The sequence below is a fragment of the Pinus tabuliformis genome, chromosome Q (genome assembly GCF_031772625.1).
Source record: "Pinus tabuliformis cultivar Carrire ecotype Pingquan chromosome Q, CPIR1, whole genome shotgun sequence".
Lineage (NCBI taxonomy): Eukaryota > Viridiplantae > Streptophyta > Pinopsida > Pinales > Pinaceae > Pinus > Pinus tabuliformis.
This window is the reverse complement of record NC_142296.1, coordinates 1,281,567,166-1,281,639,254: the sequence shown is the minus strand read 5'-3', so window position 1 is coordinate 1,281,639,254 and position 72,089 is coordinate 1,281,567,166.

Below are 72,089 nucleotides of genomic sequence, written 5' to 3'. Positions count from 1 at the left end.
TGTAAGCGATGGCGAGATACCTTCAATTACAACGCGATGTTGTCTCGTATTTCGCTCCGTTGTTAGTGGAGTGGTCCTAATAATATGAGTGAAAAAGGATTTTTCACTCATTAATGAGACTAGTTTTGATTTTTAACCTTGGGTAGTTCACTCACATGCTTATCCCAAGGTCTTAATCTAGCTAATGTTGGTTTGCTCAAAAGAGTAATTGATTGATTTTAATGTAAATTTTAGTGTACTTGATTATTTTTCTTCGTCAGGGGTGTTGACGTATGAATATGGTGAGAATCCCGACTCAATAAACCCTGTAGAACAATGCTCTAAAAAAAAAATCAATTTCTTATGCAAACAAGTCTTATTCTACACATTCATTTTTTCACATATTCATGGATTCGTCCGTGCATCTAAATCCATTCAACACTTGCATAACTGAAGCATTCTTTTCCCAATATTTCCTAACAACTTCTGAAAACCAAAATGAAGCAGCTTACAACTATTTTGACAGAAGGATCAATACAATTTCTCAGTCTTTCTTTGAAAAAAATGTCTTTTAAGAGAGAAAAACTAAAACATTTTCTTAAAAATAAATTTTCAAGACACCAAATTTGTTAACATAATACTGTTGCAGATCTTACTTTAGCCCCTGAGACAAGTTTCCCCCCCTTTTGGTCCACAGAATCTTCTAGGAAACATGGAAATGGGAGACTAACACTCTGTTTCAATGTAAGCAAAGAGCTAGTTTGGCCACTAACACTCCATGTGCACAGTCAAGGAGCTTTATAAAGCTCTGTGTAGACTAGCAACCTGCGTTAGTGAGGGAAATAGCTCAAAAAGAGGGCTTTTAGGATTAGTTTCTAAAGAGAATGCAAACTAGCACGATGTAACAAGATAGATGGTGGATCAGAAAAGGATTTGAAGAAGTAGGAAGCTCTTAGAAGAAAGAGAAGAACTGAGAGGAGTCCAGGTTTACCAGGAACTAGATGTATAGTCCCCAGCGGAGTCACCAATTTAGCTATGGGATAAAATGCATGGGGTGAAAAGTACCCTCACAAGTCTTCCTGGGACCTTCGACAAACCGTAAGATTATCTGTAAAAGCTACTAAGTTACACACATGTTCATCTATCAAACATAAATTGTCAGGGTATGGAAGGAGGATTACCTTTAGCTCCTTCTAGATTTGCTTGGGGATCTCTATGTGGCAAGAAGAACTCCTTCAAGGCCGGCTCCAAGACAATTCCTGCACAAAGGACAAGGTAAAGCAATCACAGCATACACTTCTGAAAACTAATGTAAGAATGCACAATGAACATGTATTAGTGTATAACTTAACTACTCATCTCGACAAGCATCATAATGAACAAATAAATGAACAACATTACCGACACTATTGAGTAGGGAACACAACTGTAGTTCTATATTCAGAATGAAAGGGTGATTACAACTAGTTGTTGTATTATCCTTCCTTACCCCTTCTTCCTCTCTCTCTCTCTCTCTCCCTCTTTTAGCTAGCTTCTTCAAGAATATGATAGCTCACAACAACTCTATGTGCTATCCTTCCAAATGCTCTAATCTCCATCACAATGACCCTCTCAATGCTTATATAGCAATTGAATTAGGGGTGCCAAGTTTCTCCTAGAGTTCATTAGTGCAAAAGCCATGAACCTACCCTATTTACAAGCTTTTTCCCATTTGCCTTCATTCTCAAATTGGAATTTCTCCAAATATCTTGATTTTTGAAGTTTCCTTGATTTTCTTGAGCAAATTTAGGGATATAATATCTATATATTTATGAGTAGATTCGTTGGCTTGACTCAATGGAATTCTCTTAGGTTCACTAATGCTCCCCATAGCCTAACAACATGAGTTATCAGGATGATTAACACTCCTTTATGCTTGGTAACAAGCTTTATAAAGCATATTGATAGTGTATAGAGAGAATTAGTGTGGATTCGAGGCCTGCAATTGTGGTCTTTGCTTCAATCATCTTGTCTTTCACCTCTGAGTTGATGAGGAGGTAAATTTGTCCGATAACAGTTATCTGTAGCATGCCTCCCTCCTATTTGACAAATCGCGCACCATAATGCAGGCGTCGCGCTTGGTCCTACTTGTGCCTCTAGTCTCAATGGCATTGGTCCTCCTCACACGAGGTAATTCGCAAACACCGGACAATGGTCCTTGTCGTGCCCCTAGCCCTTTGACTTTATGCACCATACCTTGTCACACACTTCTGGATGCGGTGTCCTGTCTTGTTACAAACTCTGCATCTCAAGGCACGAGTTTTTCAACTGCACGTGAATCTGTTGGACTCCCAGGTTAGGATCTTGTATCAGAGTCTCATGCAATCTCATTGCAGTCTCCAATGCCTCAGCCTCAGTGGTTAGCCTTTGTTGCGACAGCGCATTCCATAGATGCGGTGTTAACGAGGCTACAAACCATTCTCGGTGTTGCCCATTTATTAAGGTCTTCGCGAATTATGCACTTCAGTATTTGATCCAACTCCCATGGGGTTTCGCCTGGTAGCATTGATATTTCCTTGAACCTAATGATCGACTGTGCCTCTGACTTTGGCATGTTAAATTCTTTGTTTAGCCCAAACTGGATATCCGCTATCCCACATTCGAATTCTCATTGGAATGCTTAATGTACCAAGTCAGCGCGCGATCTTGCAAAGCACTGACCAATGTTGCCTTCCATATATTTTCATCTGTGACACCCTCTTCTGCCCATACATCTTTTATCACGAACCAAAACTAGTTCGGATCTTCATTCCCTACTCCCTTGAATACTGGTAGCTTTATCACATTGACCATACTGCTTCACAGTGGTGGTTGAGGTGGTATTGGCGAAGTCATGGGTGAAGATGGTGAAACTAGTGGTGGTGTGGGTGGGGGTGGTATGTGCGGATTTCTCTATGCTATTAGGTTGATTGTCCTTCTTGGCTAAACCTTCACAAGCTCTACTTCGGCCCCTCATGAAAATGATATCAAGGGGCTAGTTTCTAGTTCTGTGCTAACTTCGTTTCTGTAGATTCTCCCACTCTGCGTAGCCCCAAACATCAATTTATTCGCATAACCCGCTTTTCACACAGTAGAATTTTAATCCAACTGTTCAAATATTTAACGTGCTTACCTCGTGGTCCCTTGAGGAAGCGTCGTTCTGCCTCGCTATAGCTAACTAAAGTATCTACCATGAATTCTGTGATGATTCCTCCTATGATTCGATCCATCTAGTGATCGATATTGTGCGTGATGTTACCTTCCGATGCTTCCAGTCCGCGCACCAATTATGGAGCCCACACAGTAGGTTTGTTGAGTTTACACCTTCCTTGGCTATCTACTAGCTTTGTGATCCACTCGTACAACTCAGTATGGAAGGATGCAAAGAAATTTTCATGGATCTCCGTATACAAGTAGCAATATAAGTACTCTTCCTTCAATAGTAGTGGATTCCTGTTTTCTTGTGCCGTGAACTCGTGAATATTTTTGTCCAACCACTCTACAATTCCTTTCTTGTTCGGATTCTAGTGATACGACATCAGACATCTCTATGCAGATGCCGGTTGTTATAGACATTTTTGTGCCTAACAGCATGGAGCATGAAATGTCAATAATCTGAGGGATCCAAAGTCCCTAAACATGTTGTTCTTACCCTTAGAGGAATAAGGTCTGCAAACCACAGCACTAAAAATCAGTTCTCCACCTGAAAACACTCAAAAACAGGCTATTTCTGGATCATGTCAGCTGCTCCACTGAGCATCTGCGTTGAATGTCAACTGCTCCTCTTTGTACCTGCGCTGAAGGTCAAAACTGATGAAGGCTACCTGCGCTGGGCGAGATTGGCCAAGTGGCACAGTCATTCTGCAAGGTGTCAACTGCCCAGGAAGCTTCCAAACTGACACTTGGGTCAAGGAATTCACCTAGTGATGAGTAAGAGGGTCTTGATCTCCAAGTGGAAGCAAGATTCTCCAAGTGGACTCAAGAACTAAAGATTAACTAAAGTGGGAGAGGACACAAGTCAGCTTCAGGCCAGTCTCAAGATGACTCATCCTTTCTCCAAAACCCTATATATAGATCTCTCTCATGAGGTCTAGGGGGGCTAGAATTTTTTGCAAGTAAGGAAGTGTTGTTGGTTTGTGTATAGAGCTATTGGGTCTTTTGCTTGAAGGAGGTGAAGAGGAGATTACTTTCAGCTGGGAGGTGTTGCTGGATATGGCCCATTGTGGTTGTAACTCTCTCAGAACTTTACTTCTATTATCAATAAAGTATTTGAGGTTCTTCTATATGCATGTGTCTTTATGATGAATAGATGCGTGTATATTTGATTTATGCTAATCCTATGATCGATTATGGATGTATGCTTCTTGTAGTTTCCTTTTCTTGTGCTTTTACAGGATCTGTGTGTAGCTGGGCCGGTGAAAGGACAAGGAGCTAGGAGCAAGCAGCAAGGAGTGAAGACTGGATCGACTATTAGCGCAAGATAACGGTTAGTAGATCATCCTTTTCTTCCCTCTCTCATCTCATAAAGAAGAAACTTTGAATAAATTTGCATTCAGTTGTTGCTGAAGTACTATCACCTTCAGAGTGGGATAGAGGCATTCTGCATTAGATACTTTTCCCCCCAACAAATTGGCGACTCCGCTGGGGACGTATCTTGTTGGTTTGTTGTGTTTCTTGCTATTCATTTCATAAACAAAGAGAGTACCGAATCGAACTGTGTTTGAATCTATCAAATACAAAGTAGAGGGCAGTTACTCTAGCTCAGTTTCTGAGCAAGTTTATGATTTGAAGAGCTGATCCACAAGGACTCTAATAAGCTCTTAGTGATAGCTTTTCATCCTCCTTTACATCCCTTAGTGTGTCCTTGACTGATAGCTTCTGATTTGAGCAAAAACTGTGAATTTTTTAGCAATCTGTGACCCGGAAACCAAGACGGACGAAAGTATCGTTCTTCATTGCAGGCTGTACAAAGGCAGTCTTCATTTCAGCGCAGTTCCCGAAGGGGTTACCTACGCTGAAGGTCAAACAGGCAGTGTTACACCTGCGCTGGACCAGTCTTGGCTTGAGCTACTGGGGTTTCCTGTTGGGTCTTGATTTGTTTTCACTCTTGTTTTTGCTGTTTGTTGCCAGTCAGTGGGCCTATCTGAAACCATTTTCCTTTGTCATTATTCCGCCTCAGTTGTATAAAGAAACTGTATTTGTTCTTTTGTATTTCTTGTGTCATTTACAGTTTCCCATAACGAAAGTGAACCAGTCTTGCATTGACCTCTTAGATCTAGACCTGTGATTAAGTGTCGTTCTGATCTTAAGAGTTAGTTTATTTGTTGTTCATAGCTGATTGAGTTTGTCGCTTTCGTTATATGGTTTGAATTTATATATTTCTAAGTGTCGAAACAAGTGAATCGTAAGGTGTCTTTCGATTTTGGACAAACTTGTTTGCTTTCGCTTGAAATTGAATTCAAAGTTATACAACAGCTTTATTTTTGTATTTCATCAACATTAAGAAAGAGAAAAGAAATACTTGCATTGTGCATGTGCATTATGACAGTTTGCATGTTGATTTAGGAAAGTGCATTAGTGTGTGCTCTATGATCTGTGTGAAAAGGTGTTATCTTCCTTCTCCCTCAGTAGTTAAGGTTTTCAAAGTTGAAAGATTGGAAAGCTTGCTTATCATCTTAGATTGCATTCAGGAGTGTTTCTATATATCTCGTGGTGATCCATAAAGGCAAACTGATAAACAAGATCAACCTTAAAATAAATTGAATTTACATAACAACGCATTGAAACATAACGCAAACATCTAGAGGTCTAAGCTAGAGACGTGTTCCGGCGTCGTTAAACGTGATATCTTAGCGTTGAGTGGTTGGGTGATTCCTCCACGGTGAAGCGATAAGTATCAATACGGACTTGTGCTCCCACGTACCGTCGCGTATATATTGGGAGACCCCTATAGGATCAAAGCCTTTATCCATAGGAAACCGTGTCGGTCGCCCTACTGATCGCAATGCAGTGAACATAGCATTCACGAAGATCGACCACTCGTACCGTAAAACGTATACTCTGGTTTTGCGAAAGGTTTGGCACACCCTCTGCCTAGGACTCCAGAGCAGTTTCTTTTGGCCTTTTTCAAACTCTATAACTGAAAAAGTCCATCCGAGCATTTGTCACTTCGGGCTCGTTAAAACATCGAAGGAGAATAGAGTCATCTTTAGCTTTTTCTCGACTCTTAAAAAGTGAAAAAGCAAGTTGTGTCTAAGCGTCGTTATAAAATTTATTTTAAACGGAACATAATCACCTCCTATTCCCGCATTGATCTTAAAGTTGAGAACATGGAACGCCCCAACCAAGGAACTCCACATGATGGAAGTCCTAGTCCATTCTCCTCTTGGGGAGAAGCTGGTGCGCCCCACATGGCCACATTGTTGCTTCCAGTACTGACAATTGGCCTGCCTGTTTGGCTATTCTCAACTAGTGTAGTTCAGAACACCATGGTTCCTGAGCAGTCGAGTCAACAGTTAGATGAGTCTAGAGCCTCCCACCAGCCTTCTACTTCCTCTAACCCTTCCTCCAATCCTTCATCTTCAAAAGGTGGGGCTGGCAAAAGCCAAGATCCCATGGAGAAGAAGGAAAAGAAGAAGAAAGAAAAGAAGAAGAAGGAGCCTAAGGCGCTGGGGGCAAGCAAACGACATCTAACAAAAACCCACACACAGCACAGACCGGGCCTAAATCGCCATGTGTCATATGTAGAGGAGACCATTTCCATAGAGATTTTCCCTATATTCCCCGGATACTAAGGGACTGGTCCCCTTGATTGCACAATTCGGGAGCTTCAACCTCTAATAGCCAGGTTGAGTGCTTACCATCAACCAGCGAAAGTGAAGGATCAAGACAAAAGGTAGGAGTAAAATCCCTCTGTATACTGTGTGAAGGCAATCACGCCATCCACCATTGTCCCTTCTTAGACGAAGCGAAGAGAGCTTTGGAAGATCGTCTGGTTTCACCGTTGAGACTTCCTCCTGGATACAAAAAACTCGTGCCAAGTCCTTCGTTGGTTGAAAATACAGCTGGCCCGCTCAAGTGGTCAGCTGAAGCGTCAGTCATTGAAAATGAACCTACTGAATCCAGACCAGACGAAAGTCTAAAGGTTGATACGGCAGTTGACCCAGTTCTTCCTTCAGAGGTTTCATCCTCAAATGACACCGTCACTGAAGATTCATCTTCGAATGACACCCTCACTGAAGAGAATAAGGATGACACCATCCAGATTCTTTTCATCAACACAGATTCTGATGAGCATCAGGGCAATGCGCCCATTCCTTTATCGCAGGAAGGAACATCGTCGGGATCGTATCCGGCCATGTATTCGGTCCCACCACCAAGCAACCTGGTTGTGTCCTTTGATTGGAACCAACTGGGAAGACCCCGGTTACCAGCCAGTATACCATTCAGAATCATAGTCCAAATTTATAGAATGGTGATGGCTGGAACTATCATTGATGAAGGGGCATCTGTGAGTATCCTTTCCTCTGTTGCTTGGAAAGCACTGGGTTCCCCGACGCTTTTGCCTGAGATAAGAAATCTCTCGGGCTTTGATAAAGGAACCAGTCGACCATTAGGGTTCCTCCCCAATGCGCCTGTTACATTGAAAGGGAAGACCGTTCAAATGAACATGATGGTCGTTCAAGGACCCTTGGATTATAACCTACTCCTTGGACGTGACTATATATATTGCATGGGAGCTATAGTCTCCTCACTCTTTAGAGTAATGTGTTTTCCACACGAAGGAAGGGTGGTCAAGCTCGTAGACCAACTTTCATTTCCGGGATCACGCATCGCAAATAGTCAAATACCAATCCTCAATGGTCTATTCACCCAAGAAATGTCTCCACCCCCAGTCCTCCTTCCCGATGAATGCGAGTGATTCGGAAAGATAGAACTGGAACCCAGGGGGCATGCATCCTGGTCTGCTTCGGGCAGAGGAAACCTTGGGTATAAGGTAGAATTTCCGCGAAAAAGTATGACTAGTCCGTACCCCGTCCGTGGATGGAAGAGGGGTTGTTCTAGAACAGGACTCTTTTGTCAAAGTTATGTGTTTGATGATTTTTAGTCATTCACCTTTGTCTAAACAGGTAGGCTACCAAGGAAAGAGATTCTATTGCGGCAGCAAATGGTAACCATCTTTGGGTAAAAGGCAAGCCTCACCCATTAAAACTAATGTTTTAGAGGATAAGTAGGGGCAACCTCCAAAGAAAGGGATTCCTTTGCTGCAACAAGTAGTAACCATCTTTGAGTAACCTAATGATAGACATCGCCGAAGAAAGAGTTTCATTTGCAGTAGCAAATAAGATCATTCTTTGGGTAACCTGAAAGAGGTAGGCCTTTCCCGGTAGAACAATTGTTCTACCTGCAAATTGAGGGGTAACCTTGAAATCGTACCTTATACCTGGGGGCATGCAAACCTTTTGGAATATAAGCAAAGAGCGGTCATTGATCGTTTCCTAACTTACATAAAGAAAGGATGGGGGGCAAAGGTCAAAATTTGCCAAATTAGGAGCATAGCTTCGTGAGACAAGAGACATTTCTTATCTTATGACTGGTATTTCGAGCAGTTTTGGCATAAAGTTCATGCTCGTTAAAAAATAAACGCAAGATCCGAGCAGTTTTAGCGTCATAGTTCATGCTCGTTAAAAAATAAACATAAGCTTTTGAGCAGTGTTTTGGCGCATTCAAGCTCTTTAAAAAATGAACCCAGTACCGGTAAATAACCATTATGATCGTAAGTTTTTTTAGCCATAAAAGCCTTGGTCGTGTTTACACCCGCCACCTCCATTCCATTCGGCCGATCATTCACCTCCATATGATTGTTTACCCATTTTGAGGAACAGCTGCGAAGAGTGATTCCACTTAGCCATCCTTGTGACACTGCCGTGATTGGAAAATTCCAACCTGTACCTGGAATCTGCTGCTATCCCTGTTTATCACTCGTTCCTCAAAAGACGAGTCTTCTTTGAGCTCTTTTCATCTGACTCGTAAAATATGAAAAGTTTGCCGAGTTTTGGCCTTCCAGCTCGTTAAAAGGACCGGAAGAGCTATCCCTCCTCTAGATTTTAATCTTTTTGGACCTGAGGGATTATTACACAAAAAGTTCGAGCGCTTGTTTTATTCGGCTCGTTAAAGTTATCGAAAATTCATCCCTTTTGTATTGTTTTATACTTTTTCGGACTTAAGGGATTAGATGACGAAAAAGGAATTTTGGAGTTAACTTTCTGTACCTTTTCAGACTCTCTAAAAATGAAAAGGACCGAGTTGTCTTTGTCGCTAGACTCGTTAAAATGATTAAATAGCGACAAAGTTGTCTTTAGACGAGAACGAGTTTCCCTATCGCTAGGCTCATTAAAACATAGCGATGGGCTTGCCCGAAGGGCAGGTTATAGAACAAGCATATGTTATCCTCCTCAAGCTTGACAAAAATAAAGAGGTACTGGTTAGAAATGACTGGGGAAAAATTGGGAGAACCTCAAAGCTTTGATGGTAGCAAGTCGCTCTTGAACATGACACTTTGTCCTCCGTACCACATCGGGTTGGGTTGTTTCATTCACCGGTCTCATCACCATGGTCCTCGCCAAACCATCCGTATTTGGGGTAATGCTACCGATCCATCACATTAGTGTCGTTATATGTTCAAGAGATGTGTTCAGAAAGAGTCAACCGTGTCCCATCCACTTCCATACATTATCCTTCATCCACCCATGATCGCCACCCTGAATCATATCTCACAGTTTGTTTTCACCTCCACTAAAGTCATTAGCTCCGTTCTGTGTCACTGATGTGGGATTCATTAAGGCCCTCCTTTGACGGATCGCTTCTTGTCGACTTCAGCTCATTATCCAAGAAGTTGATCTAGGAACACCCCCCCAGTACTTTGAAGCTTGCATGCCTCAATGGCAAGTTTCTCACTTCCGGCAACAGGTATACATCAATGACCTTCGACCAGAAGATTTTGCGTGGTGTTCGACGCCAAGTCCTTTATTCACACCACGTGAATTGTACTACAGTACCTTGAGGGTCATTGTCATTATTGGTGACTCCTCTCGCGCTTGTTAATGGTTTACATTATTGACCGGTAATCAAGCAATGTCTTTCCATGTTCGACTTCAACGCAATTCTCACATGGATCGACTTGTACTTAGAGTGAAGATCGAACGAGATTGAAGACCCCGGATCTAGTTTCATCCATCCGGGCTGCGATATATATTCAGGAAATATAAAGACATTTGATATGTACATTATTACAGCAGATGATCATCCTACTCAAAGGATGATAATTTCAGCAGAGAATTATGAGTCTATCATCAGACGGTCGTCTGTTATATGTACCAAAATGAATTTATAAAGCTGAGCATGGGAATGCCCGCCTCAGCTAGATCATGAAAGCAGAATGAAAAATAATGTATTGTATTGTATTTTATTGCAGGGCACCTATCAGTCGATTGAATGAACTTCGGATCCTCCTAATAAAGCATTTCACCCAATAAACGACCTCATAATTTAGGGGGCAACTGTTATAGACATTTTTGTGCCTAACAGCATGGAGCATGAAATGTCAATAATCTGAGGGATCCAAAGTCCCTAAACATGTTGTTCTTACCCTTAGAGGAACAAGGTCTGCAAACCACAGCACTGAAAATCAGTTCTCCACCTGAAAACACTCAAAAACAGGCTATTTCTGGATCATGTCAGCTGCTCCACTGAGCATCTGCGCTGAATGTCAACTGCTCCTCTTTGTACCTGCGCTGAAGGTCAAAACTGATGAAGGCTACCTGCGCTGGGCGAGATTGGCCAAGTGGCACAGTCATTCTGCAAGGTGTCAACTGCCCAGGAAGCTTCCAAACTGACACTTGGGTCAAGGAATTCGCCTAGTGATGAGTAAGAGGGTCTTGATCTCCAAGTGGAAGCAAGATTCTCCAAGTGGACTAAAGAACTAAAGATTAACTAAAGTGGGAGAGGACACAAGTCAGCTTCAGGCCAGTCTCAAGATGACTCATCCTTTCTCCAAAACCCTATATATAGATCTCTCTCATGAGGTCTAGGGGGGCTGGAATTTTGTGCAAGTAAGGAAGTGTTGTTGGTTTGTGTATAGATCTATTGGGTGTTTTGCTTGAAGGAGGTGAAGAGGAGATTTCTTTCAGCTGGGAGGTGTTGCTGGATTGGGCCCATTGTGGTTGTAACTCTCTCAGAACTTTACTTCTATTATCAATAAAGTATTTGAGGTTCTTCTATATGCATGTGTCTTTATGATGAATAGATGCGTGTATATTTGATTTATGTTAATCCTATGATCGATTATGGATGTATGCTTCTTGTAGTTTCCTTTTCTTGTGCTTTTACAGGATCTGTGTGTAGCTGGGCCGGTGAAAGGACAAGGAGCTAGGAGCAAGCAGCAAGGAGTGAAGACTGGATCGACTATTAGCGCAAGATAATGGTTAGTAGATCATCCTTTTCTTCCCTCTCTCATCTCATAAAGAAGAAACTTTGAATAACTTTGCATTCAGTTGTTGCTGAAGTACTATCACCTTCAGAGTAAGATAGAGGCATTCTGCATTAGATACTTTTCCCCCCAACACCGGTCCTAGCAATGGAACCATTTGTTGACTTGTTGGGGCCTAACCCAGGTTTGGAGTTAATTAGCTAAACAAATCCTGGTACTACTGGCCCTTTCAGAAACAATCCGCGGAGCGTGGACTAAGGTCTCACCTGAAGTAGTATGGAACGGTGCTAGAACCAGGTTTTTGCACCATGGAGATGTCGGATGAGTTCAACTGATCTGCTATTTGTCCCTGCGCACAGGTTGCCTCACGCACTTTCCCGTTCCTCGCGACCTGATATACTGCCTTCATGCAACCCTACCCAAGGGCTATGCATCGCGCTTTGCATTATTACCCGAAACCCTGCTTATATTCCAATATTAAGTAGTTATCTTTGCCTACTTAAGTGCTTTAAGTTATACTTAACAACATAGAACCTTCATACAAGTACACGCAGTAAATAAATAGTATATTTGCAAATTATATCAATCATGCATTAACCAAAGAACAGATACATAGAATTATAGAAAAACTTCTCTTTATTGTTTCTTTCCATGGTTACAGACTTGACTTGCCCTACGCGCTCAACTGTAGGGGTCCGTGCACTCAACTGCAGACTACTAGGCCACTATGCACTCAGCTGCAGAGCCTTCTCATACTCTATGACCCATAGACACACTTTACACTTTGGCTCAATCACGTATACATCCTTATTCCTTCATTATTAGTTAGTTGTCTTTTACACTTAGAGCATCACTCTATTTACATAATCCCATGGTCTGCAAACCATGGGTAGGTCTATCCAGCCGAAATTACATTACAAAACTAAGGTGGACAACCTTGTCACTCTAACATACTTTCACACTCCATGCCCGAAGTTCGTGTATCTTTACAACAAGATTCGATCAAAACTTGGGCTTTAAGCGCCAAAACATGCCTTGGGGGGATTCCATGCCCAACAAAACTCTAACTCCTCCAACTCAAATTTACTGAGTAAACTAGGAAACAAGCCATGTCACATATGTTAACATCATCCAAGTTGTTTGTTGATGTGGAAATTCAAATTTTCTCAATTTAATGAAGGGAAAACCAATTTGAGAATTTCTTGTTGCATTTTTCAACACCCCCTCTCAGCAAGAAAGGGATTATCAGCCACCCCAATCCTACACTTGTGTAACTTGAAATTCCCTCTTTACAAGGCCTTTATCAAAAATTCATCATCTTGTTCCTCTTTCATATTGTACTGCAACAACATTATCCGCCTCTGTACATAGTCCCATAAATGGTGATACTATATATCTATATGCTTGGATCGATAGTGAAAAACAGTATTTTTAGAGAGCTTGATGCAACTCTGATTATCAAAATAGATCACAGTTGGATGCATCATCTGACCAAACAATCCAACAAGTATCTTTCTCATCTAGATCACCTCACATGTTGCTTGACTTTCAACTATGTATTCTGCTTCGTGATGTACCAAGAAACAAGCACAGACCCAACACTAAAAATTCCACATGATGTACTCTTTCGGTCTGATGGACGCCCCACCCAATCTGCATCTGTGAAGTAAAATAGCTTCACTCCCTCTGTCCATTTGTACCATAATCCAAACTGGGTAGTGCCTATGAGGTACCATATAACATGGTTAACTTCCCTCTAAAATAGTTTGGTTGGCCTAATCATATCGGTAGGTTTAAACCCCATACAGAAATTACCTGCATACGAATTCTAAAACACAGAAAATAAACAATGCGAGAGCAATAACACATAAAACACATATACACAGAGATTTCCCCTGGATCCCAAAAATGGGACTACCAACTTGATTTTTCATTATTTTCCTTTCAATGTTACAATACATATTTATACATGTTGAAGCATCCAATACCATGGACCGAAAACCATCGCGTCCACCCAACCTAATATACGGTCCAAAAAAAAAATTCTTGGCGCACTGCCTCAGACCCCATACAGGGAGCCTACCCACCACCATAAAACCCCCTGAACAGGGGGACCTGCCACACCCCACTGTGAAATCGATACAATAAAGAGGGGGATTTGCCCCCCCTCTAACCCCCTGGTTCACTATGTGGGCTAGTTATGGAAAGAATATAACACAACCCAACATTCTCCCACTTGTTGTTTTCTTTCCACATGAGAACTTAGTCAGTTATCCAGCCCTGAAACGCCCATTGTTTCTCTACACCAAGAGAAATTCTCAGAGCTCACAAATTTTTTCAATGCATCTACAGTATTCTTCAAAGTGTCCACCTTTACCAGCAACACTTTTTTGTCTTCTATCATATACCTCACAAAATGATACTGAACATCAATGTGCTTTGTCTTTGAATGATAAGCAAGGTTCTTTGCCAATAAAATTGCACTTTGGCTATCATAGTCTATCCTTATAGCTCCCTGTACTAACCCCATACTTGAGCACAATCTTTGCAACCAAACTACTTCCTTGCTTGCATGAGTGGCTACCATGTATTCTGCCTCTGTAGTTTAGAGTGCCACTACAGATTGTTTCTTACTCATCCAACTAACTGCACCTCCAAAAATGTTAAAAACATACCCACTTGTAGATCTTCTTTGAGCCAGATCTCTAGCCCATTCTAAATCAACAAAGCCACAAAGACCCAACACTCTGTCCAATCCCGGTCTTCCTTGGTAGTACAAACCATAATCACTAGTGGCATGCAAATACCTGAAAACCTACTTCACTACTGCCCAGTGCTCCTTCCCTGGTTTTGACATAAACCTGCTCAATACTCCCATTGCATGTGCAATGTCTGGTCTAGTACAAACCATCGCATACATCAGGCTACAGACTGCACTTGCATATGGAACATGGGACATGTCCTTTTCCTCTTCTTGTGTCTTGGGACACTGTTCAACAGATAACTTTACACCTACAGGGATAGGAACCTTCACTGGTTTACTACCCTGCATTAAAACCTATGCAATATTGTCTTGACATACTTCCTCTGGTTTAACTAGAGATTCCTCTTTGTCCGATCTCTTTTAATTTCCATGCCCAAAATCTAGTTTGCAGCACCAAGATATTTCAGGTCGAATTTGGAGGACAATTGGGTCTTCAAATCTTGGATAATTTCTTTGTCATTTCCAACCAGCAACATATCATCCACATACAAAACCAGATAAAGAACATGGTCAGAAATTAATTTAAAATACACTCAGTGATCTGATTTGCTTCTGGTGAAGCCAAGTCCCCGTATAAATGTATCAAATTTCTGATACCACATCCTTGGTGACTGTTTTAACCATACAGAGACTTATTTAACTTGCATACCAGTTCTTTCTTACCCTTTAATGCAAATCCTTTAGGTTGCTTCATGTAGATCTCCTCTTCCAGATCCCCATGAAGAAATGTTGTCCTCGCATCCATCTATTCTACCTCAAAATCGAAAGTAGCAACAATAGATAAAAGTAATCTAATAGAAGTTATCTTGGCAACAGGAGAAAAATATCGCCAAAATCAATTCCTGACGCATGGGAATAACGTTTTTCTACCAACTGAGCTTTGTATTTCTCCACCTTTCCTTCTACATTTGTCTTAATCTTGAACACCCATTTGCTGCCAATGGGTTTCCTTCCAACCGGCAACTCCACCAAATCCCAAGCCTCATTTTTGTGCAAAGATGCCATTTCATCAACCATGGCCTCTTTCCATAGTTTTCCATCCTCTGAATCTACTACTTCCTTCATAGTTTTGGGATCATCATCAGTAATAGATAAAGAAAAATTTGAACAGAAAGCCGATGGATTATACCTTTCTGGTTGCCTTCTTTCTCGAACTGACCTTATTACACTTGGAGTTTGTGGTCTTCATCTTCTGATTCCTCCTCTGCTGTAGAGTCTGATTCTTCCTCCTTTAGCTAAAACTCTATCTTCTCAGGTTCCTTTGGTTGGACTTCATGTTTAGTAGCATCTTTCACCTCTATGAACACCACATCTCGGCTATACACAACCTTCCTTGTTGTTGGGTTCCAAAGCTTATAACCCTTTAAGCCATCCTTATACCTAATAAAGATGCACTTTTCAGATTTACTATCCATATTGGTTTGTTTCTCCTTTGGAACATGTACATATGCATCTCATACAAATACCCTCAGATGTGAAAGAGAGGGTTTCTTACTAGTCCATATCTCTTGTGGAGTTTTATCCTCCAATGATGGTGAAGGTGATCTGTTGACCAGGTAACATGCTATCTCCACCGCCTCTTCCCAGAATTCTTGTCCTAAACTGAGACCACTGAGCATGCTTCTTACCCTTTCCATCAACGTCTTGTTCATTCTTTCTACAACTCCATTTTGTTGGGGTGTATATGGAGTAGTCTTCTATCGTGCTATACCACACTTCTTATAGAATTCTTCAAAGTCCTTACTGCAAAACTCTCCACTGTTATCTGTCCTCGGCACCTTTATCTTCTTCTCTGTCTGGTTTTCCACGAGAGCCTTAAATTCTTTAAACTTTTCAAAGACTTCAGATTTCTTCTTAAGGAAATATATCCATGTATTCCTTGAGAAGTCATCTATAAATGATACATAGTACACAGACTTACCCAGTGATGGAACCTTCACAGGTCCAAACACATCACTGTGCACAAGATCTAATATATGTTTCGCCCTCTTACCACCAAAGGGGAAACTCACCCGATTCTGCTTCCCATATACACAATTTTCACAGAAATAAAAATCCAGAGAGCTATTACTCATACCTTCTACCATACCTTTACCATGAAGTATTCGAAGACCCTTCTCTCCAATATGTCCAAGCCTTTGATGCCACAACATGGTCTTCTCTCCAGAGGCCACTAGATTTTCTGCTCCACTTTCAGGAACCACAGAACTCTTGCACCCATCAACAACAGTGTAGGTTTTACCCCGTATATAAATTACTTGCATACAAATTCTAAAACACATAAAATAAACGATGCGAGAGTGTAACACATAAAACACATATACAAAGAGATTTCCCCTGGATCCCAAAACCAGGACTACCAGCTTGATTTTTCATTATATTCCTTTCAATGTTACAATACATATTTATACATACCAAAGCATTCAATACCATGGACTGAAAACCATCACGTCCAAAACCATGGACCGAAAACCATCGTGTCCAAAAAAAATGTGCGAAAATCATGCACAAAACCATAGGTGGGTCCACCCAACCTAACATAGGGTCCAAAACCAAAATTTTCTGGGGCACTGCCCAGGACCCCATAAAGTGGGGTTACAGGTACACTTCAAACCCCCTGTGACCTCCCCCCCTCTAACCCCCAGTTAACTAAATGGGCTAGTCGTGGAAAGAATATTACATAACCAAACATTCTCCCACTTGTTGTTTTCTTTCCACACGAGGCCAAAAGAGAGTTTAGTCATTTATCCAGCCCTGCAACGCCCATTGTTTCTCTACACCAAGAGAACTTCTTAGAGCTCACATATTTTGTCAATGCATTTGCAATATTCTTCAAAGTGTCCACCTTTACCAGCAACACCTTTTTTTCTTCTATCATATCCCTCACAAAGTGATACTGAACATCAATGTGCTTTGTCTTTGAATGATATGCAAGGTTCTTTGCCAAGAAAATTGCACTTTGGCTATCACAGTGTATCCTTATAGCTTCCTGTACTAACCCCATACTTGAACACAATCTTTGCAACCAAACTGCTTCCTTGCTTGCATGAGTAGCTGTCATGTATTCCGCCTCTGTAGTTGATAATGCCACTACAGATTGTTTCTTACTCATCCAACTAACTGCTTTTCGAAATAGTTTAAACACATACCCACTTGTAGATCTTCTCTGATACAGATCTCCTGCCCAGTCTGCATCAACAAAGCCATGAATATCCAACACTCTATCCAATCCTAGTCTTCCTTGGTAGCACAAACCATAATCACTAGTGCCACGCAAATACCTGAAAACCCGCTTCACTATTGTCCAATGCTCCTTTCTTGGTGTTGACATAAACTTGCTCAATACTCCCACTGCATGTGCAATGTCTGGTCTAGTACAGACCATTGCATACATCAGGCTACTGACTACACTTGCATATGGAACACGGGACATGCCCTCTTCCTCTTCTTGTGTCTTGGGACACTGTTCAGCAGATAACCTCACACCTAAAGGAATAGGAAGCTTCATCGGTTTACTATCTTGCATATTGAACCTCTGCAGTATTGTCTTGACATACTTCCTCTGGCTTAACTAGAGCTTCCTCTTTTCCTGATCTCATTTTATTTCCATGCCTAAAATATAGTTTGTAGCACCAAGATATTTCATGTTGAATTTGGAGGACAATTGGGTCTTCAAATCCTGGATAATCCCTTTGTTATTTCCAATCAGCAACATATCATCTACATACAAGACCATATAAATAACATGGTCACCAATTAATTTAAAATACACACAATGATCTACTTTGCTTCTGGTGAATCCAAGTCCTTGTATAAATGTATCAAATTTCTGATACCACATCCTTGGTGACTGTTTTAACCCACACAGAGACTTCTTTAACTTGCTTACCAGTTCTTTCTTACCCTTCACCGCAAAGCCTTCAGGTTGCTTCATGTATATTTCCTCTCCTAGATCCCTGTGAAGAAATGTTGTCTTCACATCCATTTGTTCTACCTCAAAATCAAAAGCAGCAGCAATAGATAAAAGTAATCTAATAGAAGTTACCTTGGCAACAGGAGAAAAAATATCACCAAAATCAATTCCCAGCACCTAGGATTAACCTTTTGCTACCAACCGAGCTTTGTATTTCTCCACCTTTCCTTCTGCATTTGTCTTCTTCTTGAACACCCATTTGCTTCCAATGGGTTTCCTTCCAGCTGGAAACTCCACCAGATCCCAAGCCTCATGTTTTTGCAAAGATGCCATTCCATCAACCATGGCCTCTTTGCAGAGTTTTTCATCTTCTAAATCTACTGCTTCCTTCATAGTCCTGGGATCATCATCAGTAATAGATAAAGAAAAATTTGAATAGAAAGCAGATGGATTATACCTTTCTGGCTGCCTTCTTTCTCGAACTAATCTTCTCACAGCGGGAGTTTGTGGCTTTTCATCTTCTGATTCCTCCTCTGCTATAGAGTCTGATTCTTCCTCCTTAAGTCAAACTCTATCTTCTCAGGTTCCTTTGGTTGGACTTCATGTTTAATAACATCTTTTATCTCTTTGGACACCACATCTCGGCTGTACACAACCTTCCATGTGACTGGGTTCCAAAGCTTATAACCCTTTAAACCATCCTTATACCCAATAAAGATGCACTTTTTATATTTACTATCCAACTTGGTTCATTTCTCCTTTGGAACATGTACATATGCATGACATCCAAATACCCTCAGATGTGAAAGAGAGGGTTTTTTACCCGTCCATACCTCTCGTGGAGTCTTATCCTCCAATGCTGATGAAGGTGACCTGTTGACTAAGTGACATGCAATATCCACCGCCTCTACCCAAAATTCCTGTCCTAACCCGGCACCACTGAGCATGCTTCTTGCCCTTTCCATCAGCGTCTTATTCATTCTTTCTGCAACTCCATTTTGCTGAGGTGTATATGGAGTTGTCTTCTATCGTGCTATACCACACTTCTAATAGAATTCTTCAAATTCCTTACTGTAAAACTCTCCACCGTTATCTGTGCTCAGCACATTTATCTTCTTCCTTGTCTGGTTTTCCACCAGAGCCTTAAATTCTTTAAACCTGTCAAAGACTTCAGATTTCTTCTTAAGGAAATATATCCATGTATTCCTTGAGAAGTCATCTATAAATGATACATAGTACACAGACTTACCCAGTGATGGAACCTTCACAGGTTTAAACACATCATTGTGCACAAGTTCTAATATATGTTTCGCCCTCTTACCACTAGAGGGGAAACTCACCCAATTTTGCTTCCCATATACACAATTTTCACAGAAATCAAAATCTAGAGAGCTATTACTCATACCTTTACCATGAAGTATTCGAAGACCCTTCTCTCCAATATGTCCATGCCTTTGATGCCACAACATAGTCTTCTTTCCAGAGACCACTAGATTTTCTGCTCCACTTTCAGGAACCACAGAACTATTGCACCCATCAATAACAGTGCTACCTTGCAGCTTGTACAGAGTTCAAATTCGAACTCCCCACATCAATACCAGTGCTCCCCGAACCATCTTACAGGTATCCTTCTCGAACACTTTTTACACCTGCATCATCTAGCATGCTTACAGAAATCAGGTTTCTGGCTAATGTAGGAATATGCAGAACACCCAGAAGTGTTCTAACCCTTCCACCTTGCAACTTCAACTTTACTTTTCCTCAACCAATTATTCTAGCCTTCCTATCATCCCCTAAGAAGACATCACCACCATCTTATTTCTCATACTCGCAAAACCACTCTCTATGGGGAGTGAAGTGAAAGGATGCCCCTAAGTCAATCAAGCATGCCTCATGATCTACATGTGTACTTGAAGAAGCCAAGTACACATCCCTACCTTCATTTGAGGTGGTTTTTGCCTCTGCAGAAGGAGCCTCATCAGATCCCTTTCTTTTGTTAGGAGCTTTAGATTTACAGTCCCTTTTGAGGTGGCCTTCCTTTCTTCATTTCCAGCACACCACCTTTACAGGTTTTCCTGGAGATTTAGACCTCCCTCTAGATTTAGATCTCCCACTTGATGACTTATTTTTGTTTCTGTTCTAGGACCGTCCTCGTACAGACAGGGCATCACCATTGTGGCTCTCCATATTTTTTCGTCTCATCTCTTCCGTCAGTAAGGCTCAGACTATTTCATCAAACTGCAAGGTAGTTGCATTTCTACCTATTGCAATAACCAAGCTATCCCACGAATCTGGTAGAGAACACAACAAACTGATGCACTTATCTTCATCTGAAATTTTAATATCAACAGATGCTAACTGACTTACCACAGTGTTAAATGCATTCAGATGCTCTATCATTGAGTCTCCATCTTTCATCCTCAGGTTATACAACTTTTTTTGCAGGAACAATTTATTCACCAGAGACTTAGATTGGTACAATGTCCCTAACTTGTCCCACAAAGCCTTCGTCGTAGCTTCCCCTGATACATTCAACAATACTCAAATCTGAGACACACAGTCATATTGTGCTCTTTGCCTTCCAATCCAAATTCTTCCATTCTTCATCGGACACTCCCGTTGTTTTGGTACCTGGATCTACCATGATCCACTAATATTTATCCACCAACAAATCCTCCATATTGAGTTTCCACAACTCAAAATTCTGACCATTAAATTTCTCGATCTCTATCTTTCCACTGCTCGCCATCTTCTTTCACCACCAGAATCGATCTCGCAGATCTCCCACTAAACAGGGTCTACCATAGGCTTGAGCGAAACCCCTCATCAACAAAGGCATCCCCTTGAAGCCAAAACAACTCTGATACCAAATGTAGGTTTTAAACCCATACATAAATTACCTGCATACAAATTCTAAAACACATAAAATAAACAATGCGAGAGCATAACACATAAAACACATATACAAAGAGATTTCCCCTGGATCCAAAAACCAAGACTACCAGCTTGATTTTTCATTATATTCCTTTCAATGTTACAATACATATTTATACATGCCAAAGCATTCAATACCATGGACCAAAAACCATCGCATCCAAAACCATGGACCGAAAACCATCGCATCCAAAAAACATGTGCGAAAATCATGCACAAAACCATAGGTGGGCCCGCCCAACCTAACATAGGGTCCAAAACCAAAATTTTCCAGGGCGCTGCCCCAGAACCCATAAAGTGGGGTTACGGGTACACCTCAAACCCCCTATGACCTCCCCCACTCTAACCCCCGGTTAACTACATGGGTTAGTCATGGAAGGAATATAACACAACCCAACAAACAATGCTACCTTGTAGCTTGTACAGAGTTCCAGTCTGAACTCCCTGCATCAATACCAGTGTTCCCTGAACCATCTTGCAGGTATCCTTCTCGAACACTATTTTTACACCTGCATCATCCAACTTGCTTACAGAAATTAGTTTTTTGGCTAATGCAGGAATATGCAGAACACCCGGAAGTGTTCTAACCATTCCACCTTGCAACTTCAACTTTACTTTTTCGTGACCAACGATTCTAGCCTTTCTATCATCCCCTAAGAAGACATCACCACCATTGTATTTATCATAATCATAGAACCACTCTCTATGGGGAGTGAATTGAAAGGATTCACCTAAGTCAATCAACCATGCCTCATGATCTACATGTGTACTTGAAGAAGCCAAGTACACATCCCCACCTTCATCTGAGGTGGTTTTCACCTCTGCAAAAGAAGCATCATCAGATCCCTTTCCTTTGTCAGGAGCTTAAGATTTACAGCCCCTTTTGTAATGCCCTTCCTTTCTGCATTTCTATCACACCACCTTTACAGGTTTTCCTGGAGATTTAGATCTCCCTTTAGATTTAGATCTCCCACTCGATGACTTATTTTTTTTCTATTCTGGAACCGTCCTCATACAGACAAGGCATCACCATTCTAGCTCTCCATATTTTTCCGTCTCATCTCCTCCGTTGGCAAGGATGAGACTATTTGATCAAACTGCAAGGCAGTTGCATTGCTACCTATTACAATAACCAGACTATCCCAAAAATCTGGTAGATAACACAACAAACTTATGCACTTATCTTCATCTGAAATTTTAATATCAACAGATAATAACTAAGTTACTAATGTATAAAATGCATTCAGATGCTCTATCACCAAGTCTCCATCCTTCATCCTGAGGTTATACAACTTTTTCCATAGGAATAATTTATTCACCAGAGACTTAGATTGGTACAAAGTCCCTAACTTGTCCCACAAAGCCTTCATCGTAGCTTCCCCTGATACATTCAGCAATACTGAATCTAAGACACATAATCGTATTGTGCTCTTAGCCTTTTGATCCAACTTCTTCCATTCTTCATCGAACACTCCCGTTGGTTTAGTAATTGGATCTACTACGATCCACTGATCTTTATCCACCAACAAATCCTCCATCTTTAGTTTCCACAACTCAAAACTCTGACCATTAAATTTCTCGATCTCTATCTTCCACTCCTCGCCATCTTATCTTACCACTAGAATCGATCTCGCAGATCTCCCACTGAACAAGGTCTACCACAAACCCGAGCAAAACCCCTCTACAACAAAGGCAGCCCCTTGAAGCCAAAACAACTCTGATACCAAATCTAGGTTTTAACCCCGTACAGAAATTACCTGCATACGAATTCTAAAACACAGAAAATAAACAATGCGAGAGAATAACACATATACACAGAGATTTTCCCCTAGATCACAAAACCAAGACTACCAACTTGATTTTTCATTATTTTCTTTTCAATGTTACAATACATATTTATACATGCCGAAGCATCCAATACCATGGGCCGAAAACCATTACATCCAAAACCACGAACCGAAAACCATGGGTAGGTCCGCCCAACCTAATATAGGGTCCAAAAAAAAATTTCACAAGGAACTACCCTGGACCCCGTAGAGGGGGGCTACCCGCCCCCCTCAAACCACCCAGACAGGGGCAGCTTCCGCCCCCCCATGACCCCCCCGCTACACAATCAACGCAACAAAGGGGGGGCTACGCCCCCCCTCTAACCCCCAGGTTCACTACGTGGGCTAGTCATGGAAAGAATTTAAGATAACCCAACAATATCTTGGCTTAGCTTATTGACTGCATAGCACATATCTGGTCGTGTGTTCACAATATACATTAGTGAACCAACTGATTTTCGATAAACAATATTATCCACTTCCTCACATAAAGTGGCATCCTCTTTCCTCCAGTTGGTCGCTAGAGGTGTCTTGATGGGTTTGTAATTGTCCATGTGGAACCTTTGAAGTATCTCATTGGTACACTTTCCTTGACATACAAATAGTTCCCCATCACCTTGCCATACTTCCAATCCAAGTATGTAGTTCATGAGACCCATGTCCTTCATTTCAAACTCTATTGAAAGGTCCTCCTTGCAAAATTTGATCAGTTGCTCATCACCAGTTAAAATCAACTCATCAATATATAAGACAATAATCAAAATTTTCCTTCTACCAAGATATGATGGAGGCTCGCATCCAATTCACTTTTGTTGAATCATAAACCAGTAAGATAGTTATTGACCTTGGTGTACCAAGCACAGGGTGCTTGCTTGAGACCGTACAATGCTCGCCTGAGTCCGCACACATGAGACTCTTAATCAAAAATACTGAATCCTTTTGGTTTCGCAATAAACACCTCCTCCTCAATAATTCCATTGAGGAATGTCTTTTTCACATCCATCTTAGTGGACCTTCCACCCCATATGTGCAACCAAAGCAAGAATCGATATGACGGATGAGTACCTTGCTACAAGAGCAAAGGTCTCCTCATAGTCAAACCCCTCCACTTGAGAGTACCCCTTGGCCATAAATATGGCCTTTTACATTTCTATGCTTCTGTACGTTACATTCTTTACCTTGAAGATCCATATCGAATACATATTATTTTGTCTGCTAGTCTTGCGACCACTTCTCAAACATTATTCTTTACAATGGATTCATATTCTTCCACCACTGCATTAACCCACACAAGTTTCTCTACTTCTCCCTTGAAAAAGGATGGCTCAGACTTTACAAGCTCAGTCACTAGAGCCATGTATCCAGTGTATCGATCTGGTGACCTTCTTTGCTTGTCTTGATTTGAAGGAGCACCCACATTCTCCCTCACATCCTACACAAGTCTCTCAGCTTCGTTGGTCCTTTTCCTGCCTTCTCTAGATTGTTTTGCTTTAGTGGTTATCTCCACTTTATGCTCCTCAACTTGTGGTTGCTTCACAACTTCTTGAGGTTCTTCCTTTGGAGCTAAAATCTCCTTCTCTGGTGGGATCTGAATCTCCCTCTCAAGAGAGCATCACATGGCTTTATCTTTGTCAAATTTTACATCCCTCTACACAAGTGTCATTATGAGGGATAGAAAGTAAACATTGTTAGGTTCCTATACTACTAGTGTAACCCCTTATTGTTATTAGTACATTGTCCTTATTATATTGTTGTGCCCATGTAGTCCCCATATTGTTATTATTGTGCCCTTACATTATTATTGTTATGTAGGATCTAATTATATTATAACCCCTTAGACTCCTATATATAGAAAGGAGGTCTTTTCATTTGAATCATCCAAGAATTATTCATTTGTGTAATGCAAAGGAGGTTTCCCCCTCGAAGAGGCTGAATTCTAAGGCGTTGATCTATCTTTTCTATATTTTTGTGACTTGGTTTCATAACATTTGGTATCAGAGCTTTGGATTCTAGGGTTTCTCTACTCCAAACAGGTCATGGTGGAATTTGTGCTATAACAACTTTTTTCTACAACATTTCAGATGCTAAAAACAAAATCCATTTGGGCTGAAATTGTTATGAACCTTGGATTCAAATTTCAGAGCTTTTTGCACTTTATTTGCGGAGATATGATCTACGAAAGTTGGTCTTTTCACAGACTCTTGAATTACATTCCAAACATGTGACCTTGGGAAAATTGTCATAACTTTTGTTTTGAGCATCAGATTGAAATTTCGTAAAAACTTACAGAAAGAGGATAGACTTTAGTTTCTTGTGTATATTTTTTAGATCCGAAGGTCAAAACAGTGACATGTGGCACTTCATACAAGTTCGCTCTTCTGGAAAGGTATATAATTAGGTCATCTTGGGAGATTGTGCATAACTCTTTCTTGGAGAATCTAAATTCGATCAGACTGGTGGCATTGGAAAGAGGACGCAGACGGCTACCGCAGGTCGCAATTTCAGAACTTAAAGATCTGAAAGTATAGAGTTACAGTCATTTCAAGGTCAAGCTCCTAAAATCAAGAAAAAGCGATATGAGGAAGTTTGATGGCAAGGATCTGGTAAATTGGATACTACAGATGGAGAAATATTTTGATCTACATGGTGTGCTACTATTAGAAAAGGTATGTATTGCATCTTCATATTTAGAAAAAGATCAATTTTTATGGTATAAAGGGCTTTGTTCTCGTAAACAATTTTTTACGTGGTCAATTTTCATGGAGGAAATTTTAGCACATTATGATAATATAAAGAGCAACACCTTCTTTAGAGCAACACCACAACAATTGGAAGAAAAAAGAGAAAAAGAGCTTTGTTAAAATTGTGATAAAAAATGCACTAAAGGTAATAAGTGTGCTGAGAAGAAATTATTTTACATAGAGTATGAAGAAGATGAAGAAAAGGGTCAAGAAACATCAAAAGAAGAGGATATATGCCAGGACCCAACCCCAGAAAAAGAAGAAATGAATCAGACCATATCTTGTAAAGCATTGGCAAGAATCACCAATCCTCAAACTCTCAAGATAGAAGGACATATCAAGAAAAAAAAGGTTCAAGAAGTGAAAGATCACATTGAGAAAGAAGAAATGAATTCATCCATATCTTCTAATGCATTGGCCAGAATTACCACTCCTCAAATTATCAAGATGGAAGGACATATCAAGAAGAAAAATGTTCAAGAAGTGAAAGATCACATCGAGCATCAAGAAATTAATCCGACCATATCTAGTAAAACATTGGAAGAAAATACCATTCCCCAAACTCTCAAGATAGAAGGACATATCAAGAAGAAGAAGGTTCAAACAGTGAAATATCAGGATGAAAAGTATCAAGAAACATCAAAAGAAAAGGATAATCAGCTGGAACCAACCCCAAAGAAAGAAGAAATGAATTCGACCATATCTTGTAATGCATTTGTTAGAATTACCACTCCTCAAACTGTAAAGATAGAAGGACATATCAACAAGAAAAAGGTAATAGTGTTGATTGATTCAGGTAGTACCCATAATTTTATTAATTGTAAGATAGCCAAGGACTTGAATTGCTTCCTAGATCCAGCACCAGTGTGTCAAGTGATGGTTGTAAGTGGAGGAACCATAAATTGCTCTGGAAAATGCCATAATATTAAGCTATCCATGGGAGAATATGTATTGAATATCCCAATGTTTTATGTTCCAATGGGTGGTGCTGATGTTGTACTAGGAGTCCAATGGCTACAATCCTTGGGTACAATAGCTTTTAATTTTCAAGAACTTTTTATGAAATTTTCTTCAGAAGGAAAGGAAGTTGAATTAAGGGGTATCATATGGAAACCAGGAAATATAATCAACTCTGATGGAATGAGAAAGCTTCTAAAGAAAGAACAACGAGGTGAAATTGCAAAATTATGTTCGCTATCTGTTCGCATATCGAAATCATGTATTTATCTAGATCTCCAAAAAGGTTTGGACAATCATTCCAAGGTATTTGAGACTCCCAGAGGCCTCCCACCTATTCGTGATCATGATCATGCTATTCATTTGAGTCCACGAAGTGTTCCTCCAAGCATCAGGCCTTACATATATCCATATTCCCAAAGGAGTGGGAACTCATTCAAAAGTTTCAGAAGATCCCAATTCAAACAGTATTGCGAGAACTTGACAAGGAAAGAAAAATCATATTGGAACCTGAAGCAGTCACAGAACCGAGAAATTGAAAGCTACGAAATAGATCAATTTCAAAGTATCTCATCAAGTGGAAGAACTTACCCGCTGAAGATTCCACATGGGAGGACAAGAATTTATACAGAAGCATCAAGAACTACTCAAGCATTGAGGAAAAGTTTTTTTGAAGGAGAGGGGCATGTTAGGTCCCTATACTACTAGTGCAACCCCTTATTGTTATTAGTACAATGTCCTTATTATATTGTTGTGCCCATGTAGTCCCCATATTGTTATTATTGTGCCCCATAGAAGCCCACTATTGTTATTATTGTGCCCTTACATTATTATTGTTCTGTAGGCTCTGATTATATTATGACCCCTTAGAATCCTATATATAGAAAGGAGGTCTTGTCATTTGAATCATCCAAGAATTGTTCATTTTTGTAATGCAAAGGAGGTTGCCCCCTCGAAGAGGATGAATTCTAAGGTGTTGATCTTTTTGTGAGCTAGTTTCATAACACACATGGTAGCTATGGGGATTTTATGTGTAACCCACAAATACCCAAAATTTTATTTTTGTCTCTAGCTTCTTCCTTGATTCTTTGGAGACATGGCAGTAGAAAAAAGGCTCCAAAAATACTGAAGTGCAACACATCCTACTTTCTCCCCGAGAAAGCCTCCTCCAGTGTAATCTTTCCCAAAATCTGATGAGGACTCTGGTTCTGCAAATAAACTGTTGTGTTGCATTCTCCAGCCCATAAATGGAGAGGTAGGCCTTGATCATGCAACATCTCCCTCACTGCTCCCACAATGCTATAAATATTCTCTCATCCACCCCATTCTAATTTGGTTGTGGGGTGTTGTCAACTCTTGTCAAATACCTTCTTTTTCACAGAAATTTTTAAATTCATTCAACACGTACTCACCTCCATTATCACTCCTGAGATACTTCACCTTCTTGCATATTTAGTTTTGAACCAATGCCTTGAATTCTATGAACTTGGATAATATCTAACTGTTCTTCCATATGAAAAAGAGGCAACACTTCCATGAGAATTCATCAATAGAAATGACAAAATATTTGTGCCTGACAATGGAGTTTGTCGAGGAAGGTCCACTGGCATCAAAGTGGCTCCTTTCAAGAACTGCATGTACTTTGTTGTCCCGATCATGGAAGGTGGCTTTTTTGTACTTCTCTAATATACATCCTTTTCATACATCCTGCTACTCAAGTGATACTTTGGGGAGGCCTTTGGTTATATGTTGCATGATCTTCAAAATGCCTTGATGAAAATGGCCAAGTCTTCTATACCAAATTTCACCGACATCATGGCTTTGCACCTTCTCTACCTTTGTGCCAAATACAACACAATCCTCCACATCTAGCTTGTACATGTTCTTCACATGAACCCTGATCTACTTCACCTGTATTGTGACTATGTGTCTTAGGAATTCCTTTCCTTTGTTGAATATCACATCATAGTCACGTTCTTCCAAAACTGCAATAGAGATGATATTTTCCTTTAGGCCCGGAATGAACATGACATCCTTGAACCCGAGGGACAAGATCAACTCCCTCCTAAAGGTGACTGTACCAACATCGGTCACATTATACCTTCCGTTATCCCCTATCTCTACTTGCATCTGCAAATCTTTATCCTTTAGGCCACTGAAAAATATCTATTTCCTGTGATGCGGAATGATCCACTTGAGTCCAAGTACCAAACGCTCCCCATCACTGTGTTGTCCATTCATGCAATGAGGTTAAATTCAAGCTCGAACTATGAAGCCAAACCTTCAACTGTTTCTCCTCCTGAGGTCTTCTTGCTTGCCTTATTCTGTGGACACTTCATGGCATAATGCCCAAATTCATGTCAATGGAATCATTTAATTTTTTACAAATCTTTCTTCTTTCCCCATTGACTAGATTCTGGTTTCGATTGGGACTTATTCCCTTTCCCTTCTTTTCCTTTCCATCTAATGAAAATTTTACTTCATCCTCGCGCTTGGATGAAGCCCCATCTTTAGTATGCTGCCTTATTTCCTCCTAATACAAATTAGACCGTTGGCTTATATGGGCCTGGCCCAGGTTCGAAGAAATTATTTAGCCAAACAAATCCTGCAGCTACTGGCCCTTTCGAGAACAGCCCATGGAGCATGGACTAAGGTCTCACCTGAGGTAGTATGGGAGGGTGCTGGAACCAGGTTTCCATACCCTTGGGATGTCTAGATGTGGTCTAGAGGGTTTGCACGCCATTCTGTAGCTTCGCGCTGCTCTATTTCACGCAGATCCAAACTTAGAATAATCCTTACTACTTATTATTGCATTGTTTATGTATTCAATCTACTTATTGTGGTCTTTAAGCAAACATTTATCAGATTTAACCAGTTCATGCACTTAGAATAGACTCAGATTCACATACATTCATAACATAAGCATATGCGCATAGATCAAATAGTTATTTTAACCATACAAAATCCAGATCCACGATAATTTAGATTTAACACAGAATTACAGAAGCAACTTATCTTTATTTCCACTTTATCACCAATACATCCAGATCTGCCTTGCGCACTCAGCTGCAGGGGTCCACGCACATAGCTGCAGACTCTTCCAAGCCTCTGCGCACACAGCTATAGAGCCTCTATCCCTTCCCCAATACCCTCGACTCAGACTTACAGACGCTTTCAGACTTTTCTCCTCAAAAACCCATTACACCTCAGATCTCAGATTACATACCAAAACTAAGCTACCACTACCCATAGAGCCTCACTCTATTTATACATTTCCATGGACCTCGATCCATGGGTGGGCTGACTCATTTACATTTCTTTACATTATTTTTGGGTGGACTACCCCTTTGACTCCACCTATTACAAGTCGCGCTCCGCGCATCTCGCAGAGTGTTTACCTTATCGTTACCCAAAATTTTGGGCTTTGTGCCCCATGACCATTGCGCGGGGCTTCTGCTACCTAATAGTCCCCTAACACAATCATTGTGACTCGTCCTGAGTCATTCAGCTGGTGCAGAAATCTTTGCGCGGAGGTCAGTTACTAGTCTCTGTGCTTTGCTTGTACTGGCAGAAAAATCTTCTGTCATTCGCTATATCCATTCCACATGTGTCACCGACACATCAGTCTCTATCTCGGTTGGCTTCATGGTGGCATATTATGTCTGCATATGTGCTTTCTTGTGCTCTATGGTGGTCGAGACCACAAATGCCTCATCCAGCCATGGTTGGAGATAGGCTTTAATCACCACTTCCTTCTGTCTGGCAGCATCGGCTTGAACTTTCAGGTCTTGGGCCTCCCTTATCTTAGCCAAACGTTGCGTAATAGCCACGATCTGCACAATTCGTTTGATCACATTGTAGGCTTGCTAGAGCTCTCTAGCCTTGGTTTCCAGTCGCTGAAGTGTGGGATCCCTCTAGAGGGAGGTGAGCGTAACAATCAACTCGGTTAACAAGCTGGTACATTCCTTCATTAAATGTTTGAGCATCGCGCGCCCCAAAGTAATGATGTTTCGGCACTGCTCGGTGATCTCTCGGGGTGTCGACGACGGAACCTGTAGTTTTAAGTCAATCTGAAAACTGAGCTCCAGCTGAATCTGCATGGCCTCGTCCTTTGCTTGATGGAACCCAGTTCCGAATTTACGTATTTGTGTCTCAATGGGTAGTACAACCCCAATCTCCGACTCAGGGGCACTCGAACAGGGTTTCGCTACTAACTGCTCCACCTATTGCTTTTGTGCAACCACTTTGTCCCACTAGAGGTGCAGTTGTTCTATATTAATTTTCTGTTCCCGTAGTATTTGTTCGGTGCAGCCTTCTCTGGCGTGGAGCTCCATTGTGGCACTGTCCTCGAGTTGTTGCAAACTTTCTCATGGTAGGGCAACCACATTTAGTCCCAGCCCTGTAAGTTTTCCTAACACAACTCAATCCTCTATATTTGTAGTGATCAATGCTCCTGCTGGAATCATGATGGAATGAGTCATTTGGGCCTTCAGCAATGGTTCAATGGCTGTCATACCAGGAACCGCTTGAGTAGCACTAGTGCCCATTAGCATGATTATTATCCCAAGTTCCTGAAGCTGTGTACTGAGTTCCCCCAACACAATCTACTGCTTTGACATGGCCTCATCGACTACATCCTGAGTGGCATCCCGAACGGTGTTCTCTATGTCATTTAGGTCGCCCTTGGTTAAGGTGGTTACTTCACTATCCGCTTTATATGCCTTCACCTTCTTTCATGGATTCAGCTATTCTAGTTGCGCTGACTGCTTCAAAGGCGCATCCGTGGCAGTTGATGGTGGTCCTTCCGCGGTCATCTTAGTGGGTTCCTTCTGACTGATTTTTTCTGTTGTTGATGTAGCCCTTCCTGGTGGTGTGTTTCCTGCTGACTGCTTCAAAGGCGCATCCGTGGCAGTTGATGGTGGTGCTTCCGCGGTCATCTTAGTGGGTTCCTTCTGACTGATTTTTTCCGTTGTTGATGTAGCCCTTCCTGGTGGTGTCTTTCCTGCTGACACCTGTGCCGCCTCCCGGGCTACCTGAACCTCAGCAACGAGCTATTCATTTCGCTTTTGTTGTGCGGCACGCTTAGCTTCCTTCTTTTGTTTCTAGATAGCAGCCTTGTTGTGGTCTACTGCCTCTGGTTCGCGCCATGCTGATGGCCAAGTATCCACAACCGCGTCAACAAAATCATTAATGGCAACAAAGGTGAGTGAGGTCCATGCGCAGGTCGGGTCCTTGCGTGACCTAATGTAGATACAATGCATGTCTGCTTTAAACTCAACAATATGCTTCATGATTTCATAGATCTCGTTGGACTGGCGAGGTTGCACTTTAATCCATTGGCGGACATTCGCATGCACCAATATCCAAAATATCTTGATGTTCCAGATTGATCCAATGTCCCTTGTCGCCCAAAGGGAAGTGTATCTGTCGGCTTCTAGCCAATCCTGGTCCAAGACAGGAAATTGGCTGTCTTTAGGTAAGTCAGTGGTGACCAACATAATGGACAAGAGCAGCCACGCATAATGGAAGGTCTTGCCCTCCTCCTGGACCTCTCAGCAGTTGGTCAGGAATTCTTCACAAAGGAACTATGACCAATTGAACCATTCTCCAGTGGCGCATTCCTCAGCGAGTGCAATAACTACTGTCGGAACCTCAGTGCCATGGCATTTCCGCATCACTTTCCCTACCAGCAACTGGGTGGTGACGTAGATTGCATTATCTGAAATGCTATCAATGATGTATCCTCGCTGCCCCTTCTCAAGCTTATACTTCTTTTTCAGGTTGTCTATCATCGCGACATCGCCACTTCTATCAACAATTTCCTGGGGGTCTCTTCCTTCACAGGGAAGCTGCGAAACCCGATGAACAAGTTCAGTTGTGATGCGGATGGGTTTTCTAACCCATAATATTTCCTCATGGATCAAACATAGCAACTGCCTTAGGACCAACATTGTGATAGGGGGCCGAAGAAAGTGAGGAATAGATAAGAGATAGAACAACTCGGCTTTTTCCACCTTCCATAGCCACTCCTTTGGCTGTAGTGTTGTCACTATCCCTTCTGCACTCTGCTCCATCAGTGCGTCAGTCACCAAGTGGGGAAATTTTACTGTATCTGCCAGGTCCCAGTCTTCGAATTTCATTGTCGCAATACGGCCAACCACCGAGCTTTCCACTGGGACTACTTTTGGAAGAGATGGGGTAATGAGTATAGTGTCAACTTCATCCAGATTTGTAGGTACCTTCGCCTTCCCCTTGCTTGGAGACACATACTTGGGTTGTCGTACTAGCTAGATGGGATCCTCTTCAGGGTTTACTTCTTTGACATATGTGGGAGAACCTTCTTCTTCCTCGTCGCTTTCAATTGTGACAGTTTTACCCTTTTCCTCCATTGTGAACTTGCTAAAGTGCAGGTGTCATGGTGACCTCCTTACTGGTTCTAGAATCTGAGGGTCCTTCCTGGTCTGCAACGTCCGGGGTGATTTAGGGAGCTCAGTTGCTTGCAGTGTGGCTTTCTACAGACTATCTGCAGTATGGTTTCTCGCCTTAAGGGTTGCTTCCTGGTAATGTTTTGGTAATGCCTAAAACCGCAAACTTTCTTCTAGTTGCTTGTCACTCATCTTGTGCTTGTCTTGGACCCAGGGCATCTTTCTTGTGGAATGATAAATCGTAGTGGTGTGACCCTTACTATGATTATATATAATTTGAAATTTAAAATCGACTATTTGCCCTTGTTGCAGCTCATAAATGCAATTTTGGCAGTTACTCTTCTGCCTTAGTTTCTCTTCGACCACTCCAATGTGCCTTAAATGGGCCATCATATCATGAATAGTACCTGCAATGGTTTCTTTCCATCCTCCCCCCGCGGCAGTGGATCCCCAGGTACGCAGGTGCGTTTTTCGTATGTATGTTGTGGCCATGTCGTGCAGCTTCTCAGCAGCCTATTTTATAGTCTCGCGCCCTCTTCCAACTACATGGGGTGCTAGGACTGTGCCTCCTATGAATAGTCAAGTGGGTGAACCCCTCGTGTGGGTCCTCTGTTTCCCAACTAGCGGGGGCTACAGGCACCCTTTGCGTTCCCTCTATTCTACTAACGGATTTTGGTTTGTGCGTCCTTGTACTCCCAGGTGCAATCACAACCAGGCTAGCAGGGTTGCTACTTGTAGCAGTATAGGAGAGCCAACCATGTTCGTTCCCTTCATTAGTTCCTTCACGTAGTCTGTGTAGGTGACTTCTAATTGCAACTTTGTAATTGCTTCATCTAGTTTCGCACTTTGTGCTTGGAGTCTGGCCCCTATTTCTTCTAACTTACCAAGTTGCATTTTGCCATGCAAAATGGCTACCTAGAGCTACTGAATCCTTTCGCGGATGTTATCACCGATAGGGTGAGTTTTATGTATTCCGGTTTGTCTAGTCGTAGAGAGACTTCCCTGCTTGGCCACGTGAGCCTTCGTTCTGCGCAGATCCGGTTGGATTGATGGTCACCCGATGAGCATCTGTACCCTTCATTGAACGATCACTCTATACCAACATGGCTGTCGTGCACGTCCTCTAATCCATACCTGGAATCGCCTTCTACATCTCCGCTTCTGCACCCCCCTGGGTGCACGCGGCTGTCTTCTGATGCACGAGGTTGTTCCTGTGCTATGCATAAAGTGCCAAGCTTGACGAGCTGCCCCTCATTTGTTGCGTCATTCTCTGTTGGCTACTGTCTTTCCTTTGTGGATACGTGTTGAAATGATTGAATCATCATATTACAATTAAGTGTCGTAACTTCCTGCAATCGGTTATGCCATCACTCAGTCTCCTCATCGGAATCCACTGTGCAGGTGCTATCGCGCTCCCATGAGATTCATCCATCGTCTGTGGAATGCACTCGATCTTGGTCTTGCACTGGTATCTGATAGATGCAATCCAGTTCATCTTCACCTTCCTCATTGCACACGGGTTCGGTGTAGCACTCTCCCTCCATTGGTTCCAACAGAACTACTATTCACAGTGCTTCTTTTCGAATGTCATTTTCCACCTCTTTAAATTAATGATCCCTTTCACGTCCGTGGCCAATCAATTCTGAGCAATGGAGGATAAGGATTACTATCATCAATAATCTCTATGACTTTGAAGTCAGTCTCTGTACTTATGCCTTCAATGTCCACAGTCACTCCTTGCAGTCGGCCCATTGGTAATATCTTTTGTTGGTTTGCCATTCTTAGTTGAATCAGGGACCATTACAGTGCGGGCTTGCCCATGCGCTCCCATGTTTGCTTAGGAAACATGTTCACATCTAAGCCTAAGTCCAGGATGACTTGATCCATCTCGTAGTCGCCGATTTGTGCTATCAGTCTCATTTCTCGTCCGGTGCGCAGAGCATGTCTTCCTATTTTCTGGACTACGTGCGGCTCGCCCGATCCGGCACACCTAGTGATCAGCTCCTATAGTCCTTTAACGACTTTACTATCATGCAACAGCTTCATGCAAGTTTTGAGAAAGGTAGTAATCATGGAGGGGTCCAATCTTGGCTCCATTTGGTCCCTCCTATCTGGAGTAGAGGCTTCCACGAAGCTTGTCTGAGCTCCCTTAGGCATCTTCATCCCTTGTTCCGGCTCAGAGTCAAGTCCCTTTGTAGGTACGTCGTGCCTCCTCCCACCTTCTGCAAGCTCTTTTCATGTATCACCTTCTGTGGTGGCGCTGCTCCTTAACACCATATTTACACTAGGGTCCTCTTCGCGAGGTTCCGATCACATCATTTGGACATTCTGGGTTGGTGTGGGTTATAACAATCCCTTCTCATGCACTTGGGAAATTAACAATGGATATTCTACCATTTCATGATCAAACTGCTCACAATAGGGGCACAAGATCCTGGTCGAGTTAGTGCTGTCACGAGCGTAGTGTCTTGGTCCCCCATAGTTATAATAGATCAGCTGTCCACAGCCCCGCCCGGGCGCCATTCCTATTCCTCGGCCACATCCTTGAAATCCTCCTTGCCCTTCAGTCTGTTTTCAGTAGGTTGGGGTTCTTTCAATCATTGAGTCATAACTTTGACACATTCGCTCATCGTGTCCTACTAATAGACATAAGTTGCAATACAACTGCTGCAGGGTCTAGGTATACTTTTGTAATAGGTGGCAATTATCTATTGCGTGTTTTCCACCCACTTGACAAATAGTGCACCAAAGCATAGGTGCGGCACTTGGTCCTATTTGTATCTCCAATTTTAACGGCATCGGGCCTCCCCCCACCAAATAGTTTGCGAAGACAAGGCAGTGGTCCTTATTGTGCCCTTGGCTCTTGCATTTAATACAACCTACCTCCACACATGCCTCTGGTTGGGGCACCCTTTCTTGCTTCAAGCTTTGCATTTCTAAACTCAGGTTTTGAAGTTGCGCATGGATTTGCTGAACTCCCAACCCTGGATCTGGTATTGGGGTTTCGTGCAACCTCATTGCTATCTCCAGTGCTTCAGCTTGGGTTGAGATCTTTTGTTGTGATAGAGCCATCCTCAGATGTGGTGTCAATGACGCCACAAACCACACATAGTGTTGCGCATCTGTCAAGGTCATGTTAGCTTCACGAATAGTTCTTTTTAACCTCTGGTCCAGATCCCATGGAGTTTCACCAAGCAACATTGCGATCTCCTTGAACCCAATAACCGACTGTGTTTCTGATTTTGTCGGCCAAACTCTTCGTTTAGTGCATCCTGGATTGCTACTATTCCCTCATTCAGATGATCAGTTGAGTATTTTATGTACCATGTCAGTGCGCGGTCCTGTAGTGCACTAACTAGGGTGCCCTTTTTGATGTTCTCATCTATCATGCCTTGGGTGTCCTATACAGACCTTATCACAAACTAGAATCATCCTGGTTCCTCGTTCCCTACACCCTTAAATATTGGTAGCTTGATTGCTCTCGCCATCCTGACCTTTGGTGGTGGTGGGGTTGGAGGTGGGGTTGGGGTCGGTGTGGATGGATTTTATGTAGGTGATGTGGGGGATGGTGTGGACGGAGGTGGTATCAGAGGGAAGCGCTCCTTGATCAGCTGGACTGCACTTCTTCGTGAGAACTTTGTGAGCTCCTCCTCACTCTCCCGTGAAATAGAAATCATAGGATTGTCCCCTACTCCTCCCGTTCCACGGTAACATTTTCCGCTCCGTGTTACCCCAAACATCAATACACGTGCATGATCTATTTTTCACACAATAGCATCTTAACCCAAGTATTCAAGGATTTGATATACTTACCCCGCAGTCCTTGAGGAAATCACCTTTCTACTTCACTATAGTTCACAGTTGTATCTACGCGAACTCAATGATAAATCCTCCTATCACTCGATCTAGCCAATGATCTATGGCACATGCGATTTTATCTTCGGTGGCCTCTAGCCTGCGCACCAATTCTGGAGTCCACAAAATAGGCTGGTCTAACATGCACCTTCCCACACTATCAGCTAACCTTGCGATCCACTCGTACAGCTCTACCAGAAATGTTGCGAAGAAGATTTCGTGAATATCTGTGTATATATAGCAGTCCAACCAATCTTCCTCCAATATTTGCAAATTTCTGTTTTCCTGAACTGCGAACTCGCGGAGTTTCAGATCCCACCACTCTTCAATCTCTTTCTTTGTAGGGTTCTAGTGTTCCAGCATTAGACACCCTTAGGCAGATCCCAATCCTGGCAACGGAACCATTTGTTGGCTTATATGGGCCTGACCCAGGTTCAAAAAAATTATTTAGCCAAACAAATCAAGCAGCTACCAGCCCTTTTGGCAACAGCCCGCGGAGCGCGGACTGAGGTCTCACCCAAGGTAGTAGGGGAGGGTGCTGGAACTAGGTTTCCGCAACCTTGGGATGTCTAGATGTGGTCTAGAGAGTTCGCGCGTCATTCTGCAGCTTTGTGCTACTCTGTTTCGTGCAGATCCGAACTCAGAATAATCCTTACTACTTATTATTGCACTATTTATGTATTCAATCTACTTATTGTGGTATTTAAGCAAACATTTATCAGATTTAACTAGTTCGCACACTTAGAATAGATTCAGATTCACATACATTCATAACATAAGCATATGCGCATAAATCAAACAGTTATTTGAACCATACAAAAATCCAGATCCATGATAATTCAGATTTAGCACAAAATTACAGAAGCAACTTATCTTTATTTCCACTTTATCACCAATACATCCAGATCCGCCCTGTGCACTCAGCTTCAGGGGCCACGTGCACAGCTGCGGACTCTTCTAGGCCTCTGTGCACATAGCTGCAGAGCCTCTATCCCTTCCCCAATACCCTCGACCCGGACTTACAGACGCTTTCAGACTTTTCTCCTCAAAAACCCATTAGACCTCAGATTTGAGTTTACATACCAAAACTAAGTTACCTCTACCCAAAGAACCTCACTCTATTTATACATTTCCATGGACTGCGATCCATGGGTGGGCCAACTCATTTACATTTCTTTACATTATTTTTGGGCGGACTACCCCTTTGACTCCACTTATTACAAATCGTGCTCCGCCCATCTCGCAGAATCTTTACCTAAAATTTCGAGCTTTGTGCCCCATGACCATTGCGCGGGGCTTCTGCTACCCAACATAGACCATAAGTGCTCCCAAATCGATAGTTTCTCCCTCCCATTCACTGAATCTTGATAGCTTTGCTAGCTCTTGGGATGGCTCAGAAGGGCTAGGGTTACCAATTATTCTTGAGGGACATTAACACCAACCCTGCCAAGTTCATCATGACAGTATGTAAACTTGTTTGGATACTATAGAATTGTGTCATTCTTTTGCATCTTGATACTTCAAAGTTTATCCTTGAGTGCCATCTTCCTACGGTCACTACTATTCTCGAAAAAAAAAATCAATGCTTTCCATATCGCAAACAAAGTTTCTTTTCCATGGATATTCAAGACAATATGACCCTGTACTCCCACTAATATTATTCTCCTCACCTTAGTTAAATATTTCTTCCACTAAGCAAGGTTTTTGGCATCAGATGCTTGAGGTTTTGGAACATCTATCTTTATGTATTTGAGTAATCCATTGTCATCCAATATCGCCTCCATGTGATCCTTCCATGAAAAAAAATTAGAGGTGCCTTCTAAGGCATATTGTAGCCTGATTCCATTTAAGGTCATCTTCTTAGCTCTAAACAAATCCTACTACATTGATCTTCAAATTTGAACCTCTTAGAGACAACTTCAAGTTTCCTTCTCTAATGTGAATCCAACTCTGATACCATGTATGAATTATGTTGTATAATTGCAACTTCTCATGAATTTGTAATCAAAATCACAAGACAAAAACCTACATTGCTACTCTGCAAACATTAATTCACAATTTAGAACAAAAATATCAAACATTCAAGAAGAAATAATACACATTTAATAAGTATTTTTATTTGTGTAAAAAACTCAAATAAAAACCCCAATGCATGCTTCCATTAATCAAATAAAGAGATATGTATTACAATTACTTTTCTCAATTGAGCTCACCTTGCAAGTGAACAACCTATCTCTCTACTCGCTAAAGCCTCTGACCCAGGCTTATTCAAATTTTTCCTTGGCATGAGCTCATATTTCCTTGCATTGTTCCTTGAGGAATTAGCCCCTATTATTTAGGAAAATTCTCTAATTGAATTGTGTAATTCCTTAGGTTGATCATTTTACTACATGCAACACATGTACACTCAAGACTAGTCTACACCTGATGTTACACTTCCTTGGAATCTCCACCTCAACTGGGTAACTCAAGTTCTCTGTATGCACTAGATATTTTGGGTTGATTGATCAGTTAACTGGATTATCGTTGAGTTTGACTGAAGTCCCTCTACTTAACTGACCTTCCACTAATTCATCCAAAAGTTGGAACTAGTTTAACTGAAAACAACCTTAGATAACTAACCTTCATTGATACAAATTAGAAATCTCACATGTAGAATTGAATTCTAACTCCTCCAACTCAAATTTACTAATTAAATGGGTGAGACAATCCATGTCACACAAGTTAACATCATCCATGTTGTTTATGGATGTGTAAATTCAAATTTTCTCAATTTAATCAAGGAAAAATCAAATTGAGAATTTCTTGTTGCATTTTTCAACATAATGGGCCAAATGTGGCATCCTATCGAATAATGGTGATGAAAATAGGTAGGTTAACTTCCTACTCACATAACTTTAAACAAACTCTATTTTAGGTCTTTCTTGAATTATTGGAAATATATCTAAGTGTATAATAGTAATGGGGTGTAGTGTAAGTGAATGTTAATGGACAATAAAATATTCTAGTAAATGCTTCAAATGACCTTTGGAAGGTTTAAAACCTAAATTTTCTAAAGTGAGACATGTTAGAAAAATGATCCTATGAGTTAATTCCTCAAATGTTTCCACTACAAAAGAGTTATGATGAATGTAAAATAATATAATGATCCAATATGGATCATACCTCCCCATTTTGGGAGGCTCTCGGTCCCTAAAATTGTTTATTAAATGAGGTGAGGAAATTTTTCCTCTACCTTTTCCCTAGAGTACCATTTAGCCTTGCTTGGAAGTTTTCCTTTCATCCCAATCTACCAAAGGCCATGATACCACTATATTCTAGTTTTCGACCTCTTCTACAAGACCCTATCCTCTACTAATGTTGCATGAACATCCAATTCTGAATCCTAATATACAAGATAGGATGTGTTCCTCTTCCTATTCCGTCATGGAAGGCTCATAGAGTTTCATATTTTCCACATTCACCATTGAGTAAATGTGCATTTATGGGGGTAAAATAAGTCTATAGTAGTTATATTCCACCTTCTCTAGTATCTCGAAGGGACCATATCACAAATCCTTTATTTTCTTACCAAGGCTCTATAACCTCTCCTTGTTCAAATGTAACCATAAATTATCTCCCACTCTAAATGAATTTGCTACTCTGTGATGATCATTCCTAGCCTTTATGGCTTCTAAAACATGTTTGTACTAGTATATGGATCCTTCTAATATTTTCAAAATGTTTTTATAACCTTAAGGAATTTTTTGTAAGATCCTCCCTCCCTTCGCCTTGTTTCCTATATGAAATATCCAAAGGTGAAGGTGGAAAATATCTCAAACAAGTTTCAAATGGGGACTTACCAGTAGAAGTGTGGATTATTCTATAACAAAAGTGTTATTTATATATTGAATTTTCATGCAAAGTCTTTGAATGCTTATGATTGTAACCCCTCAAAAACTATAACAAAGTCTTGCTGACTACTTTTGTTTTCCCACATGTCTATGGATGGAATGTTGTAGACTTTTCAATTTTGTGTTCATATTCCCCTACAATTTCATCTAAAATGCATTGAAAAATATTTTTCCCTTGTTTTAAATGATTCTCCTTGGGATTTAAAAGTGAACCTATGCATGTCCAAAGAACAAGATTGTTGTTTTCCTCCCATAGATGGTCTTTTTATAGGGCACGAAAACACACATCTTATTGAACCTGTCAACTACCATCAACAAGTAGTCATGTCCCTTCTTGGTTGATGGTAATCCTACCACAAACTCCATAAATGTGATTTTTTAGGGAGGAGTGGGTACATTTAATGGTTTTTATAGACGTCATTTCTTGTTATTAGGTTTGCTAGTAGAGTAAAGCATACATCCTCTTATGAACCTAGCTACATCTTTTTGCATCATTGGCTAGTACACATATTTGTAACTTGGCATTATTTTCCCTACATCAAAATTCCCTACAACCTTGGAGGTTTGAGCTTCTTTGATTAGCTACAATCACTTGCCTTTAGAAACATAACTTTTCTAACCTATAGAGTAACCAATTCTAGAGATGGTACCCAACTATGTTGTCACTATCATGCATATGACTCTAGCTCTGCAATTGTTGAAACACCTCTTTAAATTCCTCATCCTTTGTGTATGACTCTAGGTATGTATCATGGGTGAAAGGATCTGTCTGCATCAATGTTTAAAAAGCTATGATCCTTGATGTGGGCATCCTTTAAAGAAATTCAATTAACTTGTTTTTGCTTCCCTTCTTATACTTGATAATTAAGTGAAACTACTATAAAAATGCATTCCACTTGTAATTCATTATTTGTTGTAACTTATTATGGGCATGTATGTACTATAGAAACTAGTGACATATGTGGATTTATACCTCCTGTCCCTTCAAATGGTGTTTCCATTTTCTCATATATTGCACCAACGCATATACCTCCTTGTCATAGGTGAAATAGTTTAGAATGACTCCATGAAACACTTCATAATGGTAGCGTATAGGCCTTCCTATATGCATCAATACCACTCACATAGCATACCTACTTTCATATGTCTCCACTTTAAGAGTTTTTGTAATTTTGGTAATGCAAGAACCAACACTTGACTAATTTTCCTCTTTAACTCCCTAAAGGCCTTATGTTGGATACTTCCCCACTAGCACTTCTTTCCACTCACTGTGATGGCATAGAGTAGTTCTACTACTGTTGAAAATGACACTACAAATTTCCTTAGGTATCATGCTTCCCTAATGAAACTCTTGACTACAGAAACATTGGTACGAACCAGTGAATTTATGATGCCCTCCATTTTTTCCAGGATATATATTTAGCTCTCGACAACCTATCACATATCATAAATACACCAAAGGACTTTTGTGGAAACTCAAACTGCTTTAAATTTACTAAAAGTTGGTGCTTTTTCAATGCCTCTAGCACTTGCATCAAATGTGAGATGTGCTCCTCCTAGGTAGCACTATATACTAGTATATCATCCAAATAAACAATAATAAATTAATATATAAAAGGGCACAATATATTATTCATGAATCTCATGAACATAGATCATGTATTACATAGGGAAATTGATAGAACTAACCACTCATATAAACCTTATCTGGTTTTGAAAGTTGTCTTCCAGGTATCTTGTTTTGTGGATTGACCTAGTGATTCCCTGACTTTAATTCCATTTTGGTGAAGTGTTTTGATTTTTGTATCTAGTCCAACAAATTGTCCATTCTAGATAGGGTTTCCTATTCTTGAGCATAATATTATTTAATGTCTGTAATCAATGCACATCCACCAGGTCCCATCCTTCTTTATCACAATTATGATGGGTGGTCCACATTATGAGCTACTTGGATGAATGACACCTTATTCCAATAGTTGTTGTAATTCCTTCCTCATGTCATTTTCTTCTATAATGGATTGTTTGTATAGCCAAAAGTTTGGAAATAAAGAGTTTGGAAACATCTAGATCACATGCTCCACTTCCCTCTTGGGTATTATCCCTTTATGATATTAAAACACACCAATTTATGTATGTAACATATCTTACAATTGTTTTTTTGTGCCTTAGTGAACCCCCTCAAGGATCAATTAACCATTATTGATTCTTCTATAGACTTATTTTCTCCTAAAAATAAAAAGACATACTTCTTGCTAAAACTGATGAATTTTTGTCCTAGTTGGAAATTATTATAAAGATATTTGTATTTCCCTTATGCACATCAGTGATGAAGAATTTTCCATCCTTGATAAGGTGGTATTGGTTGGCTCGCAAGATGAAGATCCCATCTCACCTGTATGTATAGGGACTTCCAAACACAACTCCACATACACAAAGTGGAACTACATCCATTTCTACTTCATTAATAAAAGCAACATTGATATAAAAAAATATTTTACACTAATTTTCTATCCCGATTTTTACATCCTTATTTAGCTATCCCAATGAATATGGGCTAGGATGATCTAAACCTCCAATACCTAGTTTTTGACTAGATTTGGTGTAATGAAATTTTTATGTGATCCTGAGCCAAATAGAGCATCATTTTTGGTCTTCTTCACATGTAACCTTTTACAAAAGAGTTTAGTCAACTCCTTCTATTCTTATTTTCAAAGGCTAATTATGTTGAATCCCTTCTACATTGACATGTATAGAATATTATCATCCATTTTTTAGATTATTTCCACTTGATTACTTGAATCTATGGCCATGAGATTTTTCTTCTCCCCGTCCTTCTTCTAGTTCTTTGGATTGAGTTCTAGATGTAGTTCCCAACACTTCTCCTCTATATGAGAATCAATCTTATAATCGTTGTAGTGCTTGCTAAGATATTTTCACTGGTGTGATATTGATGTTGTCATTTTTTCTTCCCCCCTTTCCATTTATTCTTCCCTTCTTTAGAAACTTCCTAGTGTTCCTTCTACTTCAACCCACTTGATTTCCCTTTCTTTTGGCCTATGCTTTTTAAGTATTTTTCATATACATAAGCCTCATCCACCATTCTAGGTTTGAATATGTTATAGTTCAATAAGGCACCCCTAGGGTCTAAGAGATTGTAACAATCCTTTCCAAGTCAAATGGAAAAAGTGGAACACTCTAAAAAAGTGATTTTAGTGGCTTCACCACTCTTTTCTTGTTCAGGATGTGAAACAATAGACCTAGTAATTCCTCTTGTTAATGTACTCTATGAAACAATAGGTTAACAACACCATTTCATCACAAAAATGGAGAAACATAGTGAAACTTCTAAATGGATAAGCTTGATTTGATCATGTTTTATCATGTCATGATTGATTTGGTCATGTTTTATCAAGTCATGATTTATTTTGTCATGTTTAATCATAACGTAACATATGGTAAAGAATATGTCTAGGTTTAATGTGGCTAATCAAAAGGAAAATTTCTATAAGAAAACTCTCCATTAGTCATAGAAGAGGAATAATGGTGCATGCAAAAATGTTGGTGGAATGTATCTAAGGTAAACTTGTGAAAACAAATCATGGTAATAGTGAGTACAAAGGTTAGGAGACTGACCAAGGAAGGAGTTGCAAGAGTTCTCATCCATGTACTTTAGTCAATTATTGGTGTAAGTGTAACGAAATATTTTCCCAATATATATTTTGTATACTTCTATTGTGTATTTCATGATGAATTTAATGTTCATTCAATAATATTTTTATTTCAGTGAGATAGGAATACACTTTTCTCTTATGTGTGGAGGATCCAGGAAGGGAGCAAGAGCCAAGGCTTCTAGGAAGTCTTCCTTTAAATATGGCCACACCAACAAAGACCAATTCTCATGATAGAAAATGTACCTCTTTCCATTTTTTCCTTGTGATTACTTGTGAATGAGTAGAGTTTGCTTTTCTTCTTCACATCACTTTTTTTACACACACAGCTTCTGGGCAGACCTTGGGAAAAGTATATTGTTTTAAAATGAACTTATCATTATAAGCCAAATTTCCCAATAACAGAACTAGCAGCTCCACTTGGGAGACTCCAGTGAGAGAAATTTCGTATATTTTGTTACTACATTATTGAGGTTCTTTTCATGTTCTTAAAATGATCATAAACTTGTTCATAAGCTTAGATCCAAAGCCCATCTATTGAAAATATTTGAACTTAACTTTTTCTCCATTGTTTCTTGCCCGTTGTTGTAACCAAGTCATTAAAGACCATCTATTTCACTAATTAATCTATAATGGGGCATTGATAAACCCTTTGCTTCTCAGTTTGTTCATTGATAGAGGGTTGAATGCCTCTTCCTAAAAAAATTTGGGGGATTAACTCAAAAAAATTCTCATTATTTGGCACCACTTTAAGCCCATTTTGGGCATGTTTTTGGATCTCTAGTTTTGATCTTGGTTATTGTTCAATCTTCCATATTTGCATCAAATTTTTTCAATTTGGTTTTTCATTAGGGTTTCAATCCTCTCTCTTAATTTTGATTCCCATCATAGATATTTATATCTAGATCCCTCTCTGGCACCATTATACTGATAATCTAGATTTGTTAGTTTGCTTGTGAGTTTTCTTCCTGAGTTATTTTTCATATCTTAGTTCATAATTTATTGTAAAGTTAGGGTTTATGTTTCTTGAGTAATTTATTTGATTGTTTCTTTTGTTTTAAATTTATACCATGCTTTATTTTTATTTTTTTAATAGATCTGAGTGTTCAATGAGAGAAAGAAAGGACTATGTGCATGGTTGCATCTGAAAAAACAAATATTCTCTCCTCTCCTTAGTTATACTTCATCGAAATAAAAACTTGATTTTTCATTATTTTACATGGTTTGCTTGAAATGATGAGTCTTCACATCAAATAATTTCATCTGTAATTTCCTTTGAATTTAAGCAATAGCCTTAAAAAGTAATACATTAACCAAAATTAACTTCATATTTCTTTTCTTCTCTGGTAGCAAACACAAATAGATAGGTTGTGATCTTAGAATAGGGGTGAAAGGTTAACTTTCAGAGATCATAATACACACCTACCATCTTGTGATAGGGAGTATAAATCCTATGTTAGTGTCATATGTTTGGGAATCCCTTCTCACACAAGGGCCAAGCACTAAGCTACATCAAGACTAGCAGGGTCATCTACCTGCTTTGTTCAGTTTTGGTGGTGATTATATTGTTGCAGATACTCAGGGGGACTCTCTAGGGAGGCTTTGGGCTCAATACCATACCTTGTGTGAAGTTACAATCGACCATTGTTCCCCCAAGATGTCTTGTTCTTAGTGGTATCCTTAGTGGTTAGTGTTAGGTAATTATCATGAGTGACTGTGAGGGGGTCGTCCTTATTGTACCCAAAGTAGATTTTAGCCAAACTCACATAGTTGTCCTCGAGGTGTGTGCCACCACTAAAATGAGTACTTGGTCCTAGGTGTAATGTCCATTAATAAGGTCATTGTTATAACTATCCCAACCATTTCTTCACCATTGACCAATAGAAGGAGGATCCCTTTGAATCTAGTTTGCTTAGTTTGTTGCCTTATTATATTTATAGTGCATGTTATTTGTTTAATTGTATCTAGTGGCATTAGGATTTTTCTTTTTTCATGATTGTGTCACCTTTGGTCACCAACATGGTGGATATTTGTTTATGTCACTTTCGTAGACTTATGGTCTTTGCCCCATACAGGGTGGTTCCACCTCCACATAGGCATAGACGTCACTCCACCATAGGTACATCCTTGTCTCTGGTTACTTTAGGTGATACTCATATGCCTAATTCATCTATTCACTAAGTTTTTGTCCACAATCTGCCACCTCATCATCATACCTCTACACCCATCTCATTAGGTGGGGGTGTTGACTCATCTAGATATTTGCATATTCCTTTACATAACGTTTTCATCGATAATGCTACTACCTCTATGATGGGACATATGTTTTTACACCTGTATTGACTTATGGTCATCCACATGTCACATCTACATCTATCCTTATGACCATAGGTCTTGTCCATACTACACCATTTGATAATTTGTTCTCCTCATCTTGAAAGAATATTCATGGGATTCCTTTCGCTCCACTTAGTCAATCGATGGGTACATCCACATCAACAACCATATCATATTTGTTCACATTGAGTGTAGGTTCTAGCTCAGTTAAGTTTAGTATTCCTATGTCTAATGTTAGAGGGTTGAACTTCTCATTTCCATATCGCAGTTCCTCGAGCCCCACGATGGGTACCAGTATCTTAGTAAGGGGTATGGTTATACCTAATAATGGATTTCCTTATGGTTGGAGTCCTTTCACTACATCCATGTCATCATCTAGCATGGTTGTGGGTATGTTCATTTCTAGTGGGTCCTCAAAACCATTAGGAAGTCAAGAGTTAAGGGGATTTGCATTCCAAGGTCACATGTCTCACCCATGCATGCCTAATTGGGTAGTAACTCTTTCTATAAGTTTAATTATGTAGATTTTTAATGTAGATTCAAACTTATTATGTGATGTGCTAAAACAAAATACATGAATCTACTCTACTCATCAGTGGAAACAAAAATTGATCGATAAAATCACGAAGCAGAAAAGGAAGAATTTCAATCACACATAACACAATATTTTTCTGGGAAAAGAAAATGCTCAAAAGCATGACTATCTGTGTTTCATTAATGAGAAGATATGATAAGAAAATAAAATGCTTTTTCAACCTGAACAATCTCCGCACAAGTGCAATCTCACTCACTGCTTCAAAAACCAAATGAAGCCAACACTTAGCCAAATATGTTTCCTACCAATCCCCCACTTCCTTGCGTAATACCTAAGGGAATTATCCCATATTTAAGTGGGAAAATCCCTCACTACAACTGTGCAATCCATCATAGGCCTTTCATTGATTGCATGCACCATTTGTACAATTCAGAAAATTATACAATTGATAGTACATTGTCCCTTAACTCTAATGTACATTGGGCCTCCCACTAAAATAACATGCATGAGTTGTTTTTTAGTCAATGATCAATTATCTAATTTATCATTTCATGTGAATTAAATCCAATTTAATTCACTTGACCACTCACTAGTTCCTCCAACAGTTAGAACTAGTTCAACTGAATTTTGTTGGGTATGTGTTATATTCTTTCCATGACTAGCCCCACACGCAAGGGGGTCACAGAGGGGGCGATAGCCCCCCTATTATTTGGGCGGGGTGCAGCAAGGGGGGTGGTAGCCCCCTTGTCTGAGGGTTTGAGTGGGCCAGTATCCCCCTCTACGGGGTGACCTGGGGCCACGCCCGGGGGAAATTTTTTTTGGCCCCTATATTAGGTGGGAAGACCTACCTATGGTTTTGTGCATGGTTTTTGCACATGGTTTTGGGCTTGATGGTTTTTTGGTCATGGTATTTTGTAGATATAGTCAAGGGAACTACAGTTATGTTCTAATCTAAGGTTAATTGATTAGGGTTTATGGATGCTTCAACACACACACACACACACAAATATATATATATATATATATATATATATATATATATATATATATATATATATATATATATATATATATATATATATATATATATATATATATATGTATATATTGAAAGAAAGCAATATAATGAAAAATCAATTTGGTAGTCCCGGTTTTGGTATCCACAGGAAAATATCTGTGTATATTTGTTTTATGTTTTATGCTCTTACCATTGTTTATTTTTTGTTTTTCGAATTCATATGCAGGTAATTTTTGTATGGGGTTAAAACCTACAAAATTAACTCAGTTAAAAACTAAATTAAATAATTACAATGCAAAAGAACTCAACCTGGGCCCTAAAATTTAAGGATCACTCTACATGACTCTAGATAGACTCCCAACTCGAATCTACTAAGCCAACTAAGTCAAATTAAGTTATCTAACTGCTACAACTTGCTATGAGAATAAAATTACAATTTCATTCCAAATTTAATTCAAGGACAAATTAAATTACGATTTTCTTGTTGCTATTTTTAACACTCCCTCTCAACAAGAAAGGGGTTATCTTCTACCCCTATCCTACCTCTTTGAAACTTGAATTTTCATCTTGACAATGCCTTTGTCAAATATTTGCATCCTTGTCCTCTGTAGGAATGTACTCGTGCAACATGATTCTCCTCTGCAGACAATCTTGAAGATGGTGATATGATATGTCAATATTCTTGGACCGATAATGAAAAATTGGATTCTAAGAGACTTTAATACAACTCTGATTGTCACAGTAAATCATTGTTGGATCCACCTGCTAGCCAAACAAACCAATATGAATCTCCCTCATTCAGATAGCCTCACAAGCTTCTTGACTAGTAGCCGTGTACTTTGCTTCTAATGATATGAGTGCAACTGATCTCTACTTCATGTTGTACCAAGAAATTATTGTTGACCCAATACTAGAGATTTCACCTGATGTGTTCTTCTTGTCGGATGGACTCGCTGCCAATTTTCATTCATGAAGCATTGAATATTCACTCCCTCTGTCCATTTGTACCAAAGACCAAACTGAGTGGTGCCTCTGAGGTATCTCAACACATGTTTGGCTACCTTCCAAAACAATTTTCTTCGATTAACCATATCTTGACCAAGTTGGTTAACTGCATAACACATCTGGTCGTGTGTTCACTAAATACATAAGTGAACTAACAACACGTCTGCTCGTGTGTTCACCAAATACATAAGTAAACCCACAAGCTGTTTATAAATAGTAGCCTCCACTACGTCACCTGAGGTAGCATCCTCCTTCCTACAGTTACTAGATAGAGGAATCTCCATGGGTTTACTTCTATCCATGTGGAACTTCTTTAGTATCTCATTGGCATACATGCCGTGAGAGACAAACAGTTCCTCATCTCCTTGCCATACTTTTCTACCAAGAAAGTAATGCATGAGCCCCAATTCCTTCATCTCAAATTCTCTTGCAAGATCCTCTTTGCAAGAATTTATCAACTTCTCATCACCTATCAGAATGAAATCATCGACATATAAAAAAATAATCAACAATTTTCCTTCAACCATGATCTGTAAACTTTCGTGGATATTCCACGAGACAGTTCATCAGAACATATCTAATAACATTATATTAAAAATATGAGATTCTACACTATTACAATTTTATTTAATTTCTAGATCTGTAAAATTAATTGTAATTAGTGCATGCATATAAAATTAAGTCAAGCAGAAAAGTAGAAAACGACATAATAATCTCACATGCACATAATACACAAGATATGCTGTCTGGGAAAGCCTTTAGGGAGAAAACCCAACTAGAAAGTGAAGTTGCTTTGCTCTCTTTCTCTATCTAGAAATATGGTTGCAGATACAAAGAAGTAATGGCTGTGGCTCGTGGGCTACTACAGTGCACAGGTACTCTCTGTGTGCTCTACTCTCCTATCTCTCCTGGATATCTCTTCTCAGCTATGGACCAAAATGTTCTCAAAAGAATAGAATGCATGTTCCTCATAGTGTCTCAATTATAACGTAGCACGATAACCTACTAGTGGTTAAGTTTGACTACATAAATTCTTAACGAGAGTTACAAAATAGACTCTTCTAGAGTAATTTACATCACAAACGTGTGGCTAGCCCCTTCTCCATGAATAATGGGGGTTGACATGGTATCATCCCAAACTATAGGTGTGAAAATAAGGTCAACTTTTGGGTGGTATAACTTTTGCAGACGGACTCCGATTGATGTGATTCATGTGCTGTTGGAAATATTTTTGTGTGTAGAATAGCATTAAAAGGTGTGGCTCCAAAGAGGCAAAGTTTTACCCCAAAAAACATCGTTTGATGCCTCAAAATGCTCATATAAGGTTTCAGACCCCATTTCGCCAAACTGGGTCTGCCTATAAAAACGGTCTCGTGAGTTGATTCCTCCACTTTTTCCACTCCAAATGGATCATGGTGGATTACAAACAATATAGTGATCCAATTCGGATCAAACCACAATATGGTTAAGGTTCACATTTGCATCACTTTTGGTGAAGCCCAACCCAGTGAAATAGCTAGCAATCCTAGTGTACCAAGCACGGGTGCTTGTTTCAGTCCATACAATGCTCACTTAAGTCTGCACACATGTGAATCTCTCTTGAAGGTATCAAATCCTTCACGCTTCTAAATATACACCTCTTCATCAATCATGTTGTTGAGGAATGTTGTCTTTACATCCATCTGATGTATCTTCCATCCCATCTATGAATACAATGCTAGAATAGATCTGATTGATGAGTACCTTGCTACAAGATCAAAATTACAATCGTAATCAATTCCCTCCACCTCAGAGAACCCTCTGGCCACAAATCTGGCCTTGTGTTTCTCCATAGTCCCATATTCTACTAGTTTTACCTTGTAAATCCATCTAGAACTCACCACTGACTTGCTTGCCAGTCTTGCAACCACCTCCCAAATATTGTTTCTAATAATGGATTCATACTCCTCAACCATGGCATCAACCCACATTAGTTGCTTCACTTCTTCCTCGAATGAGGATGTCTCAATCTCTACACTCTTGCTCATCAAATCAATGTAGTCAGTGTACCTCTCTAGTGACCTCCTCTGATCGTGTTGTGATGTGGGTGCTCCCACATTAACCCTAGCTTCATGAAATAACCTGCCAGCCTCTTTGGTGCACTTTCTCCCATCTATGTAAGTATATGTATGAGTGGGTTTTTCCACTCTTTGCTCCTCTGCATGTGGCTACTCCACATCATCCTGAGGTTCCTCCTTTGTAGCTAAAATCTCTTCAACTTCATGTAGCTAAAGCTCCCTCTCAAGGGAACATCTCATGGCCTTCTCTTCATAGAACTTCACATCTCTAGAAACCAATGTCACCTATTGATTGGAAGGTACACCCGATAGTTGTGATGTGTATCAATGTACCCCACAAATGTGCCCAACTCAATTTTTGGCTCTAGATTTTTCCATGCATCTTTGGTAACATGGCAATAGACTGATGAACCAAAGATCCTTAAGTGTGCCACATTTGGTTTCTTCCCTAAAAAATCCTCTTCTTGTGTACTCATCATGAGGATTCAATGAGGGCTTCTACATTGCAAATAAATAATTGTGTTGCATGCTTGAACCCACAAGTGTAATGGTAGGCCCTAATCATGCAACATCGCTCGTGACACTCCCATAATACTTTTTTTCTTCCTTTCATTCACCCCATTTTTTTGTGGGTTCTGTGGTGCTATCAAATCCTCTCGAATTCCTTCTACTGCACAAAAGTTCTTGAATTCATTTGACACTAGTCTCCACCGTTATCGCTTCTAAGAGATTTAATTTTCCTTCCAATATCTTTCTCGATCAGTGCTATAAATTCACAAAACTTAGCGAAAGTCTGAGTGAACTCGATCGAGGATCACTTGTGATCAATTATCTTTGTCATGAAAGGAAGATTTTTATCTTCTTTAGTACCTTCCACAACATCAAAATTGAGCCTCATTTCTCCCTTTCTCTATTATTTTTTGCCAATATTTCCTATAGGGGTCTCCATGTTTTCTTCATTTTGCTTTATCATCATCCTCAATGTCCTACTCAGATGTTATCGTGACGTTTCTTGCCATAATTTTACTTTCTAACCTTGTAACCATGCTCAAACTCTTACCTTTGCATCAACCTTACCTCCATTTGGCAACCTATCATCACCTTTCAGAGAGATTGTTACAATCAGTGCATTTCCATTTCCAGACACTTTGACACTACTTCCCACTTTTCTTAGGTCATTTATATCAATATTGAAACAAGATGCATCCTATTATTCCACTCAAATCTTTGAAGTGTGCTTCCTTTTGGCCTTATTTTCATGCTCATTATAATAGGTACAATATACTACGAGTAGATTTGTCACTGGTAGGTGGCAGGTACCTTACAGGTTGTAAAATACCTGTCCTAGGTAGGTGACAAGATCATTACAACTAACAATAGGTGGATTTCTCACATATGTTGAGTGTTTTATAATAGATCTTGTATTCAAGTTATGACAAGTCTTATGATAGGTCTTCACAAGTATGCAAAACAATTGTTATGATGCCGTAATAGGTGTTATGCCAAAACTAATGACAAGTTATAATAGGTTTAAATAACATGAATAACAAGTGTTATGTTAGGCTATAGCAACTTGTAACAGATTTGATGCATGCATGTGGGTACTGAGGCTGGGGTGTCTCTGGAAGTGTCCATTTGATTAGTCCGGTGGGCCGAGTTATGAAATTTTAAGGCCATAGTGCTTATGTAATGGGTCTAAGGACTGTGACATTGAGGATGGTGAGCTAGATACATATGATATAGTTTGGTGAGTCAATTTATATTATTTGGCCTATGTGCCCATGTAAGGATGCTAAATATATTGTGGGGGTAGCATGCCTAGGTTTATATATATACCTTTAATGGTTGTGAGACTAGACAGCCTATATGTGTAATTAAGATTTATTTAAACTTTATTAATAATAAAAAAGACCGATTGTGGAACCCAATCCATGGAAAATAATATTGATGGTGCAACTCCAAAAACAAAGGAAACAATTGGGTGTTTTGGTGAAAAGTGCACCCACGGCCTACATAGCTCCGAAGGGCGCCACACGGAAAAGTTAATCCATGCATATAAATAAGTCTAATATGACATTGGGGATTATTTAGTTATTGAATTATTCAATCATGGTGACTGTCTAGTCAGTGAATCTTGTGGTCTAGACACTAAGACTAGTTGAGGTGCGGTTATTTAGTTAAACATATTGAATGGATGTATTCTAGTTCTATAGTTTTGGTTCTATAGTTTTGTGAGCTTGAGAAAATTCATGAGCTTGGTGGCTCTGGTTATGAAGATCCAAGGAGACCTGAGGGTTGAAATCTATAACTGGATAGGGTGTGGTTATTTAATTAACTATACCAAATTAGATGCATCCTACTTTGTGTGAGCCCTGATGGCTCTGGGTCTTATGCACCCATATAAAAATAAAACATAAACATAAGAAAAAATAGATCAAGAACTTCATAATAAGCCACTTTGGGGGGCAAACCTCTTTTTACTTCACATAAATGAATAATTCTTGGATGATTCAAATGAAAACACCTCCTTGGTATGTATAGGAGTCTAAAGGGTCAAAATATAACTAGGGACTACATAACAATAATAATGTAAGGACACAACAATAATAATATAGGGGCTACACTAGTATTATAGGGACCTAACATGCCTCTCTCATTCAAAAAAGTGTTTTCCTCAATGCTTGAATAGTTCTGGATGTTTCTGTATAAAACACCCATCCTCCCATGTGAAATCCTTAGCAGGTAAGTTCTTCCACTTAATGAGATACTTTGAAATTGATCGATGATGTAGTTGTCAGATCCTTGTCTCCATGATTTATTCAAGCTCTAATATGATTTTTTTTCCTTGTCAAGTTATATAAATATAGTTTCAAACAGGGATCTTGTCACCTATAACCTTCTTTAAGCATGAAACATGGAAAATTGGGTGTACTCGCGAAGATGTAACCAAATCCAATTTGTATGCCATAGTACCAATATTTTGCGACACCTTATAAGGGCCATAGTGCTTGGGTGATAATTTAGTATCCTTATTAGCTTGCTTCAAGGACATTTGTTTTTATGGTTGTAGCCATAAAAATACCCAATGGCCCACATAAAAACTTAGTTCACTGTGATGTTGATCTGCTTGTTATTTCATTCGATTCTGCATGAGAGTCAGGTTATCCTTTAAGAGTTGGAGAACTTGTTGTTGATGATCGATGTGATCTTCCACTGGTTGAAACGTAGAGTTGTCTCTTAGAGACAATGTGATGGAAGGTGGATGATATAAATAAAGTACCATAAATGGGGTCATTTCTTCTACTATATGGAAGGAGGTTTTAATCACCATTCTGCAAGAGGTAACCACTTGACCTATTGTGTTTGTTTATCATATACAAAGCAACAACGATATCCTTCTAAAAATATTTACACCCTCATTTTCCCTGTTAGATTGTGGATCATAAGATGATATATGAGCCAAATGAGTACTAAGACAAGAAAATAATTATGTCCAAAAAAATCTAGTGAAAATGGGATCTCTGTCACTCACAATAATCTTTGGGTTTCCAATTAGCTTTTGAATTGTTTCCACAAATGTAGTAGTGACTGCACTACATATGAAAGGATGAGATAGTGGACAAAAGTGTGCATACTTGGTAAGTCTATCAATTACCACTGTGATGAAACTCATTCCTTTGTAATTGGGTAAACTTGTCATAAAATCCATGAAGGCATCCTCATGAGACTAACTTGGAATGGTTAACGGTTATAAAAGACCTTGAGTCTTAATTGTCTAGGCTTTATTTCTTGTAAAACCAAACATTATGCCACAAAATTATGAATATTAGATTTAAGGTCATCCCAAAAAAATCATTCTTGTTCCTGTGTTAAGTTTTTAAAAATCTGGAGTACCCTCAGATAAGACAGGTTTGTGATTCCAAAGGAACATTTTATTTGAGTTGGGAGTTCTTACATAGATATAAGTGATATTTTTACCGCAATGAATCATTTTTACAAATAAATGTTTTAGATGCACTGGGATATTGCTGCAACTTTTAAATGAGTGTTCACACCTCTTCATCATTCTTCCATTCATCACTTTCTTTATTATCCAATCATGTTAGACAATAGAAATTGAATAGAGAAATCTCTCCACATCCTCATCCTTTTTTGAGAGTGCATCTACAAAAACATTTTTTTTCCCTTTTTATAGATGATTTGAAAGTCATAACCCAACATATTTATGGTGAGCTCCAGTATTGTAGCAATGATGCTGCAACTCATGGGGCTCCCTACTTTACTTTTATCAACCCGGTAGTTCATAACAAACTTGGAAGTGATGGTGATGTATGCACAAGTACAAGATCTTACTGCAGGTTGTCACTTGATCAGCTGGCACAAGTTCGCTAGGAGCTTAAGCCAAAGTATATTAGTTCTCAAAAGAAGATTTTAACTGTGATGGAAGAAATCTAACTCGAAAGAGACTATTCTACTTGCATAAAGATAATGAAAACTGAAAGGAAACGCAAACCCTAACAAACCCTAGTTTTACCCACTAACCCTACTTTTGCAAGAAAAGAGATGGAAACTACTGAAATGGGACTACTGAAAAGGTAAAATGCATGTATTCAAGTTATTTCTGAAGAGAAATGAGAAGAAATCATCTTTTTTGTACTTTTGAGCATTTTTATGTAGAATTATTATGCTCGTGTTTTAACTAGTTGTGACTGTGCAGAGATTTGGTGGCGAAGCGAGATGGAGTTGGCTTTTGCAGGAGGTGGGGAAGGTGTGGAGAGGTCTTAAGAAGTCCATAGCACCCTTCTAGAGACTTCCATTACAATCAGACTTCAAAAAATCACTCGCATGAACTTCTACAGGAGGCTGCAGGGGATCTACAGGAGGTTCTACAGGAGCATCTACAGGAAGAGGCCGAAAGTGGTTTTTTGAGGTTTGAAGGTGGAAAAATGATGGAGAAAGGGAAATGAAGGCTAGATGGAAGTGTTAATGGGTCTAGGACTCTGTCAATGAATATCAGGAATGAAGGAGATCGTTGGGTTTGTTCAAAGGTCAAGAAAGCAATTTTGCACAAAAAAGCAGAAATTAGGGTAGTTTGGGGAAGTATGGTGAATGAGTGGGGGAAATCTTGAGAAATGAACTGGAGAAAGCTATGTTATGGAAGAATGATAAGCTAGAATGTTCTACAAGTGAGCCGCACAATTACTTTTCAAAACTGACCCAAGCAAGAACCGAAAAAGAGAGTTTTGCCTATTTTGACCTAAAATCTGAACTAAAACCAGAGAAATGCTAAACAAAACATCATGGACAGAAAACTATGTGAGAAATCCATGGTAAATGAACAAGAAAGGATCTAAGCATGTGAATCCAACTGATATCAACTTCTCCAACTCGAAATCTTACACTAGCAATTGCATTGGAAAGCAAAAATAGTGTTTTTGGTGGCAGCAATAGTGCCTTGATCTCAAATCATGGTCCCAAGGAGGGAGAAAGGAGATCAAGGCCTGCTTGGTAGACTTTTTGGATCCTTTTCTGTTACTACAACAAACTATCTAATCAACCTGAAGCAAGAATAATTATTCTAACCATCAAAAGCAACGTAATTAGCAAAGCAAGATTTAACCTAAACAACAGACATTATCTCATGACTACAAAAAAAAACATATAAATACACAAAGGAGGTGTTGGGAAACTTGGGTTGGGCCCTAAACCAAAAGCTTCAACCCTCTAGGAAAGATCAGTGCTGGTTCAAAGTTGGATTCATCTTCATTGATAAAAAAATTAATAGTTACATCACTAAACTATCTGCAAAAAGAGCTCGAAAATTAGTTGAGTACAAGGCTACACTAAAGTGTGAAAATAGACTATCAAATGGCTAACCTACTAAGGCTTGAAGCCTTCTTATTTATACAAGTGAGAACTCCCAACAATCCTCCTAAACTTCAGGAACTCGGCTTGCCTAAAACTGAAGATAACAACAACTTCACTAGACCTGCTCGGCTACCCCTTGGAATCATAATTGTGGGCCTTTGTACTCCGAGCTGCTGATGGAGAACTTGAGGAAGGGGTCATTAATGAAGGAGACATCCCTCCTATAAGTCCTCAGCCCTGTTTCCTTGAGTTTGGCTGCCAATTTTCTCATAAATGCCTGGTCATTATCCAAAAATGTCCAAAAATCTGCAATAAACACTCATTAGACTATGTGGCAAAGTGACTATCCCCATTCACTCTATTGACATAAATATATTCATAAACATGCACAAAACTATGGAGAATTGTGGATTAAATGAAAATAATAGGCAGAATGAACCCATATAGTTACCCATTTCTGGGGCTCATCATCACCCCCTGCTGAATGGGTTGCTCATCCTCTGAGAACCTAATCGAGTTCTTCATATTTAATGGCTTTAACAGCTTCCCCGACGTCCCAAGCTTCTGATGTGAGGTCTTCTTCTCTATCATGGAAACCTGATTTTCTGTCCATTTCCTCCCATTGTTTCTATTCTTCCTCCTCCTTAACCCCTTCCAACAGTCCTAGCAGTAGTGGAGGACTATATTTAAGACCAATCTAGTTGGCCTTCAATTTTTACATTGATTGTTTATATAAGGGCACTCTCCTCATAGCTTCCATCATTCTAGTTGGGGAGTGATGCTCCCTGATATTTAGGCTATGGGACAATGTATTCCATCTTCTTGTGTAAGCATGAAGGCAGTTATCGCCAAATAATCTCTCCATATCTTCAAAGTGAGCAATAACCTGTGCTTGCCTTTCAACATAGTTAGGGGCAACTTAAGGATTGGCTACAAGTTACTGGTGGGCATATATGAGAGCTAATGGATCTGTTGGTTCTGCCCTTACCATGAGGGGTTCACTTAACTCCTTTGTCATGATCTTCTTCCACTGCTCTCTTTTCTTCATGGCTCAACCAAGAAGCCATAGCCATGAGTTGTAGATCTCCCAGTGTAGCATTTGGATCCCATAAATTCATATTATGGAGTGCCATATTGTGTAGGTAAAATTCTGCTAATTTAGCTTTATCCTCTGCTGAACTACTATCACATAAATACATAAACTGATTATAATTTTAGAATGGGATTGTGCCCCTTTGGGCCAATGTTTTAATTTGGAATTAGAGCCACTGGTCTTTGAGATACATTGCATAAGATCTAGCTGGTTGTCTGCACTGCAAGGCCTCCATTGCCCAGCTGGCCATGCAGGCCATTTGGGCTTCCTTTTCCTACAACTGTTGTTTCAAAATCTGCTCTTCCGTTGTTACCTGAGACTATTTTTCTTGCAGTTGTTTCATTAACATTTCAACATTGGTCTGTGGCTCTTCCTCTTGCTGTTGTTTCTCTGCTGCTTCATTATCTGCTAGCAGACCTTCTTGCTGTTGCTGCCCTTCCAAGATTGGCAACTTGTCTCCCTTTTGAGTATCTCGTTCCTGTAACTACTTTTTGAGAAATTCATTTTCTTCCTATAGTTGGGCTCTTCTAATGCTCTCTATGTGCCTTACCATGGCCAACTCCCCTCTCAACTCTTTCAACTTGTCTTCCATGTGCCCTATATCTTCAACTCCTTTAGATTTAGCAATTTGCATCCAGGTGTGGGTTCTGACCCTTTCCTTTTCTAATTCAAAGAAAAGAGGCACAACGAATTTTTGTGGGATGATCTTCCCACCTTCTAGTAGATTGTAATAGGATCCTAAATTAGGCTGAGGGCTTGGCTCAGGCATTCCTTTTTCCTTTCTTTCCTCTGGTGACTGTTCTACTGCCTTCTTTTCTAATTTTTTAGTTTCTTTCAGCTTGGCCAGTGTTTCCTGTAGAGAGGTTTGTGCCTCCTATAGAACTTCTTTGGAGTCCATCAATTTAACTCTTTCCTTCCAGGTGAAGGTTTTGGGACTTCCTCCCGTAGGTGATAGAGATCCTGGAGGGAGATTCTACCTTCTTTTCAGTAGGTGCATCCTCAATGATAATTGGTTCTTTTGATGGTGGTTGTGGCTTGCTCAACTTAATCCTGGTGCTCCTTCTGGCTTTGAAATACATAGAGGTTTGCCTTTTTCCTTTTCCCTTTTCTTTTGCTAGATTTCTTAATGCAGCAAGCACATCTACTGCTTCCCTTGCCAATGTTTCAGGGGATGTTTCTTCCTGCTATTCTTTTCCTTCATCTCCTGCAGTCTTTCCTGTGTCTGTTTTTTTTGCTTATGTCTTTTCTATCTCTATTGGTGTCTTCTCCTTTTCTTGCTGAGTCCCTGCCTTTCCTGTGGTAGTATTTTTCTGGTCTTTCTTGGGCTTTCTCTTCTCAGCCTTTGTCCTTTTCCTCTTCTCTTTTTTTGAGGCTTTCTTCTTTTTTGCCTTAGGCCCAATAGTGGTTTTGTCAAATTTCTCCTCTTCTTTTTGTTTCTCCTCTATTTTTCCTTCTGTTTGAATATCTTGTGCTTCCTCATTATTTTTCTTCTCAAGTTCCTCTGTCTGCTCCTCCTTTTCACTGCTAGATGGGCTAATGTCCTCAGTCAAAGTTTTGATGTCATCTTCTCTGGACATATTCTTGAAAATTTCCCAAGCTATGGGGATGGCATATGTGTGTAGTGCATCTTCTACCAACAGTTTGATTGGCCCATGGTGAGCCAGCTAGTCTGCGACCCATGCATTTAGCTTGGTGCCACATTCTATCAAAGACTCGAGGAGGAAATATGGGAGACTGAGTTTTCTAACTGGAGGTAGGTCCATCCCATATCTCAATTCATGCAATAACCTAAAGTGATAACCATAAATTATGTTGAACCTACCTTCACAAGTGATATATTTCATTATCTAGTAGCTGACTTCACTCCATGGAGGAGGTAAGCTTGTCCTTCTGACCCCATTTTTATCCTCTACAAGATGCTCCTCAGGCTGAAAAAATGTCTTCTTAGCAACCTGTCCCAATGTTCTTTCCTCCTTGCTCCAAAGGAACCCAAGTGGAAGACCTATGATTCTGCTGATAAAATCAGGTGTAATCCCTAGGGTCAGACCCCTGAAATTGACTATAACATGTGTTTTCGAATTGGGTCTTAAGGACATAAAAAATTCTTCAGTCACCTCCTCATCATATCCATGAATTCTCTCAAACAAGGGCATCCAGTTTGCCTTGGTGAAGAGGGCCACCACCTCGGGGTGCTCATGCTATTTGTTGGAGTTCAAAGGCTCTTTTCTCATGAAACCTCCTAGCATGGTGTTCAGTGGTTTCCAAAAATACTCAGGTGAGGAAGAAGGCAAAACCAAAAATAGAGGGATAGCTGAATTTTGTCTTTTTCTAAAACCAGAGAGAGAATTTTCCCGTGTGCTTTCTCTTCACAACATCAATTTGCAATTTTTCCTCTCTTCAAACTTGTTCCAACTTGAATTTGCTTCTCGGTTTTTGGGAGAAATCAATACTTTTGACAAAACAAAGAATATATAACACAGTGTTTTTTTCCTTCAAAGAGTGGGTAGTCTTGCAAATTTGGTTTTTTCACAGGTTGGCTTCTATGGTTGCATCCATTTTTTCAGAAGAATGTGAGGAAGAAAAAGGCATATTTTGAATGCAGAGAAGAAAAACGGAGAGACTGTGTAGAACTCAGAGAAAAAAAGACAGACAGACTTTTAAGCTTCACTTTCCTTTCTTTCAACCCAATACTATGTTTTTAATCCTCCACCTTATATAAAAATATCATATGCAGAGTGATTTCCCGAGCCTACCTCTTTTCAAGCTCGAATTTTGAAAAAAATCTCGGATTTTCCGTCTACAGCTGCTCTTTGCCCTTGCTATAGAAATATTCTTCTAAATGGTGTTCTTGCTCCTGTAGAATGCAGCAGTGCTCCTATAGAGCCCGATTGGTGGGAGGGTTTTTCTAAACTAGCAGAAAACTGGCGGAAAATGACTGGTTTGTTGTTCTGAAGGTTGTAGGTAAGTACTGTAGTTGAGAACTTCGTGAATGAAGAATGAAACAAAAGGTGGCAGAGGCTTAGACCGCACTGTACTTAACTGATGGCGTACCCTGCAGTGAGGAGATGAGGTGGTCGGATGGGTACGTTATCCTCATCCAGACCATTGGTCCTACACCAGTGTCATTATTGTTCTTCATGTCACCTGACCGCCATCACCTCCCTTACTCCCATTATACGTTGCCACCACTACTAGTTTTGAATGTTTTCTTCCTGAGTTGACATGCCACACATGCTAATTGCGTATCTGATTGGCATTTTGAATTTGACGAGGCTCATTTGAATTCCACAAGGGTGTGTGAATTGAATGAGGGTGGCCAGTTAGCTGGCCACCGATTCCGTTTAATTGTGACCATTCCCACAGTTCATGCAGTTTTGAAATAATATTCATGCAATTGAGGAATAGGTTTAGCCACTTACCTGCTTAGTCGCTACTGTGTTATGCATGCTTCGAACTTTGGCTCTTCATTTCCTTGTTGTTGTTGCTATTGGTGCTCTGCATTCTCAACCTTTGGCTTATGCTGATGATTACTCGTTCAAGCTCTGCTCCTTACATGCTTCATGCACCCAACTGCGTTGACCCTGTCTCTGGAGTATGTTTTTCAAAGGGATCAACTGCTACAGGAATCCTTTAGAATTTCCTATAGCTGATTCTCCTTCTGAAATTCAGGTTGATGCTTGAGAAGGGCTAAAAACTGTTGAATAAGGTCTTGAACGAAAAGGAATAGCAGCTGGAAGGTATCAGGTAGGAATAAGTAAGAACGTTGCTGCTTTATTTGTCATCAACTTTTTGGGTTTACAAAATGAGAGAAACAGAATTTCTGTATTTGTTTATGCAGGGAAAGAAAAACGAGTGGAAATGTGGGTGTGCAGGGGTGAAATGGAGAGTTAGGTGGATGGATGGTGGTAGGGACACTCACAAGGCTTCGAGACAAGTTTCCAACCCTCGGGTCCTTCTCTGAAATTGATTTTGGCATTTCTGTAGTTTCTACAGGATCCTCCTGTAGAATACACAGAGTTTCCTGTAGGATATTAAATTTTCGGAACAAATGAGACCAAGGCTTGGGAAAGGATAATGGCGATGGAGGGATGGACTATAAAGGGTGTATGCAACCTAGCCATGTCTTTTTATTCTTGTGTGACCCTCCTGCAACCTACAATTTATTCAAAATAAGTTAGGTTTTTTTCTTCTTCTTTTTTCTTTTTTCTCTCTTTTTTTTTTTGAGATAGCTTGGGCGCCTCCAGGAGGTTTTCACCCTTACTGCCTGCCCTGGGCATCTCCAAGAGGTTTTCACCCAGGAATATTTTATTCTATTTTTTTTTTTTCTATTTTTTCCTCTGTTTTTTCTTTTTTCTGTTTTTTATCCTTTTTTTTTTGCTCAGGGTGTGGGTGGAGTGGAGACAGGGACCTGCTCCACTACCAACACTGATTTTTCCAGATTCTCAATGAACTCTTGCTTGGAAAGGGGCTTCTTGTAGATCTTTAATCTATGCCCATTGACAAGCATGGGGATAGCTTCTTCATCAATGGTCTGGATAACGACTGAACCATTGTCATTGCATTTTTCTACTGTATATGGTCCCAGCCATCTTGTCCTCAGCTTGCCCTTGAAATCTTTGTATCTCGAATCATACAGTAGTGCCCAATCTCCTTGCTGGAATTGCTTTTCTTTGAAGTGTCTATCATGCCATATTTTTCTTTGAAGTTGAACTACCTCTGAGTGGATAAGGGCCTACATTCTCTGTTCATCCAATCCATTTAGCTGAAGTAATCTTTCCTTCTGTGCATGGCTGAGATCTAGGTCTAACTGAACTGCCATCCTTAATGTGTTATATTCAAATTCTATGGATAGCAAAGCCTTCTTCCCATAGACCAGCTCACAGGGTGTGAAACCCATGGTGGCTTTCCAAGTAGTGTTATAGGCCCAGGTGGCCTCAACCAATCAGTCTACCCAATCCTTTCTACTGTTGCTCACTACCTTAGTCAAAATCCCTTCCAAAGCTCTGTTAGTGACTTCCACCTGCCCATTTGCTTGCAGATGATAAGGGGTGGAAGTTCTGTTCTTAAACTTGTGATGTGTGAGCAGGTCCTCAATCAGATTGGAAGTAAACTGACTTCCTTGATCTGTGACTAATTTTCTTGGATAGCCAAACTTGTACAAGATATTTTCCCTAAAAAACTCAGCTACTTTTTCTTCTGTGGTTGCTTTGATTGCCTTTGTTTCTACCCATTTTGTTAGGTAATCCGTGCACACGATGATGTAAGACTTTTGTTTTGAAGGAGGGTTGATAGGACCCACAAATTCCATGCCCCACTTCTCAAATGGCTCGAAAGTCACTTGAGGCTGCAGGGGCATCTCATCCCTTGGAGTAGGTTTCCCCATCCTTTGACATCGGTCACAGTGGCTGATGTGTCTCCTGACATCTTGATGAAGAGTGGGCCAATAGTAACCTACCTGCAGAATTTTGAAGGCAGTTCTCTTTGCTGCAAAGTGACCCCCATAGGGCCCATCATTTGAGGTTAGGAGGATGTCAAAAACATCCTCCTCCCTGACACATCGCCTCAAAATCTGATCTGGGCCAAGTTTAAAAAGATTGCCCCCAATCTATGGGGCACTTTTCCTCATGATCTTGCTCTTCTCTTTTAAGGACAGGTGTGGCAGAAACTGTGCTGAAACCAAATAATTTTCTATATCAGCAAACCATGGAGAGAGTATTGAAATATCAAATAGGTGTTCATCTGGAATTTAGTCATCCACCATTCCTTCTTCACCTACAGGCAGATCTAGTCTAGACAGAAAATCAGCAACAACATTTTCCTTACCTAGCTTATCAATAATGGTTAAATCAAATTGCTGCAATAAAAGTAAACATCTAATGATACGAGAATTCACATCAGGTTTATTCATCAAATACCTAATGGCAGCATGATCAGTGTGTATGAATGTTTGATAGCCAGTGATGTAGTGTCTAAACTTGTTTAGGGAATGGACTATAGCTAGGAGCTCTTTTTCGGTTATAGTGTAGTTTAATTCTGCCTTGGACAAGTTTTTACTGACAAAATATATGGCATACGGTAGCTTCTCTTCAAATTTCCCTAAGGCTACTCCTATAACTTTGTTCGAGGCATCTGTGTGAATGTGGAAAGGTAGGGCCCAGTTTGGACCTCTCAAGATTAGGGCAGTTATCAGCTTACCTTTCAAGGCATCTAGAGCCTCTTGACAGTTGTCAGTCCATATGAACTCAGCATCTTTTCCCAAAAAACCAAACAATGAAAAGGCTAGCCTACTAAAGTCCTTAATGAATCTTCTATAATACCCTGCTAAGCCTAGAAAACTCTGAACATCTCTTACCTTTCGAGGAGGTGGAACCCTTTGGACGATAGCAATCTTGTTGGGATCCACCTGTAATCCTTGCTGAGAAATTGTATGACCTAGCACGATCCCTTCAGTCATCAGGAATTCACATTTATCAGGACTAAGGGACAGGTTCATTTCAATACACATTGCTAAAACTTTCCTCAGGTTAGGCAAAGCTTCCTGGAAGTTAGAACCATAAGTGGTAAAGTCATCCATATAGATTTTCATTGAATCATGAACCAGTTCAGCAAATATGCTAAATACTACAATTTGAAAAGTGGCACGAGCATTGCACAACCCAAAGGGAAGGACCCAGTAGGCAATGGTACCCCATGGACAAGTGAAAGTGGTATTATCTTGGTCTTCCAATCTGATTTGAATCTAGTTGTACCCGCTAAACCCATCTAGGAAGGAAAAAAACTTCTTCCCTGCTAGGCCATCTAAAACTTGATCTATGAAAGGAAAATGGAAATGGTCCTTCTTGGTGGCCTTGTTTAGTTCTCGATAATCTACACAGATTCTCCACTTCTCATTTTTCTTTGGCACTAGCATCAAAGGAGAAACCCATTCGCTGTCAGAGATGGGGTAGATGAATCTTGCATCCAGCAACTTTTGCAGTTCTTCTTTGACAATGTCCTTAAGGGCTGGATTCATCCTCCTTTGAGGCTGCCTAACTGGTTTACAATCTCCTTTAATGTAAATGTGATGAGTACAGACTGAAGGGTGGACTCCCTACATCTCCTTATAGCTCCAATCAAAAGCATCCAAATGGTTGTTCAATAAGCTACACAGTTCTTTCTCTTAAGAGGTGGATAGGGATGAGTTGATCTTCAAGGTTTTTTCTGGACCGAATTCCAAATTCTTAACTCGAAGAGAGGTTGGATCAGCCATGCAGAGATCAACTAAAGTATTGGCTTGGGTTTCTTCCACCAACTCTTCTAGTGGTAACACGCTGGGGGGTGGATTCTGAATCAAGTTCTCAATAAGATCATCCTCGGTTTGTGGACCCCCCTTGGTAGCTTCCACTGTGCACAATGGTGAAAAGTAGACTTCATCCTCATCTTCCTCCTCCAACCAAAGAGGTAATTCATGTTCGAGCAGAGGTTGGGCAGGAGGATATAGGACTAGCTATTTAGACATATGCCCATTCTTGATGGTCATGCTCCCAGCTCAACAACTGATGTAAGCATCTACAGTAGCTAACCAAGGTCTTCCCAGGATGAGAGGATACCCAGTGAGCTTTGCCTTTGGCTGAAGAACCAAGAAATCAGCAGGGTACTCCCAGGAATCAATAGATACCATGACATCTTCCACAATCCCCTCAGGGGTCACAGTGGAGTGGTCTGCCAACTGCAGTACTGTTGTGGTCTTTCTTAGGGAACCATGAAGGTTGAGTTTGAGCATAGTGTCCCTGGTAATTACGTTAATGGCAGCCCCTAGATCAATCAAGGTGTGGGGGATTATGGTGCCATTGATGTGGACATCGACTACAGGACTCCCAAGGTTCAAATATTTCGGACAGATTACCTGCCCCAACATCAGGTCGGATAGTCATTCTATGACATTGATAGTTGGGGCATCTCTCTTGTGCTTGTATGGGTGCCTGAAGCAATTCTCTTTGATCAACTTGTTGTAGATTGGTACATCTTTTATCACTTGGAGAAGTGGTATTTTTACACATAACTGCTTTAGTTCTCCCAGAAGTTCAGTTTCCTCTGGGGTCGGTTGTGTAGTTCCAGTTAGTCTCTCAAGAAAGGGTGGAATGGTTTTTGGTCCACTTTCCTGTTTTTCTTCCTCATCCTCCTTAGGAGGAGGTTGGCTCTCTGGGAGAACCTTCCCAGATCGCAGGTTGATCTCCTGAATCTCCACAGCATAGGTAGGGCATGTTGTTTCTCCAGTATATACCTATTGGGCCTGTCTGTTATTGGGATTTTGGTTCGGTTGAGCAGGTATTTGGGGTTATCTTGGAGGAGCAAGAGGTAATGGTTGTGGTTGAGCAGGTGGTGGAGGAAAAAGAGCAGGAGAAGAGTTGAATTGGGGCCTCCACCCCTAATGAGGTGCATTCTACTAAGGTTGTGGCTGAGCATAAGAGTGAAACAAATGAGCAACTGGTTGAGTATGATATTGAGATGGATACACCCAAGGAGGGGGTGTGGACTAGGAAGGATGAGTAGGGGGACCCCAAGAATGCATGGAAGTGGCTTGATTGGTGTTGTAATGAGTCTAGGATGTCCCTTGCATTCCCTGTTGGTAACGTCTGGGTCCATGTGGCCTCCTTTGGTTCATGAAGTAGAGTGGTTCAGTGGCTCCTTTAGCCCCTTAGTAAATAGCTTTAAATCCAGGTAAGGAAGGGCACTGATTTGTAGAATGGTCTTCTTCCCAGACAAAACACACTTCTATGGAGTGTAATGGACATTTGTTCCTAGGATGCTTTCTAGTGCACCTGGGACAAAAGATGGCCAAAGCCCTCTCGGCTTCCTCTTGCTTCCTTTGGATTCGCAAGGTATCCATTTGCATGGAAATAGTCTGCCTCATCTTGCTTTTGAAATCTTCCATCTAATTTGCAAGTTCATTTTTAAGGGATGAACTGGATAAGGGGGTATTGGCTAAAGGTTGACTTCCCCTACCTCTTTTTCTGGCTGCCCTAGAATGGTTTCTAAACACAGTCTTTATGTCATCATAAGGTAGTTGGTAGATGTCTCCCCCAACTAGCAAATGGAGGGTATCTAGAAGGTCTTCAAGGTCTCCTCTGAATATAACCAACTTCAGAGATTCAGGGTCAAGTGTGCACCTGGCCCTTTTATAACTGAGTTGAAACCTCTCTTCATAATCTTCTAAAGATTCATCACTTCCCAAGGTCATTCGGAAGATTTATTCCTTGGTATCCTTTGACCTACAGTAGTCCTAGTATTTGTTGTTAAAGGCTTGTTGCATCTGAGCCCAAGTTGTGATACTATTTCTAGGTAACCCCATGAACCAGTGTAATTCTGCATCCTTGAGGGTAGAGGGAAAGAGTTTCAACTTCTGCTCGTCTTCTGCATAGTCATAGGTTCGACAGAGAACAACAAACTCAAACAAGAAGTTATCAAGGTCTTCAGTAGTCAATCCATGGAAGTGAGGTAAGGTTGAGGGAATTATGTTTTTCATCTTTCTGTCCCCATTGGTCTCTTGGATAGGAAAGGCACCTTCTATTCTTTCCCCATTTCCTCTAACGTTTCTGTTTTCAGCCATGGTCTCAGGAGGAATGGTTTCTTGCTCTTATTCTGTTATAAGATCTTCGTATATCTTTGGAGGTTCACCTATAGGTTCTTCTAGATCACTGCCACCAAAGAAGAGAGAAGGGTGACTTAGTGATGTGGTGGGGGTGTTGGGTAGGAATTTTCCTAAATTGTCTCTGTTCCTATGAGGCATGAAAGGAAATCTCTTTTTGGGTGATTTTTGTGTTTCTTTCTCTGCTTGTACCTGCAAAAACTGAAATGGATTGAACAACAAATTGAAACTAACTAAAATAAACCTTGTTGAAATGAAAATTGCAGAATTGAAATGAAAGTAGGAAATGATGAATCTATTTCGCTGAAATGAAATTGCAGAATTGAAATGAAAGCATGAAATGACTAATCTATTTTGCTGAAATGAAATTGTAGAATAGAAATGAAAGTGGGAAATGCCTAATTTACACTTGCTGAAATGGAATTGCGAAATTGAAATGAAAGAAGGAAATGTCTAATCTACTTTTGCATAAAGGAAATTGCAGAATTGAAATGAAACAACTACTCTACTCTTGCTGAAATAAACTATTTAGCAGAATGTTGCAGTAGAAAATAGAAGAAAAGCAATAATCACAAAATACTCTGACGCTTCCCCGGCAACGGTGCCAAAACGATGGTGAGCTCCAGTATTGCAGCAATGATGCTACAACTCCTAGGGCTCCCTACTTTACTTTTATCAAGCTGGTAGTTTGTAACAAACTTGGAAGCGATAGTGCTGTATGCACAAGTACTAGCTCTTACTACAGGCTGTCACTTGATCATCTGGCACAAGTTCGCTAGGAGCTTAAGCCAACTTCTATGAGTTCTTAGAAGAATATTTTAAATATAATGGAAGAAATCTAACTCAAAAGAGGCTATTCTACTTGCAGAAAGATAATGAAAACTAAAAGGAAACACAAACCCTACCAAACCCTAGTTTTACCCACTAACCCTACTTTTGCAAGAAAAGAGATGGAAACTACTGAAATGGATTCCATTGACTACTAAAAAGGTAAAATGAATGTATTCAATCTACTTCTGAAGAGAAATGAGAAGAAATAATATTTTTTATACTTTTGAGCATTTTTATGTAGAATTATTATGCTGGTGTTTTGACTAGTTGTGACTGTACAGAGATTTGGTGGAAAAGGGAGATGGAGTTGGCTTTTTCAAGAGGTGGGGAAGGTGTGGATAGGTCATAAGAAGTCCATAGTACCCTTCTGGAGACTTCCATTGTGATCAGACTTTGAAAAATCACTCGCATGAACTTCTACAGGAGGCTGCAAGGGATCTACAGGAGGTTCTACAGGAGGATCTACAAGAGGAGGCCGAAAGTGGTTTTTGGAGGTTTGAAGGTGGAAAAATGATGGAAAAATGGAAATGAAGGCTGGATGGAAGTGTTAAGGGGTCTAGGACTCTGTCAATGAAGATCAGGGATGAAGGAGATGGTTGGATTTGTTCAAAGGTCAAGAAAGCAATTTTGCACAAAAAAGCAGAAATTAGGGCAATTTGGGGAAGTATGGCGAATGAGTGGGGGAAATATTGAGAGATAAACTGGAGTAGGTTGTGTTATGGAAGAATGATAAGCTGGAGTGTTCTACAAGTGAGCTGCATAATTACTTTTCAAAACTGACCCAAGCAAGAACTAAAAAATAGAGTTCTGCCTATTTTGACCTAAAATCTGACCTAAAACCAGAGAAATGTTTAACAGAACTTTATGGACAGAAAACTATGCGAGAAAGCCATGGTAAATAAACAAGAAATGATCTAAGCATGTGAATCCAACTGATATCAACTTCTCCAACTCGAAATCTTACACTAGCAATTGCATTGGAAAGAAAAAACAATGTTTTTGGTGGCAGCTATAGTGCCTTGATATCAAATCATGGTCCCAAGGAGGGAGAAAGGAGATCAAGGCCTGCTTGGTAGCCTTTTTGATCTTTTTCTATTACTATAGAAAACTATCTAGTCAACCTGAAGCAAGAACAATTATTCTAACCATCAAAAACAACCCTAATTAGCAAAGCAAGATTTAACCTAAACAACAGAAAGTATCTCATGACTACAAGAAAAAAACGTGTAAATACAAAAAGGAGGTGCTTGGAAACTTGGGTTGGGCCCTAACCCAAGAGTTTCAGCCCTCTAGGAAATTTCAGTGCTGGTTCAAAGCTGGATTCATCTTCATTGATAAACAAAATAATAGTTACATCACCAAACTGTTTGCAAAAAGAGCTCGAAAATGAGCTGAGTACAAGGCTACACTAAAGTGCGAAAATAGACTATCAAATGGCTAACCTAATGAGGCTTGAAGCCTTCTTATTTATACAAATTAGGACTCCCAATAGTCCTCCTAAACTTCAAGAACTCGGCTGCCTCAAACTGAAGATAACAACAACTTCACTAGCCCTGCTCGGCTGCCCCTTGGAATCATCATTGTGGGCCTTTGTACTCCGAGCTGCTGATGGAAAACTCAAGGAAGGGGTCATTAATGAAGGAGACATCCCTCCAATAATTCCTCAGCCTTTTTTCCTCGAGTTTGGCTACCAATCTTCTCATAAATGCCTGGTCTTTGTCCAAAAATGTCCAAAAATCTGCAATAAACACTCATTAGACTATGTAGCAAGGTGACTATCCCCATTCACTATTTGACATAAATATATTCAAAAACATGCACAAAAATATGGAGAATGGTGGATTAAATGAAAATAATAGGCAGAATGAGCCCATATAGCTACCATAGAAAATTTTAGGGGCGAATGTTCGCCCTTTGGCGAAATTAAGGGGTTTTAAATTTTTAGTGGGCGAATATTTTGTATCATAGTACATTTTTACAAATCACCTCAAATAGCCCACCTTATTTTAAGGGAGAGGATAAAAAAGGTAAATTTAGCCCTTGAAATTAGGAGTTACAACCTTCCATTCCCCCATTTTCAAGAATAGGTTTTATTTAAGTGAATCCTATGGGCCAAAGGCCCAAATACCATATTTATAAAAGAGGTATGGTAAATTAATAAAAATATAAATAAATGAGAGGTATGGTAAATAAATAAAACATTTTTTATATTTACTCCATAAGTCACCTTATATACATGCAAGGGTGTAAACAAATAAAAATATAAGTAAAGTGGATGTATGGTAAATAAATAAAACATATTTTTATACTTACTCAAAAGGTATGGTAAATAAATAAAAATATAAATAAACTAGACGCATGGTAAATAAATAAAACCTCTTTTTATATTTAGTCCATAACCCTCATTCTATTTATGAAGGCTCAAGAAAGAGGTTTTATTTAAGTGAATATTTGTAAAAGAGGTATGGTAAATTAATAAAAATATAAATAAACGAGAGGTATGGTAAACAAATAAAACATTCTTTTATATTTACTCCATAAGTCACCTTATATTTACGAACACTCAAAAAATGCGTTATATTTAGGTGAAACCTATGGGAAAAATACCATGGGACAAATACCATGGACTAGATTGTTATTAATACCATGCAAAAAAGCATTATTAACCCTAATATTAGTATTAATAAAAATAAAAATGGCACATGGTATTGACCCATGGTATTCACCAAAATGGCACATGGTATTGACCCATGGTATTCACCTGGAATGTAGCCTATTTAAATGGGGGAATTAAACCAGCATAGATCCATCTTTACTCTGAATCTACTAACCCCCGAGAGGTATCAAATATCGTTATATGCAAACTAGCATAGAGTGAAAAAATATTTGATCCGATCAAGAGTAAAAATGGATGTTGTAATTTAATGTATGTTAAACATTTTAGCTTGGTTAAAATAAAAAATAAAATAAAAATCAACTATTAATTTTTATAAATTACTAATAGTAATTTTTAAGCTCCAAGTTTATGATAACCCATGGTATTGAGCCATGGTAATACCATGGTATTCATGTGAGCATAGACTATTTAAAGGGGAAATACTATCATCTTAGATCCATCTTAATTCTGTGTTTACCAAGTGCTCAGAGGGATAAATAGATTTCATCCCCCTAAGAGTGGTAGATGTGGAGTTAAGATGGATATAGGTTGGTTTTTATGACAATGAAGATATTAAATAGACTTAGGAAATTATATTGT